Source organism: Dendropsophus ebraccatus, chromosome 3 (genome assembly GCF_027789765.1).
Source record: "Dendropsophus ebraccatus isolate aDenEbr1 chromosome 3, aDenEbr1.pat, whole genome shotgun sequence".
In the NCBI taxonomy this organism is placed as follows: domain Eukaryota; kingdom Metazoa; phylum Chordata; class Amphibia; order Anura; family Hylidae; genus Dendropsophus; species Dendropsophus ebraccatus.
The window spans coordinates 7,935,583-7,986,915 of NC_091456.1; the positions used below are offsets into that span (position 1 = coordinate 7,935,583).

The following is a 51,333-nucleotide window of genomic DNA, read 5'->3' on the forward strand; positions in this document are numbered from 1 at the left end:
ACCAGATGAGGTCTTATTCCATGCGAACGATTTGCGAACAAGCAACGATAAAAATAGGTCCAGGTCTCATTAAGCAATCAACGATTTCTCGTTCGTCGTTTAATCGTTAACAGCTATTCAACTGAACGATTATCGCTTTGTTCTGACCACTTTAACGATGATACGAACGATAATCGTCCCGTGAAATACGGCCCTTAGTCAGACGGAGAAGTAAGAGCCGTATTCCATCCGATAAGCGTTCGGATAATCGTTAAATCGTACGGGTTGAAGCGATAATCGTTCGGTTGAATAGCAGTTAACAATTAAACGACGAACAAGAAATCATTGATCGCTTAATGAGACCCGGACCTATTTTTATCATTGATCGTCCGCATAGAATAAGACTTTGTTCGGTTGTTCGCAGTAGCGACGACAAGACAACCGCAAGAATAATCATAAGTAACGATCATCGTTCCGTATAATTGGGTGAGCGATTTCAGGTCGTTCGCAATAGCGATCGTTTATGATTATGCGAACGATAATCGTCCTGTGGAATAGGGCCCTAAGGGGAATTGTTTTTTTTTTTTTTCCTGCCATATGCCATAGAGCGGTTTTACAGGTAACAATGGTGACTCCATTTTTACAATGACAATAGCAAACGACTATAGAAGGAATTCACAAATCAGCTAAACTGGGCTCAACAAAGACTCGCTATGTAAGTGATGGTGTGAGTGTGCAGGTAACGCTCAGTAATGGAGAGGACAGTCATGTGCACATATCTTCCCCATCTGTCTCAGGAGACGGTGGAATGAAGAACAGACAATACATCCCCGGTGGCGTCTTACATGCAACCAGGCAACATTTTTCATTTGAGGGGTGTAAACAATTCTTTGGTAAAAGATACAAGAATAGAAAAGTATTTCTCTTACATAACAAGAAACTGATGCGCTCGACATCACTGAGTTTACTGAAATGGGGAATACTGAGTGCAGGGGTCTGCAAGAACAAGAGGGGATCCATCGGCTTACAGATGTCCTTCAGTTGTCACCAAGGTAAAGGGGAACTCCGGTGAAAACCTCTCTTTCAAATCAATTGGTTACTTCTATTTAAAAATTTTCAGCCATCCAGTACTTATCAGCTGCTGTATGTCCTGCAGGAAGTGGTGTATTCTCTCTAGTCTGAGGGTCCTATTACACGGAGAGATTTTTAACGATTAACAATTGCAAACGAGATTGTTTATCGTTAACCTGAAATCATTCACCATATTACACAAAACGATAATCGTTAGATACGATCGTTATTGCGATCGTTACTATGATCGTTTATTCCTTCTGATCCTAGCAAAACAATGGACAATGTGCAATTACACTGAAAAACTGCGGAACTTGAGCGAACGAATGTGGAATTACAGCGAGCGATTAACGATAATTTTAGGTTCAGATCTAAATCAACAATCGACATACGACTGATTTTTCGATTGTTGCAATTACACAGAACGATAACGATTTTTCGTATAATAATGCTCTCTGCTGCCACCTCTGTCCATGTCAGGAACTGTCCAGAGCAGGAGAGGTTTTCTATAGAGATTTGCTACTACCGCTCTGGACACTGAAAACACCCTTTCCTGCAGGACATACAGAAGCCAATAAGTACTAGAAGACTGTAGATTTTTAAATAGAAGTAAAGTACAAATCTATATAAAACTTTCTGAAATCAGTTGATTTACAAGAAAAATATTTTCACTGGAGTACCCCTTAAATTCCTTAATAAGAAACACTGTAAGTACCCTTACCACCGAGAACACAGCACACAAAGTGTAAACTTCACGAGCCCTTACTAGTCAAAACTCTGTATGTGAAATAACCCATCCCTACATGACGTCGGCTGTATAGTAACCAAAGGAGGAGGCGCAGGGGTCAGTAAGGGTTAGGCCGAATACAAAGATATAGATTCAAGTGTAGACTAAACTCCTGACTTCAGCACCATGAAATAAGACAAAAATAGCCGTATACTTCATTGCCATGAAACCTCTGGAACAGTGAATGGACGACAAGCACGTCCCACATGAACCTCAGCTGTCCGGTTGCCGTCAAGGATGGGAATCGGTTTAGTCGCTGCCTTGTAGTGTCCTACACATGAATAGTACCCATGATGTGGTACAGGCAGCATTAGGGCAAAAACAGGGTCCAGTGCCAAACAATGACCCAACCAAGCATCCAGATTGGTCAACTATGTGGCTACATCAATGGCACCTGCTAAAGTGACCTGGATGGACCATACTGTCCTGTTCTGCCAGTCACCTGTCCTGGATATGAGGCTTCAAGCACAGTTCATAACATAAAGGCGTCCAGGCGGGTGACATATTCGCCTCGTCTCACTGTCAATCATGCTGTAAAACTAATTGACACAAACCAATTGCAGTTCAGGTTCTCATGGCAGGAGACAGGTGCTCAATTTGTTGTACGGTGTAAAGGCTCTGCAAGCAGGTGGCCCCTGCGGCCGACAAATCCTTAGGGCTACAAGGCCCTGGAGTCTATGGGGCCGATCTCCTGCAGCAAGACAGGGAAAAAAAAAAACTAAGGATTGGTGGGGGGCTGAACTAATGACAACTCTTCATACATGTCCAATGACAGGGACACTTTAACTTCTGAGAAGCTGACCATCAAAAAACCAACATAGCAAGAAACCCATCCAGTGCTATGTACCATTGTGGTATAGTCAGGATATAAAAAGTCTGTAGAAAAAGTGTAAAAATCTATTTCCTGCTGAGAGGGCTGTGTCCCACGGGATCTTTAAGGGCTCTGGCTAATTCAGTAAGAAAATCAAAAATCTATCTGATATATTTGTGACTATGGTCTCAACACCAACATATCTTACATGGCGATTATTTATACAAAATGCTATACACCACAGGAAAAGCTACATAGATTACCCCTTCAAATCAACTGGTGACAGAGAGTTATATAGATCTGTAATTTACTCCTATTGAAAAATATCCAGTCTCCCAGTACTTATCAGCTGCTGTATGTCCTGCAGGAAGTGGTGTATTCTCTCCAGTCTGACACATCGCTCTCTGCTGCCACATCTGTCCATGTCAGAGACTGTCCAGAGCAGGAGAAAATCCCCATAGAAAACCCTCTCCTGCTCTGGACAGTTCCGCACATGGACAGAGGTGGCAGCAGAGAGCGATGTGTCAGACTGGAGAGAATACACCACTTCCTGCAGGACATACAGCAGCTGATAAGTCCTGGAAGACTGGAGATTTTTAATAGAAGCAATTTACAAATCTCTGCCACTTGCTGGGACCAGTTGATTTGAAAGAAAAAAATAAATAAATTAATAACTGGAGTACCTCTTTAATTTCAATAGGTCTCTGTAGATTTGTGGTTTTCTAGCTGGAAAAGCTGTACCCTTTAAAGCCCCTGTCCGACACCACCCTACACTGACCAAAAGAAGTCAACAGGTCGCAGTTATTCTACATTTCACATTCGGATATGTACAATAAAATTTAAAATAGTTACAAACTATGAACTGCGGCTACAAATGTCCGTGAATTCCAGCACAGGATTCAGATAGCGGATCGGACATCAGGCGTAGGGTTCAATACCAGAGGTGTTTTAGGTAAGATTCCAGCAGTAGGACAATACTCTGAAGCAGCATACAGAATTAGATGTGGACAATACTATAATAAACCGGCTAATAGCGACACAAAGAACAAAGGTTGTGGAAGATGTTCCATATAAAGACCAATGCATATTCAGTGGAGGAGATGAGGCCGGGGTGATGCCCCCTGGCAGACATGAAGTGTGCCGCCACACACCAACACTGATGTTTATAGAGAACCCTAGAATTGGCACTTCAGTCTGCAGTTTATCACTGCGTGTTCAGGCACACCGAGTATATGCCACAAACGCATATTTGATATTAACAACAAAAAAAAAATGTTAAAATAGAAAATCAGGTTATCTACAACACAATCTATTAAAGCTGAGAACTGTGCAGTTAAAAGTAGGGAAAAAAATAAAATTAAAAAAAAAACACGCAAAAATAAAAGTGATAAAAAACCTAAAACCTCCAGGCATCGGTGTTACTATGCTATAGTACAGCAGCGCCACCTAGTGGAAAAGAACTGGAAAGAAACAAAAACTTGACAATTCCAGGGTTGGTAATTTCTTGAACCTTCTGTCCATTTACAACAGGAATGGAAAACCTTCGGCAGTCCAGGCATGCTGGGAATTGTAGTTTTGCAAAAGCTGGAGGGCGAAAGGTTACGTTCCTGATTTACACAGACAGAGTTCTGAAGAATTAAAGGGATAGTTTACAAAAAAAAAAATTCTTTCAAATCCACTGGTCCCTGCAAGTGGCAGAGATTTGTAATGTACCTCTATTATAAAATATCCAGTCTTTTAGTACTTATCAGCTGCTGTATGTTCTGCAGGAAGTGGATTATGCTTTAAGGTCTGACACAGTGATCTCTGCTGCCACCTCTGTCCATGTCAGTAGGAAACCCCAATAGAAAACCTCTCCTGCTCTGGACAGAGGTGGCAGCAGAGAGCACTGTGTCAGACTGGAAAAAATACTCTACTTCCTGCAGGACATACAGCAGCTGATAAGTACTGGAGGACCTGAGATTTTTTAATAGAAATAGATTAAAAATCTCTGCCACCAGAAGAATTATTTTTTATTTATTTTTTAAACCCCCTTTAAGTAGTATTTTTTTTCTGAATGATACTGGCACGTATGCAGAGCAGCTGGTGAACAAGTCAAAGGCATTTGCTCTATCCCATTATTCCTGAGGAAACTGCTAGCCAGTGTAACCAAGTCAGTTACATTCCACAAAGCTATCTTCAAGTATGTTAATGTATCGATCACCATCCGAGCCTGCAACGCATGTTAATAGTCTTATCTGGTAGGAGGAGGACTGAGCCTGCAGACTATCTAGGGGCGAGACATGGAGCGGGCTCAGACCTTTATAGAGTACTACAAAGCCAATAGCGGCCGTGTATTCCCTGCTAGGATTGTACCTGGTAACAGTACAGTAGTGCGGAAAATAACATTGAAATCAGTTCGTTTTTTCTTTTTTTTTTTTCTAAATAAATTACAGTACCAATGATCTACATTTATGTTGTATGTTCAAGCACTGTGGAAATTCAGTGATATAATTTACATAAAACTATTTTACAGTTATTTAAGATGCAAGAACTTTTTTTCTTCTAAAAAAAAAAGAAAAAAGAAAAAAAATAAAAACAAAAAAGAAAAAAAAAAAACACTTTCGCTACTGCGAGTCTTCTTGGGAATTTGTTTGCTCCTCAATAATTTGTTTTACTATTTCTGCAAGTTTAAGCCGATCGACTTTATCTGTAAATCCTTGACCTAAAAAAAAAAGAAAAAAAAGAAAAAGAAACCACATGAAAGTTAATGCGTAAGGGTCCATTTACACAAAGATTATCTAGCAGATTATATGCCAAAGATTTGAAGCCAAAGCCAGGAACGGACTATAAACAGGGAACAGGTCATAAAGGAAAGCCTGAGATTTCTTCTCTTTTCAAATCCATTCCTGGCTTTGGCTTCAAATCTTTGGCAGATAATCTTTCTGTGTAAATGGACCTTAAAGGTCATGTGTGGAATAAGGAATTATACAAAGTGTTACAATCACTTAAAAGGGAACCAATCACTTACAAAACGCCTGTAACACTATGGGAATGTGCTGTAGCAGCACCCAGCACACTTCCCAAAACTGCTTTTACACCCCCCCTCAGTGGAATCTACAGCCCGAAAACCTACTTTATAAAGTTGGCACCATGTATGTAAATTGCCCCCAAGTAGTCACATTGGGCGCTGAGCTGCGGCAAGTAGTCACGGTCCCCTGGGCATTCCGGAGCAGTAATCACGCCCCTCTGGGCGTGATTAGCCTGCATAAATGTGGCGACGTCACCGAGAGGCGCGCTATCCCTATGGCGCAGACCGGACCTGCTGTACTGCGCATGAGCGGCACAGCAAGAACGTAGGCGTGCTGACGTTAGGGACAGCACGCCTCTTGGTGACGTTGCCACAATTATGCAGGCTGATCACGCCCAGAGGGGCGTGATTACTGCTCCGGAACGCCCAGGGGACCGTGACTACTTGCCGCAGCTCACCACCCACCGTGACTACTTGGGGGCAATTTACATACAGGGCGCCAACTTTATAAAGTAAGTTTTCGGGCTGTACACTCCAGGGACGGGGGTGTAAAAGCATGTTTGGGAAGTGTGCTGGGTGCTGCTACAGCACATTCCCATAGTGTTACAGGCTTTTTTAAGTGATTGGTTCCCTTTAAATGGGCACTCTGCCAAAAAGATTTTTTTTTTTTTAAATCAACTGGTGTAAAAAAGTTATATAGATTTGTAAATTGCTTCTATTTGAAAGTCTCCAGTCTTCCAGTACTTATCAGCTGCTGGATGTCCTGCATGAAGAGGTGTCCTGCATGAAGGGGTGTATTCTCTCCAGTCTGACACAGTGCTCTCTGCTGCCACCTCTGTCCATGTCAGGAACTGTCCAGAACAGCAGCAAATCCCCCTCCTGCTCTGGACAGTTCCTGACATGGACAGAGGTGGCAGCAGGGAGCACTGTGTCAGACTGGAGAGAAAACACCCCTTCATGCAGGACATACAGCAGCTGATAAGTACTGGAAGACTGGAGATTATTAAAAAGCAGTAATTTACAAATCTATATAACTTCCTGAAACCAATTGATTTGAAAGAAAAATACTTTTGCCAGAGTGCCCTTTAAAAAAAAAACATGTCACGCAACAATCAGTTGGGGTGTCAGCCCTGAGACACTCAGGCAGGCAATGGGTTCTGTTATAAATCTATGGAGCCTGTCCCCTGTAATGAGACAGATCGAACTGGTGAGTGAAGACCCCTGAAGTGGGCTTCTCCCAGCTGTATCTAGAGATCGGTGAGGGTGCATTAAGCCTCCAACCGATCAAAACATTTATGAAGTAAAATATTCTGTAACAATGTAAAACATCTGTAACAATAAATCTGCCTTTGAGCTTTGAAATTATACTTACCGCTCCGGTCTCCTGTCTTCACTCAGGTTGGCTGAGTGGCAATAGTGAAGACTGGAGCGGTAAGTATACTTTCGCTGATCCCCTCCTCACCAACAGAGCACAGTCTGACCCCCTGCACCTCTATGGCGGCCTCTTTTTTTTTTTTTTTTTTTTTGCACTGTGGAGGTCCATATCTATTCCTGGGTAGTAACTGGGCAGGTGGAGTGTTGGAGGATTTTTCCATGTCTATAGAAAGCTTTGGTCGTGTCATTTGTATGAGCTTACCATTCCAACTGAAACTTTGTAATGTGTCTCTCAGCAATTTACAGTCTCTATTGTATTCCCAGGCTTCGAGAACAACTTCATTTAATTTTTCATCTTCATTTTCTCCTGATAAAATAAATAAAAGAAGAAAAATCAGAAAAGCTAGCAAAATATCCAAACGCCATGTGCATCGTTTTCTTGCAGTTCACTGGGATAAAGACCCATGCACATATCCGTGGCTGTTTTTACAGTCAGGAAGCCTTCCAGGAGATGGAATGGGAAATAAAAAAATACTTACCTGCTGCACAACAGCAGTGGTGCTTTGTAGCTCATCTTCTACACTGGTGTGCCGAATAGCTGGGGAGGGAGCGGCCTCTTGTGGTTGGAGGCAAAATGCTGCCTCTGGCCAATGGCTCATCACCCTGGTAAACACAGCGCTGCACTAAACTGTATGCACTCCTCATTAGGTGCACGTACAATTAAAGGAGAAATCTAGAGAAAAATTTTATTTAAGTATTTTATTGCCCCCCAAAAGTTATACAAATCACCAATATACACTAATTACAGGAAATGCTTTTTTCCCTGCACTTACTACTGCATCAAGGCTTCACTTCCTGGATAACATGGTGATGTCACTTCCTGGATAACATGGTGATGTCACCTCCTGGCTAACATGGTGATGTCACTTCCTGGATAACATGGAGATGTCACTTCCTGGATAACATGGAGATGTCACTTCCTGGATAACATGGTGATGTCACTTCCTGGATAACATGGTGACGTCACGACCCGACTCCCAGAGCTGTGCGGGCTGTGGCTGCTGGAGAGGATGATAGCAGAAGGATGCTCAGTGTCCCTCCAGTGCTCTGTGTCCCTCAGTGTCCCCCTGCCATCATCCTCTCCAGCAGCCACAGCCCGCACAGCTCTGGGAGTCGGGTTGTGACGTCACCATGTTATCCAGAAAGTGACATCACCATGTTATCCAGGAAGTGACATCACCATGTTATCCAGGAAGTGACATCACCATGTTATCCAGGAAGTGACATCACCATGTTATCCAGGAAGTGACGTTGCCATGTTATACAGGAAATGAAGCCTTGATGCAGTAGTAAGTGCAGGGGAAAAAAAGCATTTCCTGTAATTAGTGTATATTGGTGATTTGTGTAACTTTTGCGGGGCAATAAAATACTTTTTTTTTGCTGGACCTCTACTTTAAATGTAATGTGTTGCCTAAATTTTCTTTTACTGATTAGAGTCGGATACTAAAACATGTTCTTTTTTTCTAATCTGTTTTTATTTATTTAATTTTTGTACATTGTTATGGACAACCGGGAGCTAGAGGGATTCCAATGTCTGGGGACTGAGTATGTTTTTTTCCCCCCACTTTTTATTGAAAATATGAAAAGTTTTCAAGTGAAAACACACAAACGCCCAAGGACAACTAAGAAGCCGGTGTCTGCAGTGGATAGATTACAAAAACCAGGAGTAGAGGCGGGTGAGTATGCTTGTTCATTGCTGCAGCTCCCACAGCCCTTTCTGAAAGTTTTTTCATCCCGAGACAACCCTTATAATTGTAATACGAGTAAACACTGCTTCTCTCTATGCCGATTTCTTTTACTCCCCAAATAATCCAACCACAATATCACAGCAAGAAAACAAAAGGAGAACTCTAACCGCAACTTACCGGCCTGCGGTAATATACACTGTGCAATCACATCCCGCAATTTTTCTAGAGCAACGTTAGAATCTTCTGTCCCGTTTTCGGGGTCTTGGATGTAAACGCTATCCTTCGGCTTTGTACTAAAGTACAAAAGAACAAAAACAGATAATGAATGCACATCCTATACATAGAACTGAATAAACACACAATTAAATTTAATTAAAAAAAAAATATATATAAAAAAAAAAATACATCCAGGCCAAGTACACTCCCTGCAGCACCTCAAGTCTTTCTCCTGTCCGGGGATTCAGGCTCCCTACATTACTTTATGGAAGTTGTGCACCAGGTCCTGTTTTATAGTTTGATAAAATCTGGGCCTAAATACTTTAATTCATTAGAAACAAGAACAAATTTTAAAGGGTACCCATTAGTATTGAGCGAGCATAGTGCTCCATCATTGGTATACCATATACCTTCTCTTATACCACATACCTTCAATCACTGACCTCAGTTATATCTCCTGCCCGCTGCAGTAACGTAATGCATTTTTTTTGTTCAAATTCTTTGTATATTATGTTTAAACATCCCTTCAAGGGATGAAATATACAAAAATTACCATAAAAAAATGCAAAACGTTACTTGAAGGTGAACCAGTCACTCTCCGCACTGCTGAGCAGAAGGCAACTAGTTAAATGCTTAAAGGGAACCTGTCACCGTGAAAATGCTATCCAAGCTATCGGCATCATGTTATAGAGCAATAGGAGCTGAGGGGATTGATATATATATATCTCTATAGGAAAAGATTCAGAATAACTTGTAGTTTATTGATAGAAATCTCAGATGTTTTCATGCTAAGGAGTCCAGTCTATTGATTGACTCCGCCCACTGGACTCCTTAACACAGAATGAGCAGGGATTTCCAACAATAAATTACAAGTAGTACTGAATCTTTTCCCACAAAGTTATAGATCACTCTGCTCAGTTCCTCCTGCTCTATAATATGATGCTGATAGATTAGATAGCACTGTCTTGGTGAGAGGTTCCCTTTAAGTCTCCTGTCGATTTCAATGGGGTTTGTTACTCATGTCGAGCACTCGAGCAATGATAAATGCTTAAATGCTTGAGTAATGAGCATTCCAGCATACACGGGTGGGGTGGGTGCAGAGACCCTCCACTGATCGCTAAAATGAAAGAGACAAATCGTGAGGGAGTGAACTACCACATAGCAGTAATATATTTACTTAGCATAAATTATTCATTATGCAGATTTATTAACACAGAACTGCTGGGGCCAGAAGCTGAATGTAATGTTGGTTCTGAGGATTCTGGGAATAAACATATAAATATCAGACAGATCACATCTGATAGGGCTGAAAAAAATTAGCCACACATTAATATCAACCAGGAGTAAGTGACTAGACATTCTTTAAAGGCGAGGTTCGGCAAACATTTTTATTAAAGCAGTGTATTGCCCCCCAAAAGTTATACAAATCCCCAATATACACTTATTATGGGAAATGCTTATAAAGTGCTTTTTTATGTCATGTTATCCAGGAAGTGACATCACCATGTTATCCAGGGAGTGACATCACCATGTTTATCCAGGAAGTGACATCACCATGTTTATCCAGGAAGTGACATCACCATGTTTATCCAGGAAGTGACTTCACCATGTTTATCCAGGAAGTGACTTCACCATGTTATCCAGGAAGTGACTTCACCATGTTACCCAGGAAGTGACTTCACCATGTTAACCAGGAAGTGACTTCACCATGTTACCCAGGAAGTGACTTCACCATGTTACCCAGGAAGTGACTTCACCATGTTACCCAGGAAGTGACTTCACCATGTTACCCAGGAAGTGACTTCACCATGTTACCCAGGAAGTGACTTCACCATGTTACCCAGGAAGTGACGTCACCTTGTTACCCAGGAAGTGAAGCCTTGATGCAGTAGTAAGTGCAGGGAATATAAGCATTTCCTGTAATAAGTGTATATTAGAGATTTGTATAACTTTTGGGGGGGCAATACAATACTTTAATAAAATTTTTACCTGATTTCTCCTTTAAGGCAATGCAATAGATGCTGTTTGGTTATATTAACATTGTGTTTTTATTTTGTGATTTGGCAAAAAACTGCAGCAAAACATGCGACATGTGAGTCTTTAGCTGTCGCCTTTCACACAAATCGCCAGAACACTTACTAAAGGGGTTACTCTAGAACAATAATTACCCTGAAGATTCTCACGGCGTATCTAACACACTATTAAACATCACTACTGGCCTATAAAGACAGATTAACGTCCACTGACTTTAAAGGGAATGTGCCACCTAAATTTTCGTTTACTGATTAGAGTCAGATACTAAAACTTGTTCTTTTATTCTAATCTGTTTCTATTTTCTGACTGTAATTTTCATTTATTTGTCCATTGTTATGGGAACGGCCATCTTGCCTGGGCTTCTGTTAAAAATTTTTTAGGTGACATGCTTTACAGGAAGCCTCACGGACATGGACAGCAATAGGCAGACTCTGTCCCTTGAGATCAATTTAAAAAATTACTGAGCGGCTCTGTGACCTGTGAAGAGGTCATTCCACTGGGAGCTGCTATTGTCTCCTCTATCTACTGGTGTCACATGATGCTGCAATTCTGTACAGATCACTTTACTGCAGCCTCCTATCACCACAGACACAGCGGGAAGTCTCAGCTTAGTTTTAGCCCCAGTGGTGAGAATGAGAACTGCAAGACATCAGGATTATTTTATAATATAGATAGAAAAATGGAAAATTAGAAACAATGTCACAAAAAAATTCTTAAAAAAATGTTTAACATAAAAACATATATACAATAAGTCATTTTCTGGTGACACCTTCCCTTTACAGCAGAGACTAAAATCTTCCAGTGGTCTCCAAGAGGTTGAGGCAATTAGAAGCCTTGCGGCTTGTGTATTTGGAGAAGCGATCTGCGTCCATGGTCTGGGACATGATGTATACAACATCTGAAAAGGACTGGGCCGGAGCTGCCCTTTAAGGGTGCCTTCACACCTACCGTATCGCAGCAGAAAATCGCTGCGGATCCGCAGCAGATTTAACTAAATGAATGAACACAGCATTAAATACGCACTGCCAAATCCGCTGCGGATCCGCAGCAGATTTGTAAGTGCGGATTTGATGCTGTGTTCATTCATTTAGTTAAATCTGCTGCGGATCTGCTGCTGCGATACGGTATGTGTGAAGGCACCCTGAGTTGCAAAAACAAAGCAGGACGATATTTACCCCAACAGTTTTCTTTTCCGTAAAATAGGATTATTGACAATGTTCAATGGTTTCAAGTTGACATTGAGATCTTGAATTCTCATGTTGGCAAGCTGCTCAGCATGGGCTTGTTGTATCCCAGCAACCATCGCCTGCAATGGAAAATACCGCACATTTTAATTAGTTCCTCTGGAACTCCCCAAAGATACAGCAGCCTCTCAAGTGAGGACACAGGATGAGTCTTCAATGTGATATTGTGCTGACAAGTGCAGAATGCTTGTCCTTCACTATACGCCCCCAGCGCAGATACCAGCCCTTCCTATCGGGACACAAAATATAGTGTGACGACTAAAAGGCAAAACAACTTTCCTTTCTGGAGGTACTTTGCTGTATTCCAGGGGTACTCCCAAGACCATTTAAACTTTTTTTTTTTGCTAATAGATTTTTTTTTTTTTACTACACTACATTTTATTCATGCATTTTTGCTATAAGCAGATAGAAAAAGATGCATTTGCATGCATTAGTTTTTTTATTGACTTCCATTTAAAAAAAAAAAAAAAAAATCAAAACGCCACATTCTTGTGTATGCTAATAAAAATAAGAAAAAAAAATTGTGTTTTGATCCGTCTTTTTTGAATGTCGGATGGACAAATGGATCAAAACGGATGTACACAAATGCATCAGTTTTTCCATCTGTTTTTTCATTCGGATTTGTAAAATGGATTAAAAAAACAAAACAAAAAAAAAACTACTGTGAACCCAGATTAACCCAGACACGGCCTCCTCTGCTGCCACCACTGTTTGTGTGGGGAACAGCAGGGCTATAAGCCCCCTGTGTACTGTATACGCATATACAGTAGATAGGAAGGAAGAGGCTGCCTGACGTAATCCGGGGTGAGCGGTAATTGCTATCACTGGGGGCAGCCTAAAGGGGTAGTGCGGCGCTAAACAATTATTCACTAAATAACACACATTACAAAGTTATACACGCTAGACCCGGAAGTGTAGAGCTCTATACTCACCTGATTCTTGTTGACCCCCGTCCGCCATCTTGTGACAATGATCTCATCTTCAGGAGGCCAGCCGAACCGCTCTGACCGTCCCTTGGGCCGGCCCCCCCTCTTCGGCATCATCAGCTGCTCAGCCGCGATTGGCTGAGCATAACTCGGGGCGGCCCGAGGGACGGTCTGAGTGGTTCGGCCGGCCTCCCCGAAGATGACATAATTGTCACAAGATGGCGACGGGGGTCAACAAGAATCAGGTGAGTATAGAGCACTGCACTTCCGGGTCTAGTGTGGGTGGGGGGGAACACGGGGAAGGGGGCCATTCACATACATAACATACATTACAAAGTTGTATAACTTTGTAATGTGTGTTATTTAGTGAATAATTGTTTAGCGCCGCACTACCCCTTTAAACCAGTCTGTATTTTACACCCTTTGATAGTGTCGTTATTCTAACTTATCTGCACTTCCATCAGTAAAATGTGTTAAATAAAATAAAAAAAATGATTATAATTACATTGATCTAAAGCAAAACTTAACAGACAACCAATTTAAAAACTTAAAGTGTTACTGATGGCATTTGGTCTCAATCCTGAGATGCAGCTGCTGGGAGTGCTCGGTAGTACGCACCCTGCCGTCAGGGAGCTCTGACTTGTTTGCTCCACAGGCGCTAATGAAGCAAAGTAGTAGGATGATTGACAGCCATGGAATGAAGTGAGCTGCCATGGACTCCCCCGCCCCCAGCTGTATCTTGGCATCGCAGCGGGTCACAGAAGTTATTCTCAGATATGTCACAAATTACTGAAAATGACTGACGCTTTAAAGGTTTGTTTTCTTCAAAGAGCCCCAAACCTGTCCACAGGAAGTGTATGATGCCGCCCTGTTATATTCAATAAAAGGGGAGCGGCACCATACACACCATGTGCAGGAAAAATGCGGCTTCTCAAAGCAACCCAACCCTGTACAACCCAGGATAAGTCTTAAATGAGGGATATTGGACCTTAAAGGGGAAGTCTAAAGTCAGAAATTTTTTCAGAAGAGCTGGGGAGAAGGTGGCTGAACATAACATGCTCTTACCTCCCCAGCTTCAGCGCTGGAGTCAGCTGTCCTCCACTCCGGTTCCCAGACCCCTCTAGGTCTGAATGGCCCGCTTAGCCAGTGAGTAGCTGTAGTGGGGTCCCACCTCGGCTGCTTTTTGGCTGAGCAGGCCTGCCATGTCACATGCCAGGTCCCCACTCAGACCTAGAGGGGCCTGGAAACCGAAGCAGAGGAGAGCTGGAGACCCCAGCGCTGGACCCAGGGAGGTAGGTGCATGTTATGTTCAGCCACCTCCTCTCGGATTTTTTGGGAGAAAAAAAAAAAATGTCTGACACTGCACTTCCCCTTTAAATGAGAATATGAGACACATTTAACAAGAAGGTTGTGAAATCACAGATGAGATTAGCGGCAAATGCTATGCTGTACAAGTATAAACAATAGGAATTCCAAGCCGAGACAATTCTACAACCTGGACACTATGTAACTGGCAGACAGGAAAAATATATGATTCCAACCTTATCCATCATCATTTGTGCAGATGGCAGAATGTTATCCAGAGCTTCAGTAGAGTTCAGCCAAGGGTGGTCCAGTACTCCCTCAATAGTGAGACGCTCCTCAGGTTTAACCTTCAGCAGCCTGGATGGAAGAAAGGGTCAGACTCCAAAATCAGTCGTGTGAAACGGGAGCTTTAACCAAGTGCTTCATATAACTACAACATGAGGTTACCAGATCTACACTCAGTATTGCGCAGTGACTCTCAGTACGTGTGTGTCACATCATACATAGTAACAACAAATGGATTTTAAGAGGTTCTTCAACAATTTATTTTTCTTTCATATCAACTGGTGCCAGAAAGTGCCAGAGATTTGTAATTTACTTCTTTTTTAATATCTCTAGTACTTATCAGCTGCTGTATGTCCTGCAGAAAGTGGTGTATTCTCTCCAGTCTGACACAGTGCTCTCTGCTGCCACCTCTGTCTATGTCAGGAACTGTCCAGAGCAGCAGCAAATCCCCATAGAAAACCTCTCCTGCTCTGCAGACTGGAAAGAATAAGACATACATGACATACAGCAGCTAATAAGTATTGGAAGACGAGATTTTTTTTTTTTTTTTTTAATAGAAGTGATTTACAAATCTCTGGCAACAGCTGATTTGAAAGAAACATTTTTGGTGACCTACCCCTTTAAATATTCCATGAATAATAGATATCTGGGCCTTCAGGATAATATACTACATGAAATGTATTGCACCGCTAAAATGCAAATTAAAATGATACAGTAAAGGGGTTATCCTGTGCTACAAAAATAAGGCCACTTTCTCCCAGAGACAGCACCACTTTTGTCTCCAGTTTGGGTGCAGGTTCTGTAACTCTGTTCCATTAATTTTAATGGAGCTTAAAGGGGAACTCCAGGTGGGGTTATTTTTAGGGTATGGTCGGAGGGGGGGGATATAGAAGCCGTTTGTCACTTACCCCAGTTCCAGTGCTGGGTCCCGGATCGCGCCGCCCCGTTCTCCCACCCCGCTGCCTAGTCTGAGCTGCGGCTTGAGACGTGACATCTCAAGGCAGCTCAGCTATTCAGCAACAGAGTTGGGACTCCGCTACGACCGCTGAAAGGCTGAGCTGCCACGAGACGTCACGTAACCGTCGGCCTCTATTACCACCCCTTACCCGGCCATACCATAAAAATAACCTCAGCCCGGAGTATCTCTTTAATTGTAAACCAAACTTGACTTGGTGACAAGAGTGGTGCTGTCTCTGGGAGAAAGTGACCATGTTTCTGTAGCGCTGGAGAACCTCTCTTTAATGCTGGAACCCGATTGGGAGACTTTAATTAGATTTCTGTAATAATCCTGAAATGATCACAAGCGGTCATGTGACTTCAGAGTAATTTGTGACGTTGTAGATCATCATCAGCTGGTATATTCACATGGAGCAGATTTGCCGCTGCAAATTTTCCGGTTCCTTCCATAAATATGGATAGGGCAGCTACCTTTCAGATAAATCGGATAGTTCCCAAAAAACGTCTGCAACAAACCTCTCTCATGTGAATATACCCTTCTAATACTGGCCGCAGAGCAATAGGCAGATGCACAGCTCCTAGCGGACTGGTGTCAGACTAAAACATTGCATGTGTGTATAAAGGGGGAATCACTGTGGATCTGCTTTTTGCAGAGTTGCACATGTATTTCTGATCCTTTGTTTTCGTGAGCTTGTCAAATGCATCCTGTGACTACCCAGCATTTGTGCTAATAGGTATTACTAGCTAGATACTTGTGTTTCACATTTTAATTACTCCCCCTCGACTTTTAACTTTGTGTTTTTCTATATCTTCTCCATTTCACTGAATGGAAGGAGTAGGTCATGTCTGTACTTACTACAAAACAGCCTCTTGTATGAATGTGAGTAAACTTACTGCTACTACTACTCCCCAATTCTGGACGTGTGCATTAAAAGGAATCTGTCAGCTGTAATTCATGTTCCAGACTGCTGACACTGTTAGATGCTATTAGGTAAAGGAGAAACCTGGTACCTCTCATAAATCTGTCTATGCGTCACAATGTAGAGAAATTCTCTGGTACAAGGAGTCACACAGGCTTTCCCAAGCCATCCTGGAATCAGACAGATATATGAAGAATACCACGTGTCTTCCTGATCTTATACTGGATTAACTGGCAGTAGAGATGAGCAAATCTTGAGCATGCTCAGGTCCGTCCAAACCAGAGTGTATGCTGCATTAGATTACCGGTGGCTGCAGAAGTTAGATGCAGCACTAGGGAGTCTAGGAAAACATGGAGACAGCCTGTGTCTGTATAAATGCTTTCAAGAAAGCCTTAGGGCGCGCTCAGGATTCACTCATCTCTACCTGGCAGCCATCTTACCATTTTGTAACATACATGATCTTTTTATATTTTTTTTTATTTTCCAATCGCTAAAAGCGCAAAAAAATATATACTCCAGGAGAATGGGCACCAGGCAGTAGAACTCACTTTCTGACAATGTCTTTTGCCATTTCAGAGATCTGGCTCCATTCTTCCTCTGGGAACTCATAGCTTCCTGTCATTATCTTCTTCCTCATATCCTTTGGGATAGTCCGACTGTGATGCTTAGAGTAAAAGGGAGGATAGCCGCACAGCATCACATAGATGATGACACCTAAGGACCACAAGTCACAGCTCTGGGGAGACAACACAGGATACACATTAGCTTTCTTATACCAACAATCCTCAGGTGAACTCTAACTGCAGATATACCATTATAATCTCAAGAGGAATACCTAGAAAGCCAGCATTACCAGCAGGCTGCATACACATCACAAACTATTATTAAGAAATGAGCGAACCGGGTTCAGGTTTGAGTCGATCCGAACCCGAACGTTCGGTATTTGAATAGCTGGGGCTGCTGAACTTGGATAAAGCTCTAAGGTTGTCTGGAAAACATGGATACAGCCAATGACTATATCCATGATTTCCACATAGCCTTAGGGCTTTATCCAACTTCAGCAGCCACCGCTAATCAAATGCCGAACGTTCGTGTTCGGATCAACTCGAGCATGCTCCAGGTTTGCTCATCTCTAATTATTATTATTATTATTATTACTACTATATTACTCCAATACACACACACGTCACCAACCATTATTATTACTATATTACTCCAATACATACACATCACCAACCATTATTATTACTATATTACTCCAATACACACATCACCAACCATTATTATTACTATATTACTCCAATACACACGTCACCAACCATTATTATTACTATATTACTCCAATACACACGTCACCAACCATTATTATTACTATATTACTCCAATACATACACATCACCAACCATTATTATTACTATATTACTCCAATGTATATACAGAATGAAACTAGTTTAAAATAGTCTTGATAACTTGCTAAACTACAAGAAGCCAGTTAACAAACGAGAACAAGCCACTCGGCCAAATTACTGGCCACAGAGATGTCCCGACCCAGTCCGTGATTGGCTCTATGGGCTGAGAGGCGTTCATTTAAAAGAAGCACTCTGGGGGTTTTCCAACTATCGACCTGTCTCCAATCTCCCCTTCATCTCTAAGCTTCTGGAACGTCTTGTCTACTCTCGCCTTACTCGCTAGCTCTCTGATAACTCTCTTCTTGACCCTCTACAGTCTGGCTTCCGACCCCTTCACTCCACCGAAACTGCTCTCACGTAGGTGTCAAATGATCTGCTGAAGGCCAAGTCACAAGGAAACTCCTCCTTGCTGATTCTGAGAGATGAGTCCAACACCCATAGAGAATGACAAGAGAGTCCAGCGCTCCGTCATTCTCTATGGGTGTTGGACTCATCTCTCAGCGCGCGCGCCAGGCTGCAGCGGCTGAGATCTTCATCACCCGACCACCTACAGAAGCGGGACCCGGCGGGATTAGGTAAGTATAGGGGGCTCTAACGTGGGGTCGGGAGCCTGTCACCCTGGCACGGGGGGTGACAGGTTCCCTTTAAATATAGAACACCGTTTAAACTCCTCACCCTCACCCATAAAGCTCTCCACAACTCTGCCCCTCCATACATCTCCTCCCTCATCTCCACCCATCATCCTTCCCGTGCTCTGCGTTCTGCTAATGATCTTACACTAACATCTTCTTTAAATCAGAACTTCTCATTCCCGCCTCCAAGACTTCTCTCGTGCTGCACCAATTCTCTGAAACTCTTTACCCAAAGACCTCAGACTTAGTTCCAACATCCCCAGTTTCAAGCGCGCCCTGAAGACCCATCTCTTCAGGCTTATAACATTTCGTAATCTCGTCTCCCTTTGCTATCCCCTCTCTATAACTTCTTTGGTGCTAGGTACACTGTCCTTGTTATCTGAGCTTAGAAAATGGAATGGGACTGGCTTGCCCAGCCGCCCATAGGCACTTAGAGACTCCATGTACAATGACTGGAACATTGACAAATAAAGCACTTATTGCCTCTCGTGTTACTCCCAGTCATCCTAGCCTGTAAGCTCTTGAGAGCAGGTCACTAATTTGTTATTGTAATTTATTCATTGTATAATTTAATATATAACCTGTAATGTATTTATATATTTAAATAAGAGCTGCTGAATCTGTTGGCGCTATACAAATAAATATTATTATTATTATAATAAAATGCAGTACATGCTTTTATTACATTTAAAAAAAGTAAAGGCTCTGGTGCATGCCTTGTGTTTACCAACTTTAGTTAATGTGGCATTAATGGCTGGTAGAAACATAGATTGTCGTCAGGTAGAGCCCCCCTGCTTCATCTAGTCGCCCTTTTAGTATTTCCCTTCTTATTATCTTAGGATAGATAAGTGTATATACCAGGCAGGTTACATTCTGTTATTGTAGATTTACCAACCACATCTGCTGGAAGTTTGTCCCAAGCATCTACTACTCTTTCAGTAAAGTAATATTTTTCCATGTTGCTTCTGATCTTTCCCCCCCAATAACCTCTCTCTGTGTCCTTTTGTTGTGTTCAGTTTCCTATTAAAAACACTTCCCTCCAGAACCTTATTTAGTCCTGTAAGGGCCCTATTACACCAACAGATTATCTGACAGATTTTTATGAGCCAAAGCCAGGATTGGATTATAAACAGACAACAGGTAATAAAAGACTGAGATTTCTCCTCTTTTCAAATGCATTCCTGGCTTTGGTTTAAAAAAATCTGTCAGATAGTCTGTTGGTGTAATAGGGCCCGCACATTTAAAAATTCCCCTTTCCCTTCTTTGTTCCACACTAGATAGATTTAAATCCTTAATATTGTGATTTTTAAAGAAATCAACAGTGGGGGCATGAAATAATAATCCTAATGATATAATTATTCTAAATTAGGCTACGTTAACACGGAGCGATAATTTAATCAATGGATCGTTTAACGATTTTGAAGCAACAATTTGGTTTCTATAACGATCAGCGTTTAGATGGAGATAAATCGTTATTGCGATCGTTTTTAATATCGCTTAAAATCTCACACATAGGGTGAATTGGTGAAAGACTGTTTACATGAAGCGATCTGCGAATTTTTAGCGAACGACCAACGACGACTTGAGAACATGTTGAAAGATCAAATTGAATGATTTCTCACTTGTCGCTTGCTGTGTTTACACGGAACGATTATCGCTCAAATGTGATCGTTATCACAAAAATTTGAACGATAATTGTTCTGTGTAAACGCACCATTACTTGCCCTCAGTTGATATACAACCTGAGTGATGAACAGGGGTCTCTCCTTGTGTGAGTGGAAGGAGGACGGGGACTTCCTGTGATTGTGTTTTGTTTTGTTTGTTTTATTTGACCAGAGAAAAGATCAAATATCAGCACGGAGGCAGCATGGAGCACAGTTTGGCCAGATAGATAATGTTCATTTAAACATTAAAAAACTTAAAGTGTCACTGTCATTAATTTTTTTTTTTTTTTTTGCAGAAATCAACAGTCCAGGCGATTTAAAAAAAAACAAAAAAAAAAAACCCATTGTGATTGGGTTTATTAGGCAAATATTAGGGCTGTGGAGTCTGAGTCGTGGAGTCTGAGTCGTAGCTAGTTTTGGCTGGAGTCGGAGTTGGAAAAAAATGTACCGACTCTTTAATCTTTAAAAAATGTTTTTAAAAACATTCTAATAGGACACTGGCCCTATTACATAAGGGTGGTCGGGGAATATATCAGTAATAGGACACTGGCCCTATTAGATAAGGGTGCTCGGGGAATATATCAGTAATAGGACACTGGCCCTATTACATAAGGGTGGTCGGGGAATATATCAGTAATAGGACACTGGCCCTATTACATAAGGGTGGTCGGGGAATATATCAGTAATAGGACACTGGCCCTATTACATAAGGGTGGTCGGGGAATATATCAGTAATAGGACACTGGCCCTATTAGATAAGGGTGGTCGGGGAATATATCAGTAATAGGACACTGGCCCTATTACATAAGGGTGGTGGGGGAATATATCAGTAATAGGACACTGGCCCTATTACATAAGGGTGGTCGGGGAATATATCAGTAATAGGACACTGGCCCTATTACATAAGGGTGGTCGGGGAATATATCAGTAATAGGACACTGGCCCTATTACATAAGGGTGGTCGGGGAATATATCAGTAATAGGACACTGGCCCTATTGCATAAGGGTGGTCGGGGGAATATATCAGTAATAGGACACTGGCCCTATTGGATAAGGGGGGTCATGGAAAAGTTGTCGGTCACTATTTGGCAGTTTGTTTCTAAACTGGAAGAGTCCATTGTGTGTGGGGGGAGATCTGTGCTGTTCTCTTCCTGGATGCTGGATGACTGTATATGAGCAGCAGTGTAATATGAAGATATCCTGTGTAATATAGAGGAGGAGGAGAAGACATAAGTAGTGTAGCAGTAACCTCTGTCCTCAATGTGGTGTTTTCTCTTTTGGAAAAGATTGTGTGTTTTTCTTCAGTGTTCTATGGCTGCAGCTGTGTGTGTGCGAGCGCTATGGCTGCAGTACGCTGTGTGTATGCTATAGCTGCAGCAGGCTGTGTGTGTGTGTGTGTGTGTGTGTGTGCGCGCGTGCTATGGCTGCAGCAGGCTGTGTGTATGTATGTGTGCTATGGCTGCAGCAAGCCGAGTGTGTGTGTGTGTGTGTGCTATGGCTGCAGCAGGCTGTGTGTGTTAGCGTGCTAATGCGTGCCCCCACAGTGACCTTCTATATCACCATGTGTGACCCCTCTCTATATCAGTGTGTGATCCCTCTCTATATCACTATGGCTGACCTCTATATTACAGGTTTCTGGAATTTTTAGCAGTGTTTCTTTAAGTATGGTGAATATTTAGTTAGAAACATAGAAGATTGTAAGCAGGAAAAGACCACCTGCTCCATCTAGTCTAGTTGTGAGTAGTTCAGGACATGGAGGCTGGAGTCTGCACAGACAGGAGAAGCTGCTTTATATACAGTATATATTCCCTCAGAAGTCGCCCCAGGATCATGTAGGACATTAGGGAGAAGCTGCTGAGCCAGTGTGATATATAACTCCCCTGGTATATGACTGGCCATTTATGAAGGAGCAGGAGTCGGAGTCGGTCCTGATAAACTGGACTCCACAGCCCTGGCAAATATACCATTATCTGCATTTAAAAAGACTTTTCCCAGATGCCCCCCTCCTCTCCTTTCTGTCATCCACTGCTCAGAATCAGGAAATCTCAACAGTTTTACATCAGTCTGATCCTGTCTGTTCTATGGAGAGAGGAGGGAGGAGGAGGAGGATTAGTCAGCAGCAGAGAACAAAGGATTACACCACAGGGATTGCTGAAAGCCAGTATTCAGAGATCAGAGAGGTCAGTGCTGACCAGAGGAGAGAGCCTGGTGATTTAGCTGTAAATTAACTCTTTGTTGTCCTGTTTTGGTGCCTCATCTCACTCCACCCCTCCCCTCTCCATAGAGAACAATGAAGACAGGGGGGAGAGCTTCAAACTGCTTTTTCATGATAAAAATGCATTTTTCGGCTAATAAACCCAATTACAAAGTTTCTTAAAATCGCCGGTAGTATTGATTTCTGCAAAAAGTTTTTTAATGACAGTGACACTTTAATTAAAAAAAAATAATGTGAGTAAATTGTAAAACTGCTGGTGATCACAACCCCTGTTTATTTCTTAAAAAATAAATTTGCGAGTGGTGCGCTTTTAGTCTTTCCTAAAATGATATTATATATACAGCCCAGCATACGATTATAAGTTCTGGGGCTGTAGAGAGAGGAGAGGCCAAGCAGCAAATGCGTCTAGCAACGTGCTTGTTTCTAGCTTTTTGGGTTATCAAAGTCCATGTTTTAGTCTTTATTACTTCTTGTTTTATATTACACCATTACTATACTGATGATCAGCATAGGTCTAGAATTGCTGAGAAATCCACCAAAACCAATGTTGTGTCTGTTCACCCTAAGGGTCTATTTATAGGTCAGTATACTGTATTTTTCACTCCACAAATTTGCTGCAATTTTTCATCCACAATCCACAAAATTCCATCTGCACTGCATCCGTAATGTTTGCTGATCCGCAAAAATGAAAAAGTGTACTTAATAAATTAGTCACTATTTTTGGATCCATATTTTTTGCAATTGCATCCGTAAAGATACAGATCACAGAGTTCTACTGGTGCGTCCGTGGAGGAATTTCAGTCCGCACTACAGCCTGTTTTTGCGGCATGGATCATGGCCCTGTACACACCTATGAATGAGTGAATGGGGCCATTGAAATACATTGACCCTATTTTCTATCCGTAATTGCGGACGTGTGAATAGGGCCTTACACACAGAGTAACAAACCATAAAATACGGACATGGTGGCATTACCTTGTTATAAGTGTATGGTGTCGGTGAGGTAGGAATAATCCCAGACTTCTCTTTCTGGTGTCTTCTCTGTGCCTCCAGAACCTGGTAGTAACAGCATCAAACATCCGTGACTGACCATATGGCGGTGTGCATTCATTACATCGCTGTATAAGTGATCAGACTCGCACTAGAATACCTTACAAATCTGATGTTAAAGGGAAACTAACAGCAGGTTGGAAGAATATAATTGGATGTTATGTTTTGGCGGGGGGATACTGAGAAAGGGGGTAGCATTCTTACCTTCATCCTCAGTAATGTTTTAAAGCGACTCTGTACCCACAATCTGACCCCCCAAACCACTTGTACCTTTAGATAGCTGCTTTTAATCCAAGATCTGTCCTGCGGTCCGTTCGGCAGGTGATGCAGTTATTGTCCGTAAAAAATACTTTTAAACTTGAAGCCCCGTGCCCTACGGGAGTATCTGTGCATTAACTTTGCACCACCCCTCCGTCCCTCCTCCCCACCCTCTTCAGCATTAGGAATGCTCCAGGCAGATTGCCTCCTATTCCCCACCTGTTGCAGCCCGGCAGATGGGCTGGATCGTTAAGGACCTGTGCAATGTTCAGCATGGAGAAAATGTTTCAGTGGCATTCCTAATGGTGAAGAGGGTGTGGAGGAGGGACGGAGGGGTGGTGCAAAGTTAGGGCACAGATACTCCTGTTTGGCACGGGGCTTCAAATTTAAAAGTATTTTTTTAGGACAATAACTGCATCCCCTGCCGAACGGACCCCCGGACAGATCTTGGATTAAAAGCAGCTATCCGAAGGTACAAGTGGTTTGGGGGGGTCAGATTGTGGGTACAGAGTCACTAAATGTAAATTAGACATCGACCCACCCACCCTTTTCATGAACATGTAGGTGGCGCACTGGAGTGACATCAATCTGACCGCTCATCGTGGCGGATCAACACTCATGATGGGGGCGGGCAGATCAATGCACTAAGAGCTGTAGCTCCGCCCCCAGTGCACCAAACCACCTAATTAACATATTAATAAAACAGAGAATTTTATTAAAACTGTGCTGAGGATGAAGGTAAGAAGATGTCTTTCATCCTCAGCATCTCACACTCTTCTAACCTGTTATTAGCTTTTCTTTAAAGGGAACTTGTCAGCCGTATATCATATTCAAAGCTGCAGACATGGGAAGATAGCTAATAAAACAAATATCTCCCTCTCAGATAATGGTTGCTGCAAAGTTACAAAATCAAGTTTTCCTTCCAGGCTTAAAGTGACACTGTCCCCCCCTTTGTGCATTCTGACATCTCTACACAGGTATAAAGGGTAAATTTAGCTGTTTTCATACATTATTTTATATCATACGTCATGGTGCTTGTTCAAGTAAATAGTAATCTTTTATCAACTGCAGATTGTGTTAAGTGGGCGGGGCCTCACAGCATTAGCACCACTTAGCCCCGCCCACAACGCCACCGCTGGCCCCATTGGTAGGCCGAACTAGAGGGGGTTGGGCCTAGACCCTTAGGCCAGCCTGTTCCAATGGTCGGCAAGGGGGCAGGGCCAAGGGTGGTGTTTGCTGAGCTGCAGAATGCACGCCTCATCCCTCCCTTGCATGACTGATGTACAGGGCTGAGTGTTGGAGGTCAAATATCACTCATGCTAAATAGAGAGAGGTGGGGGAGGTGCCATACTTACCCCCTCCTGCTGCTCCTCTGCACGCTCAATATGCAAATGAGCAGAGAGGAGTCCGTTGCCCATAGGAAATCACTGGAGCATAATGAGCGTACAGAGGAGCGGCAGGAGGGGGTAAGTATGGAGGGCTCTAGTCAGGGATGGGATGGGTTTGGCTCACTCTTTCAGGGTGACAGGTTCCCTTTAACATAACCAGCACAATATTTTGCACAGCTTGAGATTCCCCTTTTCTTAAAGAAAAGAATTCTGCTGCTGTAATATTTGGACGGGTATTTCAGCAAATATGGGAATCACAGGAGACAATCTGTTCGACAACCTGTTCACCAAATCTGTTTCTGCTATAGCCTACATTTACATGGGTCAATCATTGGCTGAACAGGCCAATAACGAGCCCAGTGATCAGGTGATCCAGAGATTGTTCATTTAGCCACGCCCACTAGATAACAAGCCATGTGATAGGCTCTGTAAATGAGTGTTGTATTACCCGACAGCCAATCACATAAGGCAGCAGCAGTCTAATACAATCCTATCTCACTGGTCATCATTGTCTATTAGTGTAGATTGGGTGGAGCTGCAGCACGGTCACAGGAATGATCTTTAGAAGCTTCCTAACCCAGGTTACGCTTGCTGCTCCTGCCCCTCATCTGTTCGTACTCCCTTAGACCACAGCGGACAATGATGCTGTAATCACGTCACGTCACATTCTCCTCCTATACCGGGCCATACTGTAATTAGTGGTGTGTGCAGGGAGATTCTTGATCAGAAGTTGGAATTTACACACCAATTTAAGGATAACTCTAAATGTCTTTTTAACAATCTTTTAAGTCTTTTTAATCTTTTTTATACTTAAAGTGTTTGTGCTGTTATAATCTTTAAAACCTAAATAAACAGGAGATGTGATAAAAAGCATGTCTGCAATTTACATTCATTATTTTATTATTATTTAGTTATCATGGAAAGCATAGGACTTCCTGTGTTCTGACTTGCTTGAGTTACTTGATTGATGGACACATTGAGCCGGGACTTTCTGTACTGGCCGGGACTTCATGTATTTAGTCTCTTTTTTCAACTAGCAAAGGACTAAAAAGCTTCAGGGACTGGACCTGGATACAGTAAGTATAGCTGTTATATAGCAGCCTTCAGGAGACTGGACCTGGATACAGTAAGTATAGCTGTTATATAGCAGCCTTCAGGAGACTGGACCTGGATACAGTAAGTATAGCTGTTATATAGCTGCCTTCAGGAGACTGGACCTGGATACAGTAAGTATAGCTGTTATATAGCTGCCTTCAGGAGACTGGACCTGGATACAGTAAGTATAGCTGTTATATAGCTGCCATATAGCTGCCTTCAGGAGACTGGACATGGATACAGTAAATATAACTGTTATATAGCTGCCTTCAGGAGACTGGACCTGGATACAGTAAGTATAGCTGTTATATAGCTGCCTTCAGGAGACTGGACCTTGATACAGTAAGTATAGCTGTTATATAGCAGCTTTCAGGAGACTGGACCTGGATACAGTAAGTATAGCTGTCTTTAGAAGACTGGACCTGGATACAGTAAGTATAGCTGTTATATAGCTGCCTTCAGGAGACTGGACCTGGATACAGTAAGTATAGCTGTTATATAGCAGCCTTCAGGAGACTGGACCTGGATACAGTAAGTATAGCTGTTATATAGCTGCCTTTAGAAGACTGGACCTGGATACAGTAAGTATAGCTGTTATATAGCTGCCTTCAGGAGACTGGACCTGGATACAGCAAGTATAGCTGTTATATAGCAGCCTTCAGGAGACTGGACCTGGATACAGTAAGCATAGCTGTTCTATAGCTGCCTTCAGGAGACTGGACCTGGATACAGTAAGTATAGCTGTTATATAGCAGCCTTCAGGAGACTGGACCTGGATACAGTAAGTATAGCTGTTATATAGCTGCCTTCAGAAGACTGGACCTGGATACAGTAAGTATAGCTGTTATATAGCTGCCTTCAGGAGACTGGACCTTGATACAGTAAGTATAGCTGTTATATAGCAGCCTTCAGGAGACTGGACCTTGATACAGTAAGTATAGCTGTTATATAGCAGCCTTCAGGAGACTGGACCTTGATACAGTAAGTATAGCTGTTATATAGCTGCCTTCAGGAGACTGGACCTTGATACAGTAAGTATATCTTTGATTTAAAGCATGAGAACTTAATAATGAATGTAAATTGCAAACTTGCTTTATATACCATCTACTGTTGATTTAGATCTTAAAAGTTATAACAGGGACACTTTAAAGGATTGTACATTGCAACATGTGAACTATTCTAATACCTGGCAAAAAGATAAACTTAATAGCCACTTTATTAGAAACCACCGTTTAGAGCAGTGTTGAACCTCCTTTGGCTTTCAGAACGGCAGCAAATCACTGAGGCATAGATGGCACAAATTGTTCTGCAGGAATATTGCAGATTGGAGATTGCTGCGGGAGGTCTCTACAAGCAGAGTGCCCAGGAATATCAGGCGCTGACCGACTGTCTGTTTGCTACTCCCCAATGGATGATAGGAAACGTATTTAATAGCAGATGGATTACGCGTTTCAAGAACCTTCTCTTCATCTGATCTGCAGGAATATTGTTTCATGCGGACAGGATACTTTCTCAGCTGCCACACACTAGGTGCAGATACTGAGTTGTTCTGAACAGCCCCTTGTACCTTATTGCAGAGATTCGCTATAGTATATAGAGTGTGAAAGTCATATTCTTAGAACCAATCCCTGAAAGTGTCCTTCGGCTAAATGGCTGCCAAGTGATTAGCATGGTTGGCCATAACGTTTAGATAAGACCCCCTGTCTATCCACAAGTATCAGGGGGCCCGGGCTGCGCCAAGAAACATTCCTCATATACTTACATCACCCAAACTGCATTTTGGTTTTCCTTTAGACAGCAATGGCTCTAAAGCTGGCTACCTGCTGTTACAACACATCCATTTGGACATATTAGTTAGAGCACAAGTTTTAAAAAGGATCTGTCACAGGATTTTAGGTGGTGAAACTAAGTGCATGGTCATATGGGGCTTCTCAGTCTTCTCATTTCATGCATGCATTGCTTTCACAGATTGAGACCTCCAGCACGGAGATAGATTTATTTTTATTATAAAAAATGAGCTCCAAAAGCCTAGTGGGCGTTCTTCTTGGACGTGCATTCATGGTTCTCTGAGCTTCGCCCGGCTGCCAGTGGGGTTTGCCTGAGCTGTCCAAAGCCATACTGCAGACCAGTCACTGAGGCTGCTGGAAGATTCTCAGTTCTTAGTAGGTGAAATTAAAAAAACAAACAAAAAAAAAACAAAACAGTCTGGTGGATGTCAATTAAGCGTCTGGAAGCTGACATAAGTGAGCATAGAAGTGTTGCAGACAAGCTGTCGGAGGTACACAGCTGTGCTTTTGCATCCAGGGGGAACACCTCCTGGGTTTTTGGAGTTCAATTTCATATTAATAAAGAGGCAGCAATCTCAGAACTGGAGAACTGGAGAAGTCCCATACAACCATGCACTCATTTAACCAGCTAAAGCCCAGAGACTGGTGTGCTGTAAGTCTGCACTACTTAAAGATATCCTTCTCTAACCCCTTTATTTAAAAAGAGTTGCTTACGTCGGCAGCATCTGGATTTTGCTGGATGTTTTGTCTGATCATACCATTCTCAGTATATTCTTAACACTGTTGCATGAGTAAAAGGACAGACGTTTCTAATAACATACCTGCCCTAGCTATTCTAGCACCAATGACCACGCTTAAGATGAAGTGAATAAGATCATGTGGCCCCTCCTTCCCTGTAATGTGAATTCACATTGAAAGTGATCCACAGAAAGTTGCTGCACTACGGGGTCACCCATCTATTTTAATAAAGAGAAGTGAAAGGGCAGTGGTTTCTAATAAAGTGGCCCTTAAGAGTAAATTAGTGAACATAATACCTTGCTTTCAAAAACATTTCACAGAGAACAGCCAACCGAGCAAAGCAGTAGTTACCTGAGGTGCTACATAATATGGAGTAAACTGTGGCGTCATTAGGTCCCCCTGGTCTATTTTTGCAAAACCAAAATCACACAATTTCACTGGAGCATCCTGAAAACAAACAGTTGTTAAAAGCAGAATTTTGTAGCGCTGATCAATGGGCTGATCAATGGCAGCACCCTGGACTCATGGTGGCCCTCTGTGTTTTTCTTATAGTTGTAACATGATGTAAGCCCCACAAACTGCTTACCAAGAAGCTATTTCTTTGTACGGGACACATGCTTATTTCTTATTTTATCATGTCAGGTACATTGCTGTTTTTTTTACCTTAATTGATTGGTGCAAGTATGCCGGTTGGCGTGGTCCTTTTTTTGAAACGCTGCCTGGTTTCTCCCGACTACTGGCCCAGAGCACTGGGGGCGGGCCTGTGCCCCCAGTGTGGTGATTTCCCCTCCCCTCTGTGACGCAGCTCCATTGAACCTAATGGAGCCGCATGACAGAGTGGAGGCTTTTTGTCACATTGGGGGGGTGGCGGGCCTTCCCACCAGTGCTATGGGCCATTAGTCGGGAAAACACCGATGCCAATCATGGCAACCGGGCGGCGGCTCAAAAAAAAAAAAAAGCTACGCCAACCAGCATCCTTGCGCCTATCAACTAAGGTAAAAAAAAAAAAAAAAAAAAAAAAAAAAAAAATCAGATGTACCTAATGGTACATTTTCTTTGATGTTTGTCTGGTAAAAAACAAAAAAGACTCTGAAAACATGTATAATTTACACATTGTATTGGTATCTAATGTACCTTACTAAATTAATGTTATCTATTACCAGTCTGCACTACACACAACAGTATCAGGGCAGAACATGACTTTAAGTGCCACTGTCCTCAGAGACACGTCAAAAGTTTTGATTGGTGGGGGTCAGAATGAGCAGGGAGAGGACCATGACGCAGCACCTCAGCTCACAGCTTCGTGTAAGCAGTCGGGCTTCATAGACTTACATTATGAGCCCAACTGTTCATGTGACAGAGCCTGGAGGACCACGCTTAGCGTGGTCTTCTTCAGTCTCATTCTCTTGATCGCTTTGGGTCTGAACACTCAGACCCTAACCAATCAAAACATGTCAAACGTTTTCTATGATGACAGTGACACTTTAACCTAATGGTGGGAGACATTACCCATATCTACTATTCCGTTTACACCTGATGTTGGTAAAAACTGTGCAGGTTAAAATGTTGCATCTGAAATTGCACCAATGGGCACAATTGTTCTCACTACAAAAATAGGCAAGAAAAAAGCCCTTGATACATAAGATGTCGGTAAAAGGAAGATTTCAGTCAATTTCTGCCTCCAATCCCCCCTCCTATCCTACTATTACTACCACGGTCGTGTTTATGCCATATGGTCGCCAAAGGTCTGGGACTTGTGTCAAGAAAAGCTGTTAACTCCTCATTCTTGTGATACTTAATATACATTTTCTACATGGCTTACAAGAAATATCCCAAGATGACAGCTTGATGTCACTCCTTCAGCTAACTTTTGAAATCCCATGGAATTTTAATGGAGCAGCAGCCCACCTCTAATTCTAAAATCTTGCAGTTTTTATTCTCACTAGGTATAAAACTAAGCTGAGAGGCTGCTGTAAAGTGATCTGTACAGCATTGCAGCGTCATGTGACACCAGTAGAAAGAGGAGACAACAGCAGTTCTCTATGGAATGACCTCTTCACAGGTCACAGAGCGCGCTCAGTAATGTCTCACATTCATCCTAAAAGTCTATTGGCATTTATGTTATGTCCATTGGGCTTGCTGTAAAGCATGTAACTAGATGCTGTAAAAACAGCTCAGGAAAGATGGCCGCCCCCATAAGAATGTGCAAGAAATGAAATGAGAATTTTTAAAAATTATGACCCGTAAATAGAAACAGATTAGGAAAAAAATGAACATGTTCCGGAACCTGGCTCTAATCAGTAGAAGAAAATCTAGGCGATACATTCCCTTTAGGACCCTCTCTCTTGTATTTGGAGGGATCCTAGCAGTCTAATACTAAAACTTATCCCGTGGACAGGTGGCAAGTCATCTTGGGATAACCCTTTTGAAACATTCATATATGGTGACTAATTACTGTAATGAGAGATGAGTAAAGTGAGCTTCACTACGATTTGTACAAAGCAGCCTGCTCGGCTTCTGAATCCCGAGGTCTGGGCGCTCCGTGGAGAAGGCCCAAGAATCGCCTGGAAAATCAGGATTCAAAAGGAGAGCGGGCTGCTTCGTACAAATCGTAATTAAGCACGCTTCGCTCATCACTAACTGATACCATTTGTGTTCTATGTCTTTTAATTTTATTACTCTAAGGGTGCGATTAAACAGACAGATTTATCGGATAGATTTTTAAAGCCAAAGCCAGGAACAGACTATAAACAGAGAACAGGTCATACAGGAAAGACTGAGATTTCTCCTCTTCCCAAATCCATTCCTGGCTTTGGCTCCAATAATCTGTCAGATAAATCTGTCTGTATAAATCCATCATAAAACTACATACCAATACTTAAACAGTCACTGTCGTATTTCTTTTTTTTTGCAGAAATTAATAGTCCAGGCGATTTTAAGAAACTTTGTAATTAGGTTTATTAGCCAAAAATTCCATTATCTGCATTTAAAAAGCCTTTTCCCAGGTCCCCCCTCCCTCCTCTTTTCCATCCACTGCAAAAAAATCTGGAAATTGTGACTTGTTGCATCAGACGTACCCAGTCTGTTCTAGGGAAAGGGGAGGGGGGAGTTAGCCAACAGCAGAAAGCTGATAACAGAGGATTACAGGCAAGGAGCTGGGTGAACGCTGTAATCAGAGGTCAGTGCTGACTGTCAGAGGAGATAAAGGGTGAGGTATTTGTAGATTAACTCTTTGTTGTCCTGTTTTGGTCTTTTATTTAGCTCTCTCCATAGGAGAACAATGAAGACAGGGGCAGGGGGGGGGGGGGGGAGAGCTTCAAACTGCTTTTTCATGATAAAATGCATTTTTCGGCTAATAAACCCAATTACAAAGTTTCTTAAAATCGCCTGTACTATTGATTTCTGCAAAAAAAAAAATTCACAACACTTAAAAAAAATAAAATAAAATAAAGAAAAAAACACAACAACCGATGAACAAAGTTTTTGACTCTTACCAAAGAGTTATCTTTAAATAGCAGGTTCTCCGGTTTCAGATCTCTGTGTGCAATGTTTAGCGAGTGACAATGCTGTAGGGCCAAAGCAATCTGTAAAAAGAAAATGGAAGTCAGTATGTTTGTCGGCACGGTTCTATTAGTGACTGCTTTATTGTGGGATGAGCTGCCGCAACGCAAAAGGGGCGCAGAACCATCCGGCAACAAAGCAGTCAAACCCACAAACCTCTCTGCTCTTACCACATACTAGAGAGATTTAGGTTCCCTAGATATACTCAACCTTTCAGCTCCAAAGTGATTGGCAACAACCGGGTAGAGAGACAGCAGTGGGTAAGAATCAGAGCTAGAATGGACAAGGAACTACCACATACAGAAAAGGCTTCTTAGAGAAGCGGAAATTGGATCGTATGGAAGCTTATGCACTATAATCTTGTACATCTGCACTGAGAGAAGTGGGAGATACTGAACTTTTCATTCGCTAGAATAACAAATTTCAGAAGGTAACCTATGAATGTCAAATCACCAACCAGAAATCAGGAGTACTGCCATTTATTGTGCTGATCATATGATAGACTCGCCTCTGAAGCAGAGTACAAGCTTATGGTAACCCCAGGAGGAAAAAAAAAAAGTGTGGCTGAAACAGAAGAGTTACGCCAGTGGCGGCGTGCATGGCATAATCGGATTATAACAAAGCAGGCAATAAGGTCAAGTGAGAACCTATGTCGCTTTAATATGCCTTTAGCCCTTTAGGTTGTTCATTGCACGACTGCTGGTGGAAGCTTCCGGAACTTGCCTGCTTTGTTACTTGGCTGGCTTGCTTCTCAGTGAAGTGCCGGTGCTGGCTGATTCTGTGAAACAGCTCGCCCCCCTCCATCATCTCCATAACAATTAGGAGCCGTGCCCTGTTCAAAAGTGTTAATTTAAAGAGCGGGTCAAATATCAGTGAGTATGAAAATTAATGCTGATGCTGGTCAACGGAAGGCGCACCCTTTGCCTTTCTCACCCCCCCCCCATTCGATGTCTGATAAGATTTTGGGTTTGGTTTGGGTGAACGTCGCGCCCCCAGATTGACAGCACTGGCACTTCTCTTCCAGCAGTGATAACCCCAACCCCTCCTGCCGTCCTGTGCAGACATTGTACGCAATGCCTGACCTGTGCCTCTGCTGTCTGCTAATCATTCATCTCACTGATAGCAAATGGAGAACTATGCCGACAAGGCTGGCTTCCCTTCTCAGCGTGTAATGTTATAGTTATATAGGGAGGTTGGGAGAGCACCGAAGGCTTAAAGGGGAACTATCAGCAGGAATCTATCCTGCTGATATGTCACTAATGCACAGAAAACGCCGAGGAGGAAGCTATGTCTCTGTTGGAAAAATGTTTAAAAAATATCATAAAAAGTTTATTTGATTTGCTATAACATATTATTTGTTAATAAGCTGAGCAATAAGCAAGAAGGTGCCGGGTCCTGAGTAGGTAAATAAAGATGTGCAAACTTACTCATTGACCCTTAGAAAAAGCAATGTCCCCCCTCCACTCTTATCAGATGTAGTTACCTTCAGCTTTAAAAGAAAAAGTTCGGAGGTCAGCACATCCAATAAAACTTCGTCTTTTATTTGTATTCCATTAAAAAAAGACATATAGGCAGATACAAAAATAAGAAAAGTACACATCTAACACGTTTCTGGCTGTTCGTCCTTAATCATAGTACCTTCAGCTTTAACCCTTTGAGGACCAGGCCCAAAATGACCCAGTGAACGGCGCCAATTTTTATTTTTGCGTTTTATTTTTTTCCTCCCCCTCTTCTAAGAGCTCCAGCACTTTTATTTTTCTATCTACAAGGCCATGTGAGGGCTTGTTGTTTTTTACAGGTATAGTTGTACTGTGTAATGGCGTCTTTCATTATACCATAACATGTATGATGGAATCCCAAAATATTATTTATGAAGATATAAATTGATGATATTGGAAAAAAAAGAATGCAATATGGTAACGTTTGGGGGGTTCCTGTGTCTACGTAATGCACTATATGATAAAAGCGACATGATACCATTATTCTATAGGTCAGTACGAACACAACCATATGCAGGTTACACAGATTCTCTAATGTTATATTTATTTTTTTTAGTGAAATCCCCTTTTTTGCAATTAATTATTAATAAAGTGGCCCTATTGTGACGCTTATAGCGGTTTTAGTTTTTACCTACGGGGCTGTATGCGGTGTCATTTTTTGCGCCATGATCTATAGTTTTTATTAATACCATATTTGTGAAGATTGGACATACCACGCTATGGTATATAATATGCTTATTTATTTATTGTTATATGTTTTATTTATATTATGGGATAGGGGGTGATTTTAACTTTTATTGGGGGAGGGGCTTTGGGGTGTTTTTAAAAACATTTTCACTTCAGCTTTTTTCCACATTTTAAGTCCCCCTGGGGGACTATTACCTGCAATCATCAGATTGCATATACTAATCACTGCTATGCCATAGGCATAGCATTGATCAGTGTGATAGGCGATCTGCTCATTGAGCCTGCCTGTAGCAGACTCAATGAGCAAATCGCCAATTGGACCGCACAGAGGAAGGTAAGAGACCTCCGGCGGTCCGATACAGCGATCGGGACCCCCGCAGTCGTACTGTGGGGGTTCTTATCGCTAAGTGACAGGAGCTGCCCCTGTCACTTACACGGCGCTATGGGGGCAGGCAGTGCCCCAATGGTCTTACCAGACTATGGTCTAAACGACTAAGTGGACCGGAATGGCGCAGAGGATGAAGGTAGGAGACATACCCTTACCCTCAGCATCTCCTGTGCAATATCAGCAGGTTAGATTCATCACGATTGGCCCATTTGGTGATAGTAATAACAGAGCGGCTACATTGTGAAATACTACTGCGACTCTAACCCCTAAACTTGAAAAGTTCATCAGAAGTGTGCCACATAGCCAGCTGACTCTGAAACACGGGGACACTAAATATAGCTGTAGTTGATGGCAAATTGCTAATCCGCCTAATAAGTGATGATTTACTAATGCAGAAGGTCTAGCGTAGACACAGGTCAGAGAACAGGCTCGTTCTCCAGCACTATAACTCTGACTGACCACTGAAACGTACTCGTATATATATACACACACACTGTGTCCCTGAGAAAAGAAAACCAGTCATATAGATACAAAAGCAGCAGGTAAGAACAAAAAATACAGGATAAACCCTTCAGAACTAGATCATCCTATTATTGGAAGTCTTACATTTGTTACAGGGCAAACTATTGGAGGTCACATTTCTGCAAAAGAGTAAAGTACATGTAATCAGGATGCAGAATACACAGATGTAACTGAGGCCACAGGGAACCACTCAGCCACATAGAATTGAGGGTCTTACCTGGGGCTCGATTCGTGCGGGAACTGCACACTATTTGCATAAACGTCAATTATTTGTACAATGTTTGGATGTGATGCGCACAACATGTGTAGCCGTACCTTAAAGAGAAGGGGACTGGCGTTAGTGAACGTAGAGGCAATCCCACCCGTGTGCTTAACAGAATAGTAAGAAAAGAGTCGGCATACGGCAAGCAGCTAGAGAATGAGAGGACTCATGCAGAAGGCAAATAATGTCACCGGCCTATTAAAACATGCAGAGTCACAGCGACAAGTCACATTACGTCTCCTGTCCTATCATTATAAATGAATAAGAACGCAATAGCTTACTGGTCACGAGACACTGCCGTGGACAAAATGTATAGGAGTCAAATTAATATATACTAGAGAATTAAAGAGGTACTCCAGCGAAAAAAAAGAAAATATTTCAAATCAACTGGTACCATAAAGTGTTAGAGATTTGTAATTTACTTCTATCTAAAAATCTCAAATATCCCAGTACGTATCAGCTGCTGCATGTCCTGCAGGGAGTGGTGTATTCTTTCCAGTCTGACACAGTGCTCTCTGCTGCCACCTCTGTCCATGTCAGGAACTGTCCAGAGCAGCAACAAATCCCCATAGAAAACCTCTGCTGCTTTCCAGACTGAAAAGAATACACCACTTCCAGATAAGTCCACATTTTTTGCTAAAGTACCCCTTTAAAGGATTTAAAGGGAACATGTCTTGATGAAAATGAAGTCCAATCTGCCCTCACTATATTTTTCATACGTGTATGAAGTTTTCTTCCTTTGAGCCTCTGTTCATTCTGGGTGTAGGAGTCCAGTGGGCGGTCTTTACTAGTGATTGACAGCTATGTCTGCATGTACACTCAAACACTGCTGCCCACTGGGCAACTCCTCTCTAAAGGAACAGATATTTAAATTAATCTATTACAAGTTGTACCGGACCTCTCTTAGTTTTGGAGAAACATGGTAGATGGCTTATACATCTTCAACAACTGTTAGACTGACAGTTCTCTCTCCCACCCTCCCTATACACAGGCTGGGCGCTCCTGTTATCTTCTATGAGGAGTGGACGGGTTGGCCGGCGGGAGACTGCCTGGTCGATTACCGGCCACTCCGTCTAATCGTTTCGTATAATAGCGCATGCTGAAAGACATTGATCAGCTTACATGCACGATCCCGGCTGATTGTTGTCCTTCAGCATGGTTAATAAAAAGGACAATGACAGCGATGGTTTGCTGGCCGTTGCTCCACATAATAGGAATGGTGGGAGCAGACCGACGCTATCTTCTATGGGCCCCACCTGCAGCTCCACATGCTCCAACTCCTCCCCATTCGCTGTCTGTGTGTGTAATAGCACAGACAGCGAATAGGAAACTAAGAGCAAGCGCCCACTGACCTGACAGGCTGGCACTCACTTGCTCCTAAATATAGGGCATGTAGTAGGGCCCTTAAGGCCCTATTACACGGAACGATTATTGGCCGTTACGGCCGATAATCGTCCTGTGTAACAGATTACAACGATCAGCTGTCATGAACGATGTCGGTTGATCGTTGTAGTCGTTTGTCTTTTAACATGGTGAAAGACAAACGACTCATAGCAACGATCTGCTGCTGTCGCTCCGTGTAATAGGAGCGGTGGCAGCAGACCGCTGCTATATGGTATGGGCTGCCCGGACGATCACCCGGGCAGCCTCCCTGGCTCTCACCTACTTGCTGTCGCCGCGTGTAATAGCGGTGGCAGCGAGCAGGGACTGACAGTGCTCGTTTGCTCCTCATAGTCACCCCGTGTAACAGGGGCTTTAGACAACTACTCTCTGATCCACCATCACATTGTTCAGCTTGTTGACTGGTGGATCCTCTGATAAGCTGACAATGTGTACCCTTATCCCAGACAGAAGTGATAAGCAATATACAGATTGTGGTAAAGGCGTCTATTGTGCCTTTAGTGTGTCTAGATGTAGAACAAAGGATTGTCCATTGTACAGGAAACAATGAGGTGATTCTAATTGTACCGACTTGTGTAAAACCAGTGTCTGTAGACAAAATTGTGTGAGTCACTGTAGGTCATGGGGTTGTACAAACACTTATAAACAGCAAACAGATCCTGACAGTAACACCGCGCCTCTCTCACACGGTCAGTAATTTTTCTGGGATGCAAAACCTCTTTGATCTGTGGAAAAACATCCGTATTTGCATTAATTTCCGTGTCTGTAAAATGTGAACAGTTCTAGTTGGCTTTGATTTGATCCATGTTTTTTTTACAGACATCACAGATGTGACACCCATAAAAAATACGGATCCCATAGACTTCTATTGGTAATCCGTACTACAATCACAATCCACACTAGGATGTGTCCTATTGTTTTACGGTACGGGTTGCGGATCCATGTAAAGGTGGAATGTGGGAATAGCATAATAGCAATCAATGGGAAATAAGTTGATCTGTAATTGCAGATCCGAAATTACGGACAACTTTGTGGAACATGTGAATAAGGCCTAAAGGGACTATTAGACAGGCCGATATAAGTAGCAAGCGAGCTCCGACCTGTCAGGTCATAAGCACCAACATTAAACGGGGAGTTGCAGTGGGGGTTCGAGGGGAACTGCTGCCCGAAAAATCTTCAGATTTCCCGGGAGGCCCACAGAAGAAAGCCGAGGTCTGCAGCCACTGCTCCCATTACATGGAGCGGCGGCCATCAGACCGTTGCTATCATTATCTTGGTTCATGTTTGAAACCAACGATCAGAAGACATTGCGCATGTCAGCAGATCATTGACATGATTATCGACCGGAATGGGTGGCAATCAGCCAAGTACAGCCAATAATCGATTGGTGTAATGGGACCCTAAAGAGAAAGAAACTATCCACCATATCAACAACCGCTCTAGATACTGGTAATAAATATCAAGGAGCCATTCTCACAAATATCTGACACCATGCACAGAGCCATGCTGTTAGATACGCGTCACCAAATCTTAGAAAAGCCTATGACATAGCAGCAGCTACGGAGGTTGGTTGATTCTCAAGAATAAAAATATGAAAACTCTTGGACTCTTGTCGTTTTCTTGATATGAAAAAAAAACAAACAAATAAAAACAAAAGCAGACTCCTTCAAGCACAAGGCTGCATGCAAAGAGATGGGAATAATAGACTGGATTGCTTTAGGATCGCTCCAGTCCAAGACAAAGAGAGATGAACATATTACAAGGCAAAATGCAACAAAAGCATACGCAACAAATCAATGCTCATGCTGGGGAATCGGGAAACTCAAGAGACAAAAAGTAAATACCGACCTAAAGCTTCATTATACAGGTTAAAATAAAGTTATTAGACAATTTTACTAAAAATCGGCCCTCCAGACGATTAAAAAAAAACAATAACCAAAGGCAGCAACAACGTTTATAAGAACGGACTAAATTGGCAGATTGTTGGGAACAGAAAATGATCTGAGCTCTGATAAAAGTATTCTCAGCCGCCCAGATCCTGAGCCAAACACTTTAAAGGGAATGTGTCAGCAAACAATGACTTATTGTATAAATCAGGTTTTTATGTTGAACATATTTTTTTAATAATTTTGTGTTTTGTGACATTTTTGCTAAATTTTCCATTTTTCTATCAATACTATAAAATAATCCTGATATCTTGCAGTTCTCATTCTCACCTCTGAGGCTAAAACTAAGCTGAGACTTCCTGTTGTGTATGTGGTGATAAGAGGAGGCTGCAGTAAAGTGACCTGTACAGCATTGCAGTGTCATGTGACACCTGTAGATAGAGGAGACAATAGCAGCTCCCTGGGGAATGACCTCTTCACAGGTCACAGAGCGCGCTCAGTAATGTTTCACATTCACCTTAAGGGGACAGAATCTGTCTATTGTCGTCAATGTACATGAGTCTTGCTGTAAAGCATGTCACTAAATGCTGTTAAAAACAGCCCAGGCAATATGGCTGCCCCCATAACAATGTACAAACAGTGAAAGAAATAAAAATTAAAGTCAGAAAATAGAAACAGATTAGAATAAAAGAACAAGTTTTAGTATCTGACTCTAATCAGTAAAAGAAAATGTAGGTGACAGATTCCCTTTAAATACATTCTCTAATGCATAAGCCAAAAATACATAGAGTACCCCATTTTGCAATAAGACACATTCTAATAAGAAGATAAAATTTGGACGACATAACTGATATCCTATAATGTAGTGGGGGATAATATTAACTACGTGAATAAAAATAAAAGGTATAAAATAATGCGTTCACTTCTACCAGATGCAAAATATTAGAGGATTTCATTGAAATCATTATCAAATGCAGTGTGAACCTAAAATGGTGGTGGAGACGGCACTGCTGCGGTGGTGGTGCTCGTGGTGGGATGGCGTCCCAGACGTAATGTAGAAGGAAATCCCGGCACTTCACCAATTCAAGTATTGCTTATTTATTATGTGCAAAACATCACACAGTACAGGAGGACGCGTTTCGGCATGTTGCCTTCATCAGCTAATGAACCTAGTGTAAACCTAGTCTTAAAGGGAAGTTATTGTGGACAGTGTCTAGGCCAGGGTTGTTATACTCAGGCCCTCCAGCTGTTGCAAAACTGCAATTCCCATCATGCCTGGACAGCCAAAGCTAAAGTTTGACACCTGTGATCTAGGATAACTATCATAAGGATGTCCCTGCCTGGTGCATTCTGCATGTGGCCGACTTGCTTCCTATGATTAAGCCACCTGAAGTACTAATATGTGCACACATCTCTATAAAAACCAATGCACTAAAGGTTTCTAATAATGTTTTTAATTCATGCACAAATCGACAACTCAAAAGGGTTATCCAGCATTAGAAAAAAATGGCCGCTTTCTTCCAGTAACAGCACCTCTTGTGTCCAGTTCTGTCTCTGGAAGAAAGTGCCCGTGTTTTTCTGGAAAACCCCTTTAAATACTTAAGCTTTAAAACCAAAATACTTTTATGAAATATCTATGGTTGATTCAAATGTTTAGTTACATATCAGGGAGGCTGTGCACTAAAGAGCGTACGGCTGAAGCACAAACAAGCATTAATAGGAAATGAATCTGAATAGCTCACCTCATTTCTGGCTTTGGGACGATCAATGAGAATTTTCAGTGCAAAACGTTCTTGTGTCGTTTTCTTTACACATACTCTGAGCGGGGGGAAATAAAGTGAAAACTTTTTATAGTAAAAAACAAAACAAAAACAGGTTTAATATGAAAGTCGTGCTGCGGTAGCCTGCTATATGAGATTCAGCTAGTCCTTTTCTTATGAAGACATCACTTATTCTATTTAAAAAAATCTACAGTCTTCCAGTACTTTTCAGCTGCTGCATGTCCTGCAGGTAGTGGTGAATTCTCTCCAGTCTGACACAGTGCTCTCTGCTACCACCTCTGTCCAGGTCAGGAACTGACCAGAGCAGGAGCAAATCCTCATAGAAAACCTCTCCCAATACCCAGATAGGAAAGAATACACCACTTCCTGCAGGACATATAGCATCTGATAAGTACTGGAAGGTTTTTTTTTGTGAACTACCCCTTTAGTGGGATAACATTACCATATCTTGCTCTACGGCCACAACTGGTGCTGCGTTTGTTGAAGTACAAACTAACTTGAAGCTGTGTAAACCCTGAGGAGGCTGCAGCTCTTGCACGAGCACTACAGCTGATCAGCATGGAGGCTGCTGGGAGATGGACCCCCACCAATCTAATATTCATGGCCTTCCTTTTAATCACTACATGGTGGCTTTATCTACAATCAACTTCAATGGGGAAAATCTACATATTACCAAGAGAGCAGTTAACAGGGGCGAAGGTTAATCCTGACCTACGTGGGCAGTGACAAGGTACAACATAGAGGCTTTAGTCCGGAGACACTTTTACACTGACAACATCGGCGATGCATAATGCAATGCTAATAGGGCGGCAGAACGTGGTGTCACATACAGATGAGGTTTCTCAAGCCATTGAAAGATGTCAAACAATGGATGGAGTGGCACGCACTATGGCATGGTCACTATGCATCAGAGAGGTTATTGTTGGCCGGGCAGAATCCACACTTGTACCAGATGACAGAACAAGCCCCAAAAAGGAAGCGATTCCCTCCCCAGTATAAATAGATGAAGGCCACTGTGTCAGGGCTTATGTAACCCAACACTATGGCGACAGGACACAGAAGTCTAATACAAGCCATATACCATATTGTTCAGGTTCTATTATTGTTGTAGCAAGAACAGTTTTAGGTTTAGCATGATGCTCCGGTGCGGCTCCTCGGTAGGCCTGGACAATACTAGAAGACATTTCAGGTCACAAATGGTCCATAAATCCAGTAAGTGACCAGTGAGTACCTGGATAAGACTGTGGGACGGGGCTGGAGAAAGCCAATAAACCGATTGTTCACAGTTTATGTCTATTTTACTTATCTTTTCAATGGTTTTTGAAGTAGTTAAAATGTGGTCTGAATTGCTCTGTCTGTCTTTTAACCTTTTAAGGACTGAGCCAATTTTCGCATTTGAGTTTTTTCCTCCTCGTGTTTAAAAGGCAACACCGCTTGTAATTTTTAACCTACAGACCGACATGAGCCCTTATTCTTTGCGACACCAATTGTACTTTGCATCTACAGGCTTAAAGGAGAAGTCCGGCGAAAATTTTTATTAAAGTATTGTATTGTCCCCCAAAAGTTACATAAATCCCCAATATACACTTATTACAGGAAATGCCTATAAAGAGATTATTTCCCTGCACTTACTACTGCATCAAGGCTTCACTTCCTGGTCGACCCCCGGACGAAGGACCAAAACGCGAAACGGGGTGGTGGCGTCCTGGAGAGTGAGTAGATCTTGTGATCCTCTGGTAACATGTGCGATTCTTATATGGGGTGGGACGGGTTTGCATTGTAAATATAGGATATTTTTCCAACGTTATAATCATGCACTTAGCACTTTATATCCAGTCCCAGTGTTCTTTTTTATGAATTGCCTTTGTACTACTATGTTATATGAGACATCTCTCCAGGATTGCCACCCTGTTTTTATAGTGTTGATTTATTTTTTTATTTTTTGGTATTTTAAATATTGGTTGAAATAAAATTATTGCTACTATACTCAATTTGTTTTTTCTTGGTTTAGCATGTCATCCAGGAAGTAAAGCCTTGATGCAGTAGTAAGTGCAGGGAAAAAAGCTCTTTATGGTTACAAACCCACTTGGCGGGTCTGCAGCGAGTCTCCATGCTGCGTTTTTGCAGCGAGACTCGCTGCAGATCCCGGCCCTATGCTTTTAATGGCAGACAAACACGCAGCAGGGATGTACATCCCTGCTGCGAGTTTGTCTGCAGCCCTCCCCATTAACCCCCCGGCCGCCGGAGCTGATACTTCACCTGATCCCGGTTCCCGATGTCTTCAGCAAGCCGGAGCGGGGACCCGGCCGCCCGATCGCCCCCCCCCGCAGCCCCGGCCGCCCCCCCCCCCCCCCCGCAGCCCCGGCCGCCCGATCGCCCCCCCGCAGCCCCGGCCGCCCGATCGCGCCTCCGCAGCCCCGGCCGCCCCATCGCGCCTCCGCAGCCCCGGCCGCCCGGGGGGGGCGATCGGGCGGCCGGGGCTGCGGGCGGCTGGCTGGAGCATATACTTCACCTGGTCCCCGCTCCGGCTTGCTGAAGACATCGGGAACCGCCGGAGCCGGGATCAGGTGAAGTATCAGCTCCGGCGGCCGGGGGGTTAATGGGGAGGGCTGCAGACAAACTCGCAGCAGGGATGTACATCCCTGCTGCGTGTTTGTCTGCCATTAAAAGCATAGGGCCGGGATCTGCAGCGAGTCTCGCTGCAAAAACGCAGCATGGAGACTCGCTGCAGACCCGCCAAGTGGGTTTGTAACCTATAAGTAAATATTTCCCATAATAAGTGTGTGTGCGTGTGTATATATATATATATTTATTTTTTTTATTTTTTTTTCCATTTCAGGGGGGTTCTGTGTTTACACTGTTCTGATTGTAGTAAAACTAAATGTGTGCAAACATGCTCTATTATCACCCTTATAACTAAAGATGAGCGAATCACTCATCTAAACGAGGTGAAGTGCGTTGTTGTTTGATTAGCGCTCTGCTCATCAAGTCGGTTGTCTGTCCACGCTTCTCCGCTCCCTGCCGCTCCTCCCAGGATGCCGGGAAAAGCTTTGCTCCGTTTAGATGAGGGACTCGCTCACCTCTACTTATAACACATTTATCCTTTGGTCTATAGGGCTGTGTGAGGTGTCATTTTATCAATTTATATTTTGTCAATATATTTATAAAATGGGAAGGGGATTTTTTTTATTAATGAAAAAACTGAAGGCCCCCAGGGGGACTTAATACAACTGCACTGATCTCTCATAGAGATTAATGCAGTATATACACAGTGCATTGACCCATGAGATCGGTGCTGCATTGCTATGGGCTGCTGGAGCGTCATTGCGGCACAGAGCCCGGCCTGGGCCCATTCCAATGGGTACAGAGGGGGTGGGGCTTATAGGCAGATGACGTCACAGAGGGGTGGTGCCTATGTGGGTGGGGCAGAGTGACACTGTGGTTGTGATGCCCAGGTGGCACAATCCATCAACAATAAAAAGCATTTTTCACTGGGCCAAGAACCAAGAAATCTATTATAAAGTAAGGTAAGAAAACAGCAGAATTTAGGCTTTACAGCTGTGTAGAGACGTTCTCATGCAGAAAGGGAGTGACAGTGTCACTTTATGGTGTTAAAGCCTATAGTAGATGTCCACCCCCATTTAAAAGAAAAGAAAATATGGTACCTCACGGGGCCGCTGATTCCAGCCCCAAGCTTCTGGGTCCAATTGATATTAAATTCTTCAAGAATGGAGGTCTCCTGTATGTACACACAGCAATGCACAGGGTTATAAAGATAATAATACCTTCCTGGCCGCTTATAAAACATTGTTTATCCTTCTACAATCACATGAAAGACGGTGAAAGCGCCACAGAACAGGGTTATAGCACTGCAAAGAGGCAGGTCAAATTGCTGATGACCTCACTGTGATTAACCCTCCCAGCATTACAAAGTTGCAGATAGGGACATGTTTACATCAGCTGTCTCAGAATGGAGGGGGGAGGAGACAGAGAGAAAAGCTCACACACAGATTTTTGTGTCTTCAGCAGAAAGCAGCAGCTAAGAACTGGGGGGGAAGGAGACTGAATAGATAATAACAAGTATGGAAGGAATTGTTAGTCTCATCATGGGCAGCAACATATCAAATGTTGACTGAGATTCTGCTCCCTGCACAGCCCTTGATTGTGGGGCACAGTGGGGAACGGGGGAGGGGTTACAGCATTTAAAGGGGTCATTCACGATTAGAAAAAAGTTTTGCATTTTGTTTTCCAGAAACAGCGATACATCATTAAAAATCTGCTGCTGATCGGCCATATTCATTGACAATTCCCAGACAAACCAATGAGCAGCTACTTCACTCTGAGGATTAGCTGGTCGCCCACTGATTTCCAAGGATGATAATCCGACCACCCTCCTGAGCCATAACATTAAAGGCCGGGGACACTTTGCATTTTACTTTTTTTACATTCTTCATAGTGAATAGCTGCTGCTCCGAGAATAAGTCCGTCAGATGGACGTTCTGCTCCATCTGTAGAGATACACAGCGACACAGCGGCTCAGACAGTGAGGGCTGGGACGTTGGATGACAGCTAAAAGGCAAAGCGGATGCAGGGGACAAATAGAGAAAATCGAGACTGCAGAGAAGACGGTCCTCCTGCACCCATCTCCAGTCTCCATCTGCAGGATTCTCCTCACCATCACCGTCCTATATTCTGGAGCCACAGCTTACTGACTGCACAGCCCTATGGTAACTGACCGCACAGCCCTATGGTAACTGACCGCACAGCCCTATGGTAACTGACCGCACAAGCCCTATGGTAACTGTCCGCACAAGCCCTATGGTAACTGTCCGCACAGCCCTATGGTAACTGTCCGCACAGCCCTATGGTAACTGACCGCACAGCCCTATGGTAACTGACCGCACAGCCCTATGGTAACTGACCGCACAGCCCTATGGTAACTGACCGCACAGCCCTATGGTAACTGACCGCACAGCCCTATGGTAACTGATCGCACAGCCCTATGGTAACTGATCGCACAGCCCTATGGTAACTGACCGCACAGCCCTATGGTAACTGACCGCACAGCCCTATGGTAACTGACCGCACAGCCCTATGGTAACTGACCGCACAGCCCTATGGTAACTGATCGCACAGCCCTATGGTAACTGATCGCACAGCCCTATGGTAACTGACCGCACAGCCCTATGGTAAATGACTGCTGCTTACGGATGGCCATTCTCTGCCGCCTGGTGTTCGCTCTTCTCTTCCCTCCTTACATTCAGCCCCTCACACTGACCACCAGGCTGCCAGTTAAATCTGTGCCAGCTCCCCAGCACCTACCAAATGTTCACAGTGTGGCACCTGTCCTACTGCCAGATGTTCATCACAACTTAAAGTGACTGTACCAGCAGGCCCAAGATGCAATGGAGGTGGACCGACCCACGCTTAGTGGAAGGAAACCCCCGCCCCTCTGATAGGGTTCCATTGATTCTAATGGAGTCACGTCATGGAGGGGCTGGGGTTTCTTCCCACTGGGGATGGGTCGGCCGCCTCCAGTGCTTCAGCCTGGGCCTGGTGGTATAGTCACTTTAACACTCCCATACTGCCTGCCAGTCTGCCACCTTCCCCTGCCAGGCTGTACAGTGCCCCCCATCACCTTCCCCTGCCAGGCTGTACAGTGCCCCCCCCCCCTTCCCCTGCCAGGCTGTACAGTGATCCCCACCTTCCCCTGCCAGGCTGTACAGTGCCCCCATCACCTTCCCCTGCCAGGCTGTACAGTGCCCCCCACCTTACCCTGCCATTCTGTACAGTGCCCCCCAACACCTTCCCTGCCAGGCTGTACAGTGCCCCCCCTTCCCCTGCCAGGCTGTACAGTGCCCCCCCCTTCCCCTGCCAGGCTGTACAGTGCCCCCCCTTCCCCTGCCAGGCTGTACAGTGCCCCCCCTTCCCCTGCCAGGCTGTACAGTGCCCCCCATCACCTCCCCCTGCCAGGCTGTACAGTGCCCCCCATCACCTTCCCCTGCCAGGCTGTACAGTGCCCCCCACCCCCTTCCCCTGCCAGGCTGTACAGTGCCCCTCCCCCCACCTTCCCCTGCCAGGCTGTACAGTGCCCCTCCCCCCACCTTCCCCTGCCAGGCTGTACAGTGCCCCCCCCCCCCTTCCCCTGCCAGGCTGTACAGTGCCCCCCATCACCTTCCCCTGCCAGGCTGTACAGTGCCCCCCATCACCTCCCCCTGCCAGGCTGTACAGTGCCCCCCATCACCTTCCCCTGCCAGGCTGTACAGTGCCCCCCCCCCCTTCCCCTGCCAGGCTGTACAGTGCCCCCCCCCCTTCCCCTGCCAGGCTGTACAGTGCCCCCCCCTTCCCCTGCCAGGCTGTACAGTGCCCCCCCCCCCCTTCCCCTGCCAGGCTGTACAGTGCCCCCCCCATCACCTTCCCCTGCCAGGCTGTACAGTGCCCCCCATCACCTTCCCCTGCCAGGCTGTACAGTGCCCCCCCCCCTTCCCCTGCCAGGCTGTACAGTGATCCCCACCTTCCCCTGCCAGGCTGTACAGTGCCCCCCATCACCTTCCCCTGCCAGGCTGTACAGTGCCCCCCATCACCTTCCCCTGCCAGGCTGTACAGTGCCCCCCCCCCCTTCCCCTTCCAGGCTGTACAGTGATCCCCACCTTACCCTGCCATTCTGTACAGTGCCCCCCAACACCTTCCCTGCCAGGCTGTACAGTGCCCCCCCTTCCCCTGCCAGGCTGTACAGTGCCCCCCCTTCCCCTGCCAGGCTGTACAGTGCCCCCCCTTCCCCTGCCAGGCTGTACAGTGCCCCCCCTTCCCCTGCCAGGCTGTACAGTGCCCCCCATCCCCTTCCCCTGCCAGGCTGTACAGTGCCCCCCATCACCTTCCCCTGCCAGGCTGTACAGTGCCCCCCACCCCCTTCCCCTGCCAGGCTGTACAGTGCCCCTCCCCCCACCTTCCCCTGCCAGGCTGTACAGTGCCCCCATTCCTGTCACACATCCCCGGCCAGGCTGTACAGTTGTTCCTGGTCTCCTCCATGTTGCAGCCCGTCCTCTCCCATCCTCCAGCAGCCGGTTCTCCCCCCCCCCCAGTCCCGGCTGCCTCTCCTTCCCCCAGTCCCGGCTGCCTCTCCCTCACACCGTCCGTCCCCGCCACACTCTGTCACCCGGCTCCGGCTCTCACCTTTATTGTTCTGTCCATGTCGCCGCTGTGAGACATCCCTCAGGGAGGCTCCGGGAGGCGCAGTCACCGCGGTCACAGCTGGGGACAAGTCATGAAGCCGCCGGTCTGAGCCTCCATACAATGTCACCGAGGGGAGGACCGAGGGCTGGAAGCCGAGAGACCGGAGCTGTGGCCGGGGTGTGAGGAGGCCTCCCCCAGCTACAGAGCGCTACCTCCCCCCGGGCTGACCGCGGCAGAGCCGGCTCCGTGTAACCGCCCACAACCACCGAACTCCGCCCAGATCACACACGGGACAGTAACCGGAGTCATGTACGGGAATAACCGAACCTGTATGGCCGTGAAGTGTGTTGTGTACTATGAGCGGGTGCTCAGAACTGAACAGGCATTATCCAGGTCACCTCACTAGGCGCCGCCGCCAGGAAAGCCCCCTGAGTGTATTGTGGAGCCTCATCTCCTGACAGGGGCCTAATCACCCGGCGGCGCGGAGTGATGAGGGGAGAATGGGGGCGGGGCTCTGGCCGCACAATGGAGGCCGGTCCTCATTCATAGAACTGGTGTATACACCGGGGGAGCGGCTGCTCAGTTACTGGCTTTTATATATTAGTTCTGTGACTGCACCGAGGGCTCATTCACTGAGCCGTGTAGAAGCCCTATAGTCACTAATGTAATCCCAGCAAGAAGGGAACGTGCTCTTATATGAGGCTGTATGGACAGAAGCCTTGGGCCATGTTCACACTGAGGAATTTAAAGATGAATCTGCAATTAATTTTACTCGTTCTCCGCTTAAAAATTCCCCTTGTAACCCCTAGACGACCCATGACGTACAGTTACGCGGAGCGCGCTTCAGCGGCAGTCAGTAGCCGGGCCCTCACTGTTAATAACAGACTGCAGCGATCACGGTGTGTAAGTGACATAAGCAGCTTCTGTCACTTACCGATCGGGACCCCTGCACTGTGACTGCGGGGGTCCCGATCGACCGCCAGGATTACCGATTTTTGTAACAACATTATATATATTTAAAAAATTATAAAAAGTGATCAAAACGTCCGATCTTCAAAAATATGGTGTGAATAAAAACTAGAGATCATGGCGGAAAAAATGACGCCCCATACAGCCCCGTAGGTGAAAAAATAAAACCGTTATAAGCGTCACAATAGGCCCATTTTATTAATAATTAATTGCAAAAAAAAAAAAAAGATTTCATTAAATAAAAACAATATATAACAGAGAATCTGTGTAACCTGCATATGGTTGTGTTCGGACTGACCTATAGAATAATAGTATCATGTCGCTGTTACCATATAGTGCATTATGTAGACACAGGAACCCCCCAAACGTTACCATATTGCATTCTTTTTTACAATTTCGCCAATTTGTATTTTCATCAATAATAATATTTGGGATTCCGTCATACATGTTATGGTAGAATGAAGGACGCCATTACACAGTACAACTATTCCTGTAACAAACAACAAGCCCCCACATGGCCCTGTAGATAAATTAAAGTTCTAGAGCTCTTAGAAGGGGAGGAGTTAAAAACAAAAACATAAAAGTGAAAATTGTCGCGGTCCACTGGGTCACACAGTGGAATGTACTCGTGGAATGTTCCACTGCAAATTTGCTTTTCGCACAAAGAGTTGACGTGTCATTCCGCTAGAGAAATCCCATGGAGGTCATTGGGGCCTTGAATTTCCGTTTTCCAAAATTACAAGCAGAAAACTTTCCTGAATTCCTTGCCTATTCCTCAGTGTGAACATACCCTAATAGCACAGCGGCTACAGGATATCACATTCAGAGTCCATAGCCATTAACCCCCATAAAGATGCAGAAAATGAACCTATTTGGCTTTGGAGGGCTTGTTCTCTGGAATGGGATGGCGTACTTCATGTCACCATAGAATAATAATGATTGGTGGGTGAAATAGAGGATGTGGCAGATTTGGACAGGCTTAGTTTTTCCACTGACATGTTATTTGTATTTTAATTGCAATTTTCTGACCTTTAAAAATCTGTCCTGGGGTCCGTTCGGCAGGTGATGCAGTTATTGTCCTAAAAAACAACTTTTAAACTTGCAGCCCTGTGCCCTACAGCCAGGCTTACATTGTGTATGCATTAGGCTGGCACATAGGAATGCTCCAGGCAGATTGCCTCCTATTCATCAGCTGTGTGAACACTGAACATGACCTGGATGGTTAAGGCACCTGTGCAATGTACTGACAAAGGATGAATAGAAAAAAAACCTGCCCAGGGCCATTCCTAATGATGAGAAGGGGAGGAGGGACGCTGGTTTGGTGCAAGTCTAATGCACAGACACTCTAGTCTATGCCAGTTTGACACAGGGCTGCAAGATTAAAAGTTGTTTTTTAGGACAATAACTGTATCACCTGCCGAACGGACCCCCGGACTGAAACGATCTAAGGTGCAGCTCACCTGTGTCTGATTTGGCTGAGGTTAACTGGAATACACCATCCAATGCGCACAATGACTACAAATTCTAAACGTACCAGTCCTCAAAGCAAAATCTGATAATATATGTCAATTTATTGTAATAAAATGTAATAAAAAAAATAATCTTAAACCTGAGGTGTCTTTCTGATTTTTCCAGGATAAAATACTCAGACACGTTAAAAGCATAAACCATACAAATGCATAAGCCCCGGGGCCCTTATAGTGCAATAGATCAACACATAGGGTTAGGGAATGCGGTACAAAAGCATATGAGAACAATAAAAAAATATATAAAAACAATAAAAAAAATAATAATTTATATATATATATATATATATATATATATATCATAGCACTGTATAAAAGTGTATAAAACAACTAGATAATCATATAAATAGCCATATAGTCATTATACCAAAATGCTTCAGATATATGGTCAGCACAAATGTGGTAGAACTGGTCTTTTGGTTCAGACCAAGAGAGGGATTCCCATCATCCTCTCACTGACTTGTAATAAAATCACACAGTGGAAGCTGGCAGATGGGGGTAGTAGTCCTGGCTCAGTGGACTGATCCGACTTTGTTGTTAAAATTCAAAAGTCAGTTTGTTTGTAGATAACGTTCCAAAGTAGAAAAAAAAGGACAAATTTGGTCAGCTCTCCTGGAACACCATTCACACTAGGCAGGAGCATGTTGCTATGGCTGAAGTTGCAAACACACAAAAAAATGCAACAGCTCACCACAATGGCAAGATACAGACCCACTACAGACATGAAAATAATTAAAAGCAGCCCCCCAAAAAAACTTCCATAAAAATAATGAGG

The 51,333-nt window shown here is 43.8% G+C and overlaps 1 protein-coding gene across 7 annotated transcripts; it reads right to left on the minus strand.

The window, feature by feature from the left end:
- Positions 1-4,650: 4,650 nt before the first annotated feature.
- On the minus strand, positions 4,651-48,372 carry MAPKAPK5 (MAPK activated protein kinase 5). Of its 7 annotated transcripts, none has more exons than XM_069960768.1 (14): positions 48,064-48,372; positions 44,556-44,629; positions 40,852-40,927; positions 35,778-35,875; positions 33,188-33,296; positions 32,398-32,487; positions 29,255-29,350; positions 23,563-23,643; positions 17,216-17,403; positions 14,742-14,862; positions 12,206-12,336; positions 8,958-9,073; positions 7,295-7,399; positions 4,651-5,352 (listed from the first exon to the last, which is right to left on the minus strand). In XM_069960768.1, exons 1-14 carry the CDS (start codon positions 48,097-48,099, stop codon positions 5,255-5,257), a joined length of 1,419 nt encoding a protein of 472 aa, XP_069816869.1. In that variant the 5' UTR covers positions 48,100-48,372; the 3' UTR covers positions 4,651-5,254. The 7 variants fall into 7 exon arrangements, with proteins under 7 accessions (XP_069816869.1, XP_069816870.1, XP_069816868.1 ...); XM_069960769.1 differs by lacking the exon at positions 48,064-48,372 and adding an exon at positions 45,566-45,595; XM_069960767.1 differs by lacking the exon at positions 48,064-48,372 and adding an exon at positions 45,327-45,409.
- Between the last annotated feature and the right edge of the window lie 2,961 nt (positions 48,373-51,333).

Coding starts and splice junctions, on each gene's coding strand:
- MAPKAPK5 (XM_069960767.1), bottom strand. CDS start 45,398: ATGGAGCAGAACGTCCATCTGACGGACTTATTCTCGGAGCAGCAGCTA. Junction 44,630..45,326: donor CTATGAAGAATGTAAAAAAA/GTAAAATGCAAA, acceptor GTGTACATACAG/GAGACCTCCATTCTTGAAGA. Junction 40,928..44,555: donor GGAATCAGCGGCCCCGTGAG/GTACCATATTTT, acceptor CCCCCCGCTCAG/AGTATGTGTAAAGAAAACGA.